This window comes from Nannobrachium achirus, assembly GCF_963921795.1.
Source record: "Nannobrachium achirus genome assembly, chromosome: 6".
NCBI classification, from domain to species: Eukaryota; Metazoa; Chordata; class Actinopteri; order Myctophiformes; family Myctophidae; genus Nannobrachium; species Nannobrachium achirus.
In genome coordinates this window covers 62,341,234-62,413,322 of record NC_137815.1, presented here as the reverse complement: position 1 = coordinate 62,413,322, position 72,089 = coordinate 62,341,234, and the positions used below count along the sequence as shown (strand labels likewise).

Below are 72,089 nucleotides of genomic sequence, written 5' to 3'. Positions count from 1 at the left end.
TTACAGTGAAATATGTATTCAAAATGTTATGAAGGATGCTCTTAAGTCTAAATAGCAAAACAAATACAAATGATCTTTTAATACAAAACTGAATTCTCCTGGTAAGTAGTGGCTAAGTAAACCCTTTTATTCAACAAAAACATAATCTCTTACACAACCCTGAAGGGTTACCCGAGCACCTGTATACAGTGAGGGCACCAACCAAGCGGTCCTCTACATAGAACCTGAAAAACTGGCCCCATGCCTTCTGGAATGCAGACTGGTAAAGTAATCACATGGGCTGCCATTTGTGTACATTGTGTGCTCAGAGTCTGCATACCTCATATTTAGAACTGTGGTATGCTTACTGGAGATCTGATGGCATGCAGCATGTGACAGCGCACAAAAACTGTCACAAGACCAATAAAATGTCATGTCAAAATGTCATCAAAATGTCACACATCTTACACATCTTAAACGGTGCTGGTGAGAAACAAAACATGAAAGGTGGGAGTCTGCACCTGATGAAGGTCACTGTGGCCTAAAACCTACATTTTAGTCAGGAACATTCACATAGATTTAAGTAGATTTAACCATTTATTGCATAAATGGAATACAGTTAATCTTGGCGTTTAAAGGGCTCCGCGTTCGGAGATGTTGCCTGAATTTTGTGCAAGCTTTTCTGAGCATGCTAAGCAAAATCAGGGAACGCTAAGCAATATCACCCATAGGGAGACAATAGCAATACATGACATGAAATTTAGACAAGTCAGAATTTGAGCTTCACAATACATGACATGAACTTAATCAGACAATCAAGTTAATCAGACAATCACGAGTATTGAGCTTAGCCAGACTGATCGTGCAAGGTGGAGGCTGGGGTGGAGGAGGGCAGCAGCTAGCAGCGAATGGTTCTAAAGCTTCAGAACCAAGCATAGGCTGAGAAAGCAAGCCGTATTTAAAGGAGCCTTCTTACTGAGTGAGCGCTTTGATTGGAGTATGACAGTGTGACGTAATGACCAGCAGATATGAGAGTGAGGAATGAAAACAGAGCTGACTGACAGCTGACTACAGCTGGGCGGCGACTTGACTCCCATGTCCTCCATAAACTAACTGACGCTTAATTTTTTGCTTCAAATAAACAACTTCATAATAACTATGATTGTCCCTTCTCCTTCAGGTCTAAACAGAAAGGCGGTGTCACGCATCAACTCCATGCCAGCTATCAGATCACATTCACGACAAATGAGGGAAAATCCTGCAGTACAGACTAGTATCAGTCGAAGCCAAACCCCCAACAGTTCCCATGTTTGCCTAGAAGTAGGGTCCATGGTGGAAGTCACATCAAACACAGGGGTCACTGCATATGGAGTCATCCGCTGGATGGGAGTCCTCCCAGGAAAAACGTATGAATCGGCAGGAATTGAATTGGTGAGTTAAAGAACCATACTGCCAACATTGATAAATGCAATGTTCAATTCACAACCTGCATTAAATTGTATACGTACGTTTTCTCAATAGTCACTGAAAAGTTACAGTATCGTAACTTTCACAAAAATAAAGCCATAAAAATCGGTGTATCTTCAAACAAAATTGAAGCCATAAAGTTCAGTGTTGGATTAAGCTGATTTTCATACTGTATTAAAATGTATGGAATCAATGGCTTCCTCAGAATTCAAGCAAATTATGGTATGTTTTGGAAAAAGATCTGCAGTTCTGCACTGATGTCAAGTGTATGCGACTACAGTAGATAATGGGCTATAACGTATGGGTTCTGTGTTGAGAGCTTGCTCGCTTGGCAACAAAAAAATTATTAAAACACATCATTTTGCTGTAGGCAGGCAGATAATTTAATTAAGAAGTCTTATGTCAGATTTTCATATCGTCACCACAGGTTATGCATAATAGAGGATTCTGTGCGATTTACTCCCTTTTATCTCGACTTTCGCTCTTTCAGGACTATGAAGTAAATGGCTGTTCTGATGGGACGCATGGAGGCCTGAGATATTTCTCCTGCAAAGGCAACAGGGCTTTGTTTATGCCAGTTACAAAGTGCAGGCCTGATGGCAGGTTTCTCCGCTCCCCTACATGTACGGAGACCCAGAAACCCAAAGAACTACCTCCAGGTTGCACATGTACCGGTATGTATGCACATGTATACTTTTGACACATAATTATATTGGAACATAATTATTTTATTATTCTATGATATAAAAAAAAATCTTCCCCCAGACGACTTGGAGGAGGATGCACCCCCTATACTTGAATCAGAGGCCCTGTCTTTGTTGGTGGGAAGAATGAAGGGTATTCAGGGTCACTTTAACTCCTGCTACCTGGATGCTACACTCTTCAGGTAAAACAAGTTCGGCAGCCGCCCACAGGCCTTGTGCTTCTCCAGCAGTGTTGTTTTTGACAGCAAATTTTGATTTAGTTTTAGTCATAGTCTTTTGAATAAAATGTAATTTAGTTTTAGTCATAATTTAGTCACCTGAAAGGTTTTAGTCTTAGTCTAATTTTCATCATAAGATTTTAGGTGACTAAATCTACAGACGATTTAGTCGCCTAAAATGTATTTTGGCAGGCCTTGATGGCATCGTAATGACTGATTTTACACTTGGTTGTGTCTGCGACGCATTGTGAGCTTGTAGATCGGCTATTTTCAGCACGCAACACCTGAGAGCAACCAAACATAAAATGACTCTCTTCTCCACTAGTCCCTCCCTAACATTTTAGTCTAGTTTTTATTTTGTTGACGAAATTGTCAATATATTTAGTCTTAGTTTTAGTCATCACAGCTTAGTTTTTATTTAGGTTTTATTTAGTTTTCGTCAGTGAAAAAAACACAGTCGACAAACATTTTTCGTCATAGTTTTAGTCGACAAAATCAACACTGTTCTCCAGTAGCACCCGCTTCAGATTCAGATCAGATTTACTTTATTGGCACAGTATTGGGATAATTACTTGCGCAAGTAGGGTGATGATAGCTGTCTGTATGTGGCTGCTGCTCCCTCATTGGCTAAAGGCCCAGCCAATGAGGGAGCAGTGTTCTCGTTGACTTCACCACCAACCAACAAGTGTACAAGGCCCAGCCATATTTGGCTCAGGGGTTCCACAATACTGAACCGAACCGGTATACTGAACCGAATGGCCTGTACCGAACCGAACAGCCCATACCGAATGAACCGAATTTCTAATTTTTTTAGAGTGTGGCCACATAAAAACATAATTTTAACTCTTTCTGTACACTTTTTTTGGAGAAAATCTTCCTCCTAGTATAATCATAATAACTGATTATCATGTTTTAGGGGGGAAACAAATGATTGCGCCCCATCTTTAAAATTAACTGAAAATTTTGGATTCTTTATTTTTTCATTTTAAATTTTTACTGTACCGAAACCGTACCGAAACCGTGAGCCAAAAACCGAGATACAAACCGAACCGTGGGCTGACTGAACCGTGGCACCCCTACTATTGACCATGTTCACCTGGTGGCCATGTTTGAAATTTGCATTGAAACCGGGTGGAAACTGGGGTAGCATTTCATTAACTTAATGGCAAGATGGCTGCCGTGTGAATATGGTCAATTGGGCCAGCCAATGAGGAGAAAGTAATGTGATACCCACAGACAGCTATCATCATCACCCTACTTGCGCGCTCTCCTGGTCGCACTTGTCGTTTTCTTCGGGAAAGTGACGCATATTACCAGCCATATTTGGCTATGAGTGCACAAGGCGCAAGTTGGCACCTCGACAGAGCGCAGTCAACTTTTAATCTAATTTAATTTCACACAACTCGCATAAAAACCAAGTAACAGTAAATTGTTGATTAAGAGATTTTTTTCTTTCCACACAGTCTGTTCAGTTCATCCACAACCCTGGATACTGTCTGCAGCACCCGCAAACCAACAGACACAGAACAACCCATATCCTGCACTCTTAGAAAAGAAATCATCAACCGTTTACGCAGGTACATTATGACCATACTACCTTCAAGTTCGCAAAAATAAGGGCATAATGATGTTTTTCAACTTGGTAAACAACACATTTTGTTGTATTAGCCAGACTTGATATGATATCTACAATATCTGCACTTAAAAAAAAAAAAAAGAATGTGTCAAAATGTCTTTATAAAAAAAGGGACATAACATGTTAAATGTTGAACAATGATTTAATGAAAATGTATTACATGTTTTGACACAATAAAGTATAAAAAAAAAAAGATATGATATCTACATTGCTAGGTCTAAATGGACATGAAATACATGCAGCTAGTGTGCGTGCTTGCGTGTGTGCGCGTGCGTGCGTGCGTGCGTGCGTGCGTGCGTGCGTGCGTGCGTGCGTGCTCACGCGCGCGCGTGCATTCTTGTTTGTTTTAGCCTATGCATGCTGTTGTATCATTCCTGTGCTGGCACTGATTGCTCCTGTTTTCTATTCAGACAAGGATTTGTTCCTGCTGAAAGTGTGATGAAATTCCGTAAACAGCTCGGCTGTGAGACCTTCCTCACAGAGGAAAAAGGTACAGTATGTGTCATAATGTGTGCCTGGAGCCGCTTTTGTTTTCATTGTAATGGTAGAGAGTGTTCAAGGTAGGTCAAGATCATATATTTTGACATTGTATCTAGGGCTGTCACAATTATTACATAATCGTCTAATCGCAATTATTTGACATAATCACAATTATTTTATCATAATCGTGAATGTTGAAAAATGTTCATACATTTTCAGATGCGACGCGTTGTGAGCTGGTAGATCAGCTATTTCCACTATCAATGTTATTTTTTAAGTAGTAAGTTGTCAAATATGTCAGTAATTTCTTTGTGTATTTGGGTTATGTGTCATATCTGCCATGTGCGTCTTCAAAGCCTAAAAGCCAAACAGAAATGTAATTATCAACGACAAAAACACAATTAAATCGTTAATCACAATTATTCGAGTGACAATTAATCGTCATGTAAAGAAATGTCATATCGTGACAGCCCTAATTGTATCTCAGGATAACAGAACCTATGTTTAAGGAGTCTGGTATATTGTAAATCTACTGCTTTCCTGCAGACCCTGAGGAGTTCATCACAGTACTCCTGCAGAAGGGACTTGGCGTGGAGCCCCTGCTTAAACTCAGGTATGATTCATGAAACTGATCCATTAATGATAACCTGTCCCGTCTTTCTTTGCAAAGTCAAGTCGCTGAAGTTCTTTTCATATCTTAGATCTAGAGGAGAGATTTCTCAGGGGGCCTACACCTTCCAGATCATTCTGGAAAAAGAGCAGGTGGTCCAGATGCCCACCGTCCAACAACTGCTGGACACGTCTTTCCTCTCATGTGACCTCAAGTTTGAGGAGGTGGGTTGTACTGCTCTTTTGTGTGATCTTTCAAAGAGATGATATACAGCTGATTTAAGCTTGATTTATACTTTGCATGAAGGTGTCACAGACCGAAAATAGCAAATCTACCAGCTCACAATGCGTTGCAGCACGACAATGATAATAATGGAGACATTATTAATACCACATGGAAATTGTTTGTTTCACCCAGCTGATGGCTGCTTAGACCAGGGGTTTTCAAAGGGGCTAGTCCCGTTTGGCCGGTGTAGCGATAGGGTGGTGTAGCGATAAGGCGGTGTAGCGATAAGGCAGTGTAGCGATAAGGCGAACTGTACTAACAGGGGGAGCCTTTCCAACAGACTGTAAAGCAAGCGATCTTCATCCCATTCATGCGTTTATCGTGCGCTTGATAAATATAACGATTGCATTCACCACAGCTTTGTAACTCCACTGGCCTTCGCGCCGCTTGCAATGTCGTGGACAATAACTGTGACATATAACCATTGTATTGCTCATCAGTACGGTAGGAGAGCCCGTTCGTACATTTGCCCCTGTTAGTCCACTTCGCCGTCGCTACACCGCCCTATCGCTACACCGGCCAAACGGGATTTTCCCTTTCAAAGTGGGTGACGGGGCACCCTGGGGTGCCGCGAGATAATTTGATAATATTTGGAATTCATTTGGACACTTAAAACAACATATTTTGTATAATTTTAAACTTGAAGAACAAAGTTATTTTCAGTCAGTTCTAACCAAAATGGCTATTATCTCAACGTTTTCCTTGCAACGGGGAGAATAATGGCAAAAATGCAAATCTGATTTACTCAATAAAACACAAATCCATTCAGATGTTGTCATCATCTTATAATAATTAATAACAAAAGATTTAACAATTTTGATTTAAAATGTGTTTTAGATCATACTGTTATGCTAAAGGTAATAGTAAAATATGCCATAAATATAAGGCGCTGGATGTGAAAATGATGAATATAATGTAGGGGTGACTCTGATGAAAACAATATTTATAGGGGTGCCCTGAGCCAGTGAGGCTCAGGGCACAAACTGAACAGTTTAGCCCCTTTTCCACTGGCCCAACTCCACACCACTCCACACCACACCGCCCACTTGTGTGAGGTTTTCCACTACAAGGTCCTGGGTAGAGTGGTGTGAAAGTGGTACTAAACGGGGTACTAAAAAGTATCCACTCTAGAGTAGGTCTGAGCTAGGCCAAACAGGGCCAAACACTTCATAATGACTGATCACTCACTGGCTTTTCATTTAGACCACCAGGATATAGTTGTAATACATGATAATAGATTCTATTGTGTTATAACCACTATTATAATCTATTATAGTATATTATAATTATCATAGTAATACATTAATACTTTATAATGTATTATAATCACAGTTATAATCCATTATAGTGCATTATAATTAGGATAGTTGTAATACAAATTTATTATGTATTATAATCACAGTTAAAAGGGTCAATTTGTTTCTTACCGATAGAGGTACTTTTGTGTAATGGAAAATGTAGATACTTTTATGTGGTGCGGTGTGGTGTGGTGTAGTGTGGTGTGGTGTAGTGCTAAAACTGCAGTCGAAAAGGGGCTTTTGTGAACCCCTGGCTTAGACACTAGACTCTTAGGGGGGAGCCGTTAGGGCTAGGTGTCTGCTCAGGGACACATAGACTGGGGCTGGGAATCCAACTGGCAACCTTCTGATCACCAGGCTGCCTCTCTACCAGCTGAAGCGCCCCCCTGAGTGACATTGTGAGATGCTAGATAGGCTATTTTCAGTGCACCCTCACACAGGTAACTCAGGCTCAATCCCTTGACATTGTCCCCACCATTTCTCCATCAGACTCCATCCTGTCTAATAGTACAGATGCCAAGGTTTGGAAAGAAGTACAAAATGTTCCCCCACATAATCCCTTCCACAGAGCTGGACATCACAGATCTGCTATATAACTGTGAGTAGGACATTTATGATTTCTTTTTACAACGCCTTTTCCTTCAGCCTAGTCCCTTTAAAATACACTATGGTTTGGAGCCATACTGATTCATGTCTTGTCTATGGATTGTTTACTTCCCCTAACAGCTCCAAGAGAATGTTTTATCTGCGGATGTGTGGCAGAGATCGAATGTCCTCAATGTCTTCCAGACTGTAAACTCCAACCAGGGAGAATCAAACAGTACTGCTCCACTTGCAATACACAGGTAACCAGAGCTGTGGCATATGGTTTTAAATGCAAAATTACCTGCATTTCATACAACAAAAGTTACATAATAAATTGAAGGACTGGTGTTGTTTTGAGGCGTTGTTTTTTTTAAATATTTCTTACTTCCTCTTTAGGTGCATGCCCATCGATTGCGGCAGGGCCACTGCCCCAGAGCTCTGGCCGTGCCACCACAGATGCACACTGATAACTCTGTGCCAAGGCACATGATGCAGCTGTTTGCTGTGCTCTGTATTAAAACTAGTCATTATGTGTCGTTCGTAAAATACGGCACTGACACTCGTTCCTGGCTCTTCTTTGACAGCATGGCAGACAGATGTGGTGAGACAGATTTATTTTGCCTTATAATTAGGGCTGTCACGATTATGACATTTTACATGACGATTAATTGTCACTCAAATAATTGCGATTAACGATTTAATTGTGTATTTGTCGTTGACAATTACATTTCTGTTTGGCTTTTAGGCTTTGAAGCTGCACCTAGCAATGACACATGACTTAAATATACGAAGACTTTACAGACATATTTGACAACTTTATACTTAAAAAAAGAACACTGATCGTGGAAATAGACGATCTAGAAGCTCACAACGCGTCACATGTGAGCTTGTAGACCAGCTATTTCCACTACTTCTTGAAAGTGTTTCAAACTACAGTAGCCTATATTAACATTTCTCAACATGGAAACGATAATGACGATTATGCAAAATAATTACGAATACCTAAAATAATTGTGATTAGACGATTATGTAATAATTGTGACAGCCCTACTTATCATTATTGAGATCATAAAGTGCTATAGAAGTGTAAAAATAAAGTGTACTTTTGACCTGCGCTGCCACTCACTATCTATGAGTTTTGACTTGAATGTACAAAGAATTTCTATCTTGACCTTTGTCAAGATGGAAATACTTTGCACATACTGTACAAGTCAATACATGGCTGTCAAAGAAATGCTGTTCTGAGGTGGTTTCTCTGCAAGATGTTTTCAGTGTATCCAAGCTAGATTTTGAGATAACACTGCACCCTGACGTCTAGGACTGGCTCTTATCTTAACTTGTCCTGATCTCTAATCTAGTATGTATCCACCTTCTTTTCAGGTGATGACGAAAGAGGCTACAACATTCCAGAGATCAAGGCTTGTCCAGAAGTGGGGGACTTCCTGTCACAGACAGATGAGGAACTAGCACGGGCCGATCTCTCTCAGGCTGACGAGCTAGTGTGCAGGCTGCTGTGTGATTCCTACATGTTTTTATACCAGAGCCCATCCATGCAAATTGACAATTAAAGACTGTATTAGTCTCAAACACACTAAGGGAGACTAAATGTTCCCACAACAGTGCCAAATGCCATAATAACCGTGACCTTGTCAGTGTCTTCTTGACATGTCAGTGCATCGCTACACCAAGGTTTTATGCTAATAACTGGCAATAAAGCAAGATTGGAAATGGAGGAAAATGATGACTGTAGAAATGAATGATCAAAGTCAGGTCCCGTTTGACTTAAGCCTAATTGAGCCTTGTGAGACACTGTTGTCCTTTGTAAAAGTCTTTGTTAATATCTGCCTGTTTTGCCCCTCCACAAAAACAGGCAATTCATTATTTAATTCGGTTCAATATTACTAATTTGATCTCTCATACTAACGTCGTTGACCTCTGTTGTTGTGTGAACTTGTCTTTGTGATATTTATACTAGTTTTATAAAGGAAACTTTACCTCCTTAGTGATTTTATGAATTTGTGCTGATTCTCCTGTTTTATCAGATAAAAGTGAAACGTCCACCGTAAAACAATGACTCTCATGTTCATTTTTGCGTTATTTGTTAATCTACTTCTGGTTAGTCTCTTTGTAGTGCCCAAGTCCTATTATATACTTGGGTGCTACTGGTTGCAGAGGGAGTTCAGACAGTGTGCTCATAATAACTGAAGTCCAAACGTTTCCTTTGAGTGCATACATTGTATTTATTTCTCTGTAGCCTAGGTCCTATACTTTCAGCATACAAATGAATAAGTAAATAAATGAACAAACAAACACTCTTAACAGACCCCAGCACATGAATCACAGTCAAAAACAGTTTAGCCTCTGCCACTGGCAACACCTGAGGCTGATTAGGGACAGAGTTAAATACCTGGCAGTTGCCCAGGCAACCATGGCCTTGACCCAGCCCAGCTATGACATCAAAGTGCCTCAAATGTCTAAAAAATGCCTCAAATTGCTGTCTCTCCCAAAAGTAAATTCAGCAGTAAAACTAAAAATGAAAATGCACCAATGGAGTAAGGGAAGTGTAATGATAACACAAGCAAATCTTTGTTTTCTTACTTTGAGAGGAAGTAGCTTGTGCTTACAAATAGCATATCAATTTCCATGATGAAAACAAAAATCACCTCAAGGATGCATTTCCCTCATGTTAAATAAGTTCTTGTCTGATTGTGAGCTGCATATTGTAACTTTGTTCTCTGTATTCTCCCATTATGCTATTCAGTAATGTTATAACAACAAGTCCTCAGTATAAGTATTACCTGTCTCAGAACATCTTTCAGGCAGTCATGGGGTGCCTGCATGGTAGATCAGTTAGTATACTGACCACATGCCCAACTCCCATCATGTCTTGCATGTCTCTCTCTCCTCTCTCAGTCCTAGGTTTCCTGACACTCTTTTTCTAAAATGTAAATGATGAATAAAGGCAGTCCACGTACATCAGAGAGATGAAATAAGCTATTATGTTGTCAGATTTCTCTGAATTTGGCCTGGCCAAGCTCTGGGCTAGATACGGCATATTACATCTACACAGATACTTAAACTCCTTCACCTAGAGTGTGGGTCATGACCGAAAGTATAAGGTCGCGGGTGCATGCGGCCGAAATGGGTTTCCTCAGACGGGTGGCTGGTATCTCCCTTAGAGATAGGGTGAGAAGTTCAGTCACCCGAGAGAGTGGAGTAGAACCGCTGCTCCTACACTTAGAAAGGAGTCAGCTTAGGTGGTTCGGGCATCTAGTACGGATGCCCCATGAGCGCCTTCCTAGGAAGGTCCTCGATGCGTGTCCCACTGGGAGGAGACCCCGTGGCAGACCAAAGACCAGATGGAGGGATGATATCTCCAAATTGGCTTGGGAACGCCTTGGTATACAGACTCCCTGAGGGAGTGGAGGAAGTTGCTCGGTATAAGGAAATCTGGAGGTCTCAGTTGGAACTGTTACCCCCGCAACCAGATTCCGGATAAGCGGTTGAAGATGGATGGATGGATGGACATCTACACAGATAGCATACCTTTTAAAAGCATAATAGAAAAACTGTGCCTGCATGTGCTTTTGTAAATTTTCCCTAAAATATTAATCAAAAAGTTAAAAGCATATAATTTGTGCAGCACATAATCATTACATTGTATGTATACATATATATATATATATATATATATATATATATATATATAATTATTATATGTGTCTGTGTCTGTGTGTTTTGAACATTTAATAATGAGTTTAATTTTTTAAGGCATTTAGTAACCCTAACCATCTGTGATGGGTATTGTGGTCTCTACTACCCTCTTGTGTTCAATTTGAGGAGTGTATGTTGCTCAGATCCAGTAAGCAATATGTATTCTGATTGTTCCATAAGTAAGATATGATTCCTATCCTCAAGACTGATTAAGTGAAACAATATATTGTATTTTAAACTATAAAAATCAAACAGACTGGGTCCTCAGTAACCAGATATTGAGTGATACATTCAAGGTGATCGTATTTACATCATACCTTATGGTTTGGAACACAGTTCTGTGTTGTCATATGTATGTCATGGGTTGGCTTAACACACCAGTCTGTGAATGTAGCCTACATTTTTACAGGACTAACAGGCCACAGTGTAGTCAAACAATTCTTTTGTCATAACTTTTTATAGGAGAGAAAATGGCATAAAATATGACATATTACAACCAATTAATGGAAAAATCTGTCAAGGTTTTCCTAATTCATAACCATGTTTTGATCATGTGATATGATATGGTCTGAGTCTGAGAACACACACTGATGTGTGATAAGGGCACAACAGTGTCACTTGCCTTTTATTCAATAGATGGCGTGATAGTTCCTGTCGTTCCATGTATGTCTTCTGAGCTGCACCATTGTGTAATCACTAATCACAGAAAATGTTTTTGATTATTTTAAGAACAGCTATTCACACTGAAAGTACTAGAACATTATATAAATATATTTAAGAGGATATTGCATTTTGCCACACTCAATGTCCGGAAATGAGTGCGCTCCAAAAATAATAGATCAATATGTGATTCGGGGTTGATTTGATGTTGTTCATGATTTGTGGTGTTTTTGTAGAAAATAGGATCCTCAAGGTTCAAGGTTCAAAGTTGTGCTTTAATGTTACATCTTGTGTAGAGGTACATATTTTTGTTCAGCTTCCTTCAGACAATGCAGCGGCATAGGCAATAGTAGTAATAATAACAACAATAATGAGAGTGCAAAAAAGAGAAAACAAAGAGAAAATCAATAGGCTATGTATTGTACACATGTATGTACACTAATTCAATTTGTGCAGTATGTAATATCCAGAGCCCACTAAGAGATAGATCAAACTGGGGAGTCTGATTAACGTATCATATATTTCCAGAGATAATGTATAGCGATTTGTGTGAGTTTTGGATCAAATTTGTCTCATGATCCAAGGAATCCAGGGGAAAGTAATTTGCTAGTACACTCTACGGTTTAATAGTTATCTATTATAGGCCGAAACATGAAGTGGACTGGTAGAGCCCCATGAGGCACATTTGAAAAATGTGTGTGTATTGTGTCTTACTTTATACTGTCAATCGCACATACCCAGATACCAAGGGAAACCATAAGCATGGCCTTTGGCCTGGTGAAGATAAAAATGAGATTACAAACACAAGTATACACACATAAAGATGGGTTGGAAGTTCTTATCTCAGATATCTTCACTGGCAATAAGTCAGACTACAGGATTGCCGTCAAAATGTGCTAGTGTGCAGTACGGGTTCACCCCAGGGCACAGTCTGAAGGTCCTGGTCACCCTCTATACCTCTGACTTCTGTTTCAACTCAGAAGCGTGTCACCTCCAGAAGCTCTCAGATGACACCGCGTCATTGTCAGCCGCATCACAGGGGACAACAGGGACAAACATAATGCCCTGTTGGAGAGCTAGCACCTGAAACCACCTTGACCCACTCCAGTTTGCATACCAGGCAGACTGGGGTGGAGGATGCAATCATCTATACCTGCTAAACAGGGCCTACACTCATCTTGACGCCAAGGACAACAACACCATCAGAATCATATTCTTTGACTTCTCAAGTGCCTTCAACACCATCTAAACATACCTGCTGGCGGAGAAGCTTGCAGTGATGCAAGTGGACGACAGTATGGTGGTTTGAATTGGGGACTAATACTCAGGTAGACAACAGTACGTGAGAATGGGGGGATGCCGGTCTGATGTGCTAGTGAGCAACATGGGTGCTCCCCAATGCAGTGCTGTCACCTCCAGAAGTTCTTGGATTACAGAGGTGGTGGAGGTTGTGGGCAGCTATATATTTCTGGGAGAGTGCACCTGAACAAAAAACTGCACTGGTCTGACAACTCTGATGCCCTCTACAGCAAGGGACGGAGTAGATTGATTCTGAGGAGGCTGAGGTCCTTCGGTGTGTGTAACGGCATACTGCAGATGTTCTATCAGTCTGTAATGGCTGGCTCTCTCTTCTTACATTAATGCCGGGGACACGAGCAACCCGAACAGGCTGGTCAGAAAAGTTAGCTGGACGGGGTGGACAATCTCCCCACTTGGAGATTGTGGGAAGGTTCAGCAACAGGGGGAATGATAGATTCATGTATATTGTTTTTTTATTGGCCTAAAATATTGTCTATATATATCATGAAACCACCTGCTGACCAGCTGTCAGCATTGAGCAATTCTTTTAGGCAAACTAGCTCATTTTGGACCTAAAAATCTAAGTAATTATAACAGATTTAAAACATACTAAAAGTTGTAAGAAATCCAAGTTGCAGAAATATGTTTATTTGGCATCAATCCAATATGACCGCCACATTATTGTCAAAAAGCCAAAAAGCCATATGAATTCATGGTGAAACGAGTTTTCATTCATCTGAGATTTCAGTTGACTTCCAAAATACATTTTGAGGAGAGGAATTCAGATAAAATATAAAATGTCACATTTTTTGAATCAATATAACAGAACTACAGGTTATAATTGTTACTTAGATTTTTAGGGCCAAAATTAGCTAGTTTGCTTGGACTTGGACTACAAAGAAAGTTGCTCAATGCTGACAGCTGGTCAGCAGGTGGTTTCATGAAACTTTCATACTTTAGCCAAAAAAGGCTCCTTGGCTGCCAGACTATACTTTCTCAGAAAGCTGCCATGGCTCCCACAGCCCTAAGAGCTTTCACAGAGAGCATCCTGACTGGCTGCTTCAAAGTTCACTGCCTATGGCAGCTGCAACGACCTCAACCGTAAGGCAATGCAAAGGGTTGTGCGGACAGTCGAACGCATCAGTGGATGTGATCTCCCCCATCCAAGCCCTGTATGACCCAGCAAAGCTTGCGGAATCATCAAGGATCCAAGCCATCCCAACCACAGACTGTTTGAGATGTTGCCACATGGAAAATGGCTATCTCAGAGCCACTGACAACAGACTGCTAAAAATCTTCTTTCCCTGTACAATCAGGAACATGAACAAACTGACAAGAACTAGAATGAACCAGGACAAGGGGAAACTCTAACACCCCGCGTCCCCGCCCCTATCCTTCACACCTCTCCCCTGAGTCCCCTCTTCATCCTTTTCCTGCACTATTATGCTTGAACTGTGTGAAGTTATTTACTGTACATAAAGTTAGGTTGCAGTTGCAGCTACTGAAAAAATGTGATTGGTGTATATAATCCCTGGACCCTGAAGAAGGCAGCTTGTGTGTCCGAAACGTTGGTCTTTGTCTCTGTGTCCACAATAGAGTTTGTACCTGAACGCCTACTTGTAGGGATTGGGAACAAGGAAAAAGCTGGGGGCTATAGTGGAAACCCCTCCCACCCCCATCAGAATTAAGTAGTGGGGAAGTTTAGCCCCAGGGGTTCTGGAAGGTATATCTTCCACACACAGAACAACAAAAGACTCTGTCAGTCTTTTGTTTTGTGCTGCTACCGGCAGTGGCCGCCAGTGGCCGCTCTGCTTTGCTTAGTGACTAATGTCTATCTATCTATCTATCTATCTATCTATCTATCTATCTATCTAAATTTAGTAAATTTAATACTCTATGAAATCAACCCTAATCAGTGTCTTGACTGGTGAAGGACCTCTGTTCCCAAGCAGATACAGTAGGGATTGGAATTCATGACAGCACATTAATTTATTGATTATTCATTATGCGTTGTTGTCTTTGATTGATTGATTGAATACTTTATTAACAGTTTGCAAATAGTACAGTGGATCGGATTGCCGGAATGCCCTACCAACGAGTATGCCCGGAATGCCGTACCATCGGCCTTAAGGAGTGTAAATCCTAGTCTCCTTTAAAACCGCTCTGAAAGGGGCGCCTGCTGGCCTACTTGGTCCAGGCGCATAGGCATTGCCACATAGGGATTGTTGTCTGTCATTTAATGTTGTATGAATTAAGTATAAAGGGACCCCAATGCAAACAAGCCTAACAGCTTTCTTGTGGTCTTTTTATCCATTTAGTTCAGGGGTCTTCAACAGGGGGTCCAGGACCCCTAGGGGGTCCTCAGAGTTACTACAGGGGGTCCTCCAAATCGTTGTGTGATAGAAGCTTTTTTTTCTCCTTTAGCCACTTGAATCCCTTGCATCCATATTCTGAGAACTTTAGCCAAAAATAGCAGATCTACAAGCTCACAACGCCTCATGCTGCGAGGTGTTGTGAGCTTGTAGATCGGCTATTTTCGGAAAATAGGTTTGGTGTAGAGGGGGAAAATTATAAGTTCAAGTAGCCTACAGAGTGAAAGGTCAAGTTTATTCAGTATTGACGGTTCAAGTGGTTAAATATCTGAAAATACAAATTGACATGAATCCAAAATGCACTGCTTTTGCTGTCAAACAATGAAACTATATGGTATCTATGGGTTGTGGGGGGTCCCTGCTTCATCTCTTTCTCGACTAAGGGGTCCTTGGCCCCCTGTTTTAGTTGACCTTGTATCAGTGAACAGTGCAGTATATTTTGTTTTTTTCCCATGCAAACTTCAAACTTATATCATAAGATTAACATGTTCCAACAAACTGAATACGGACACATAGATAAACAGAGAAAAAGATACAACAGGGGTCTTCAACAGGGGGTCCGGGACCCCTAGGGGGTCCTCAGAGTTACTACAGGGGGTCCTCCAAATCTTCCAATCTTTTTTATATTAACAATTTGAACCCTTAGTGTCCATATTCTGAGACCTGCAGCCAAAAATAGCAGATGTGAGCTTGTAGATCAGCTATTTTCGACAAAGAAAGTTGGTGTAGAGGGGAAAAAGAGCAGACTAAGTACAGAGTGAAAGGTCAAGTTTATTAGGTTATGATGGCTCAAGACAAGTGGTTAAATAGGGCTATCTGAAAACACACATTTACATGAATAAAAAATACACTGATGATTGTTGCTGTCAAACGATGAAACTATATGGAATCTTCATCTCTCTCTCAATTAAGGGGTCCTTGGCCTGAAAACGTTGAAGAAACCTGGCATACAATACAAGCAAATAGAGTTTGTGTGCCCTTGGCCCCTTGGTGCTCTGAGCAGCCAGTCAGTCACCAACAAGCAACAACGTGGGCTGGAGAACAAGCGAACACGTTTTAGGATGGGGGAGGGGCCAAAACGCGTCTCTCCACCCATTTTTAAACGTCTTGCGCGTGCGCACTGCTATAAAATCGGGACTTAGTCTCTTACACAATCATCTCTTTCTTCACTCTCTCTGCATCTCCTCACTCAGCCGGCGTTTTAAACCACACGTTTCTCACTTTGTTTTTGTTTTTTGTTTTAAGCCGCACAAACTAATAGGAAATGAGCGGAGATCATAGCGACGACCAGGTAACACTGAACGTATTTTGGTCATCAAGGTGACATTTGAAAGCATGATCGTTGTTTCACTCACCGTTTGTTATATTTGCCTGGGTTTACAGGTCAGCTAACTTCCAACTAGCATCGGCTAGCGCGCTCTAGCCTAGGCATGTTTGTATTGTAAAGCGCTTTGACTGCTAATTGTGAACTTGATGTTATCATCACACAAAAGTATCCTCCTCAATATCCATCGAAATGTGTCCCGCGGCTACGTTTTTGTGCAACTTCCATTATTAGCACTGAACGTGACTTTGTATTTCATACTATAGTAACGCTGGTTAGAGCTGACGCCAATGGATGGCTACTCTAGATGTCGGTGTAACGTTAGCAGCCAGCTCACTCTGTCTGCCGGTGTGTGGGATGAAGCTAGTGTGGCTATTAGCCGACCGGCTAACGGCTAATTTGGGTCTACTTTATGTCGATGGACAAAAACGACTTGTTCTCGACCCAGAAAAGTGTCGCCGCGTGTCGCGTCGACACCGTTTCTACATTGTTGTCCAGGTCATGTCCCACCGGCTCCCTACCGAGTGATATAGCCGTGAATTAAAACCACTGTCGCCTTTGCGGTCCAGTTGGAAGTTAAAAGTTAGTTAGCCGGGCTAGTTTGGGCTACTATGGAATTTTAACCCATTTGTCTTTTTTTCTTAATTTTCAGATTGACTGTGGCTCCCGGATCAATGGTAAGCTTGCGATTGCAATGTGGATGACAGGATGAAACAAAGCGGATTGTCTGTTTTGAAACGGTGACATGTTCTTCTCTTCACACACTGAACGTTGTTCTTACTTAGCTGGATGACAGAAATGGCGTCCAGAGACTAAGTCCTCTGCTTCGCTCACAAGCGCCTATTGTTCAAAAGGGGGCCCTTGAAAAAGCCTTTTCGTCGTTTATTATCTCCGGCGGACCATCTGTATCTACACATTTGGGCGTGTTTTATCAGTTTATCTGGTTGGATTCTCATAGTTGTCCGCTTTAAACGCCTTATTTCCCGACTGAAAGTGAGGGTTTGGGGGTTGAGGACTTAGTCTCTGCGCCATTTTCTTTTTCAGTATAGCGGCCTGACTGTACCATAGCAGGCAGATGATCTGAGGTTGTAAAGTACAGATGAGACCAGCTTCCATAGGGTGACTGCACAGTACAATCCTCACTGTTCTTTTAACTGTGTTGGTGTGTACACATGTAACCAATAGTTAAATATGGATACATAACAGAAGGACTTTAGTGTAGCAAAAGATTGACTATCTTAAAGTTCTTGATCAGGGATATTGAATGTTTTCTTTATATCACAATTTAGTATAAAATGTTAGTATGCTTGGCATAGCAACAGTTTACATAGCTTCTTACTATGGAAAAGATTCAACCCCTCAAGCAAGGTTTATTTAGACTATTTGAAACTTAATTGATCATGATGGATATAGACTAACACATTATGATGGATTGACTGTATGACTCTAATATCTACAATGTCTACAGTCTAAAATTGCAAATACTTGGTTATCATTTATCCTTGAGTTCATAAATTCAAAAATGTTAAACAAAAGTAGACAAATGATAACCAACAAGGACAGTTACAAAGTGCTTTCCTTTTTTATTCTGTGGTTTTATTTGATCTATTCAGTTTAAGTAATGTCTGAGTATATACAGTATTAGAATGTATCAATTGAATATTCAGATGCCCTGGTATCCACATTACTGGTGCAAGAGTATAGTGCAAGCAGTATGTTCAGCCTTCTATGGCATAGATTTCCCATGTGTAAATGTTTTTGAACAAACTGCATGGTTGACTTTGCATGCCATCTGCAATAAACTGTTGTCTGACTGGGACAGAGTTTTGTCCTTTGTGAACTACTTATAAGTAAACGCCTCTAGTGAAAAATATAACTGACGAACCGCTGTCTGTCAGAAAGTTAAATTAATTTCTTGGTTAAAATGTATTTTTCCTTGACTAAAGCAATCACTGAACTAGAATTTTCTGTTGCATCTACAAGCCAGGTTTAGGTTTTCTCCACCACGTACTAGCATCATGGAAGAGGCATGACCTGACCATGATTTCTAAGTACATCTTTTGTATTTGCCATGTATACGTGTATTTGCTGCTACTGTATGGCTGGCTTTAAGAGTTGTCCTTGTGTCAGACAATTAGCTGAAGTTCTTGAAAGATGGAAATTTGGCATGAGGTGGTCATTGATGCTGGTCAGTTTCTTTGTTGAATTTGTTAAGATTATCAACCCTGCTAGAGAAAATGTCAGAATTAAAGATTTCCTCATGGCTGTGACTTTGACGCAAAGGATGATTGCCTGTTTGTATTTTCTGAGCATGTTTGAGCCTGTCTAGTGGCTTCCATTTCATAATGTCTCACTGACAAAGATCAGTAGACTCATCTGGTCACTAGAGGGTGCTGTGTCACTATAGCATAGATGCGCTCTGCTTGTTACTTTTAACTGTACAGCATGTTCATAACTACTAAAGCAAAGGATACATGCACTTGAGATGCATAGATTTTGAAAGTCATCCCTAGTGACAAAATGGCATCCCTTGAAGTGTCTTATTCATAAGGTACTGCATTTTTTACATGGACACTGGTATTGCAGTTTTAGTCTTTTCAGGTAATTGAACCTCAAGAACTTGTTTGTTAACATTTCAGTTAGATTGTATTTTCTGGTGGTTGAAGAATGGGATTAATGTTATCTGGCCAATTTCTGAGGTGGCATTGGTTGGTGGTTGAAGGAGGGTAATGTCATCCGACAATATCTTTTTAATGTAATAGACTATGACAATTTCCCATGGTCACGTCTTCTGTTTTGAATGTATCTCAAATGTCTTTGCCTTTCTGCAGATTCATACAAACATAAAGAGAAGTACAAGGAACACAAACACAAGGACCGCAAGAAAGACAAGGAACGGGAGAAGTCAAAGTATGGCAGTGGGTATGTTCCATTTTAAACGGTTTGCATTGTATTACATGTTGAGCCTTTTTGTGAGCCTTTATATATCTCTCCCACAAGTTGGAGATGGGTTTCATTGCAGTTTTGCAAGGGTATAAGCAGTGGGTTGTCTGCTCATATGACTACATTACCACAGCCAAGTGTTTTGTGCAGATTAAGGTGGTAAAATGCCATTTTTCTTTGTTTGCTCTTCAAATGCCAGTGACCACAAGGACTCTTCTGACAAAAAGCATAGGGAAAAGGAGAAGATGAAGCACAAAGATGGCAGCACGGACAAACACACGGACAAACACAAGGATAAGCACAAGGACAAGAAGAGGGAAGACAAGGTGAAGATTTGACCACAGAATACATTATTTCGAAAAGATTTGAGCTTGTAGATCTACTTGAAAAAAAAATATATATTACTATTCTAACTTGATGAGTCACTCTTGTAACAACGTGCAATCTGTAACATGTAATCAAAGTAATTAGTAATAGTAATTTAGTTAATTGAAAGCAAATATGACCGGAAAGACTACTTGTTAATATTGGCAAAATACGTTTTCATTGTGAATTGAAAGTGTTAGTTGCTGGAACAAAGTATGCATGTACATAGAATACTTGGTTCTGGTTGCCCTTAAATAAATATGACAAATGGATTCAATCACTTACAGTAATCATCACAAAGACTAGCACAATGGAACTCACTCAGCATAGCACTGAGCCTTGTCCTCACTACTATAAAGTCTATAATGGGGACATTCTACACTACAGTGTATCTCCCATCCATCAGCCTCCCATAGGCAATATTACATTACAGTAGTGTTCCCAAGGTGAGGTCAGGTCTATTAAATGATAGGGAAATTAATTACTACATTACGCTTGAAGAATTCTGCCAATTTGCAGTGAAGGTGGGAGGACTGGAGGGGGGAGGTATTAGGGGTGTAACGATATAGTAACTGAATTCGAAAAATCTTTTTAATTTGCAATGATCTACTCTGACAATATGCAAAAGCAAATATCGTACAGTTTTACAATGCAAATAATCGGTATCGAATCGTTTTGCAATGCAATCGATTGTAGGGAAACTAAGTATTTGTGCCTTGTATCTAGCAATTAAAGAGGGGTCTAAATACTTTTCCATTCCATATAGCTACTCTTGGTCTGTCGATAATTGTGTGCAATCTCTTGTCTGTGTTCATGTCAAGGTGTGGGTTCGTCCATGTGTTGTAATATAATGCCCTTGTATTTGCTAAAGAATCAGTGTTAACTTATTTATATAATGGATGTTTCCCTTAACCTGCTCTATTGACACGTTTCACACAGATTTAATGTCTTTGCTAAATAGTTACTATATCTATTTTAAATCATTGTATCGTATCGCCATGAATGAAAAAATATCGTCCATGTATAGTCAACCATGTAATGTGATGGGTATCGAATCGTTGTTCAAATGTGTCGTTACACCCCTAGGAGGTATGCTGCAACAAATATCTCTTCTGCAACAAATATCTCTTTGTCACCCAAAACCAAATCTCTTCTGCAACAAATATCTCTTTGTCACCTGCAACAAATATCTCTTTGTCACCCAAAACCAATCTTATGGTGTTTGTTGCAATCATACATTTCAAATGGACAGATTGCGTGTTTGTGACGTCTGTTGTTCCTCGCATAACGCATACTTGTTCCTTTCAGGTTAAATCCCTTGATGTCAAGAAGGAAAAGGAGAATGGCTTTGCCAGGTAGAACATTTGACTTATCTGCAAAAATTATCAGTAGTTTGATTAGAAGAGAAACATCCCTGATTTGTGCCCATTTTCTTTCTAGCCCTCCACGTGTGAAGTCTGAGCCCAACGATGACTCCTACCACTCGCCTAAATTCGAGAAGGCTCTGAAAAGAGAACGGGACAATGACAATGAGTGAGTGCCCAATTTGTCTTCAAACAGGATAGAGTTTCACTTGACCTTAAATGTGTGCAGCCAAGATGATGCTTGGGTTGATGGTACTCCATTGTGCATATGGTTGTTTTTCAGGGAGAGCTGGCTTGCTCAGCCATTGGACAGAACTACAAAAATGCTATTCATAGGATATTTTAGGAAAATGTGTGTATATTATCCACACGGTGTATATAGTGTCTGTAATTATCTATTTTTACGGCTAGGTGTAGACGGAAAAGACTAAGGAATGAGAGAAGGGGGGCACATTATGGGATGCACATTACAGTTTGGCTTTTAAAACTGCACCAGATTTGAACCGTTGACAGTGCAAGAACTCCCCCCGTTTCCCACCGAGTTGCTGCCAAATGCAGATTGGAGAAGACCGTTACCTTGGATAACACATGGTGTTTTCTTTCAGCTCTGATTTCAAGCCTAAGAAAATAAAGATCGAAAATGAAAAGAAGGCCAAAAAAAGGAAACAAGACGACTATGACGAGGTGAGGTATTGTGCTGAATTGCTCTTGGTTTTCATGTCTATGAATGTGGTGGAAAGGTTCTCTGATCTTCCAGCATGTTTAGATGGGGGGGCACACCTGAGGAAATAGAAATACTTACGTTTCAAGCCTGTGATTCTGAATATTTTTTCAGTTTTCGAGTGAAACAAAGTCACATGTTCACTCTCTCTTCCCTTTTTAGGATGTTAAGCCCAAGAAGACAAAAAACAAAAAAGGGCAAGTCGCTGACGGAAAGAAGAAGGCTAAAAAGGAGCCCGAGGAGAAGTGGAAATGGTGAGCTTGGTGTTCTCCTTGGCCGCCACCTGCTAAGCATTTCCTTGTCTGTTATCAGTATTGGGACGACTTGTGTGGTTGTATTGCATGGCATGAAGTAATTTAATCGTCCTATCCTAACGACTCGTTCTGTGGTGGATTCTTTTTAGGTGGGAGGAGGAGAGGCCCACAGATGGCTCAAAGTGGAAATTTCTGGAACACAAAGGACCAGTGCTTGCACCACCATATGAACCTCTTCCCAGCCGTGTCAAATTTTACTATGATGGTGAAACCAATTTCCTACTTGGCTTTTTCCTCTTTATTTACAATTGCCAGGTATGCGGAAGTTCACTAGAATTCGTAGGCGTCTAATGACTGATCAACCAGTGTTTATGCATCGCTTTTAGGAAAGCACATGAAGCTCAGCCCGGAAGCTGAAGAAGTGGCCACCTTCTTTGGAAAAATGCTGGACCATGAATACACCACAAAAGATATCTTCAGAAAAAACTTCTTTAAAGACTGGCGAAAGGTATAGAACGAGGCATGGGATAAGTAGGGCCGTCACAATTATGACATTTTACATGACGATTAATTGTCGCTCAAATAATTGCGAACGATTTAATTGTTTCGGTCATTGACAATTACATTTCTGTTTGGCTTGTAGGCTTTGAAGTTGCACATGGCAGATATGACACATAACCTAAATATGCAAAGAAATTACTTTCATATTTGACAACTTTACAGTTGAAAAATAACATTGATAGTGGAAATGGAAGATCTTCAAGCTCACAACACGTCGCGATGCGTTGTGAGCTTGTAGATCGTCTATTTACACTATTTTTGGAAATATGAACCTTTTTCAACATGTAAGCAACTATGACAAAAATAATTGCGATTACGTCAAATAATTGCGATTAGAGGATTATGTAATAGTGACAGCCCTAGGAATAAGTACTTTTTTCCCTCTTTTCTTTTCTAAAGCACCATCCTATATTTTGATCCTCCAAATGTTTTTCCCACCACACCAACAGGAAATGACTTCAGAGGAAAAGGCTACAATCACAGACCTTAAAAAGTGTGACTTCAACCAGATGAACGAGTACTTCAAGGCTGAATCGGAGGCCAGGAAAGCAAGGTCAAAGGAAGAGAAACTGGTGAGACGTGGACTTGTTCAGAGGGCATAGTGCACGTTCTGAGTCTGACCATGTTACCCAGTGAGCTGTAGCTCTAGTGTTTGACATCTCTCCCTTTTTTGTAGAAACTCAAAGAGGAGAATGAGCGCATACTGCAAGAGTATGGCTTCTGTGTCATGGACAACCACAAGGAGCGTATCGCTAATTTCCGCATTGAACCGCCTGGACTTTTCCGGGGCAGAGGAGATCACCCCAAGATGGGCATGCTGAAGCGTAGGATCAGACCTCAGGACATCATCATCAACTGCAGCAAGTGAGTGAAGTATTAAGCATTCAGCTTGCTGCAGTAAATGGATTTTCCATCTAATAATGCACAATGATTGAATGGATTTTCTTTCCCCCCCTTGCCTCACAGAGACTCCCAGCACCCCAAGCCTCCCCCAGGCACAAAGTGGAAGGAGGTTCGTCATGACAACAAAGTAACCTGGCTTGTATCCTGGACAGAAAATATCCAAGGTCAGATCAAGTACATCATGTTGAACCCCAGCTCTAGGATCAAGGTAGGAACATTGTCCTGATGATGCACTTCAATATTTAGTAAAAAATAATCAACTAGTCTGACGGATGAAATAGAAATATATAATTTGATTTGTTAAATGTTATATGGAACTTACTTTGACTGTTAAACGTATAAAGCAAATGTGAGTTAACTGACCATTCATGATTACCTTCATATGTATGGGCGGAGAGGCGTAATCGTTGGTTGCAGCGATACAGTCTTGTCCTTTCTAGTTCAGAGTGCTTGGTCATCTCCTCGTATTAATTTTCTGTGGCGTTTGTGCCCACAGGGAGAGAAAGACTGGCAGAAATATGAGACGGCCCGTCGACTGAAGAAGTGTGTGGACCGTCTGCGGGCCCAGTACCGCGATGACTGGAAGTCCAAGGAGATGAGAATCCGACAGCGGGCGGTGGCACTATACTTCATTGACAAGGTAGAGGCCATATGGCAGGGATCATGTAACTATTAACCGGTTTTACTTGACTGATTTAAAATGTCATGGTTATACAAATGTAGAGCAGTGATTTTCAAATCTCTTTGTAGCCAATTAAGTCAAAATCTACATGCAAAATAGCCCTTATAATGTGTTGCAGATTGGCTGTATTTGAACATTTTGGGGGGGGGGGGATATAAGTATTGATGTGGCCTGTAATATATTAGGAAATAAGTGCACATGCTGCCATAGTCAATTCCTAATGCATTAGAGGCATTGTTGGGGTACCACTGCCATAGAGGGTTAGCAACTGTGTGTGAAAACATCTGTTCCCAGAACTATTCGACTAAGCTTGTCGAATAGTTGTCTGGTATTGAGATCTCTATACATGACCCCATCCTTTAGAAGTGACTTAATCCAGTTGTTCTGATGTGCTCTAGCTTGCTCTGAGAGCCGGTAACGAGAAGGAAGAAGGGGAAACTGCGGACACGGTGGGCTGCTGCTCCCTCCGAGTGGAACACATCAACTTGTACCCAGAGAAGGATGGACAGGAGTTTGTGGTGGAGTTTGACTTCCTGGGTAAAGACTCCATCCGCTACTACAACAAAGTCCCTGTGGAAAAAAGGGTAAAGGCGGCCATCTTGCTGTAACGAACGTGTTTGTGAGCCATTGTGGTATTCTTGGTATTAATATTGGTGTTATGTCCCACATTTCTTCCAGGTATTTAAAAACCTCCAGTTGTTCGTGGAGAATAAGCAGCCCGAAGATGACCTGTTTGACCGTCTGAATGTAAGCTCAATATTGGATTAACTGTAGGAAACAGAAAAAAACCCACCTGGTCATGTTGAGTGTTTATGTATTGCCGGCCTTATAATGCAAGAACTGAGACATGATGAAGAATACGTAATCATAATTTGATATGAACCAACAATGTATTTGCAAAATTAGCTAGGATGTAAAAGTTGTTAGAGTTTATTGGTAGATTCTTCATATTGGTAGACTCTTAATGGCATTGAGCATCAAGCTTTTCACATTCAGTCATTTGTTAGACCACTAATAACGACTTCCTTGCCGTCCCTCCAGACCTCCATTCTGAACAAACACCTCCAGGAGTTGATGGAAGGTCTGACGGCCAAAGTTTTCCGAACATACAACGCCTCAATCACCCTCCAGCAGCAGCTGAAGGAACTGACCAGTCGTAAGTTCTTCTCTAACCCCTCCTCATCCTATCTTAACCATGGCTGAGCAAAAAGTCCAAGCTATGTGTATAGATCTCTTGGTTGCCATCTATGGTAATGAAAGCCTACACATTAAATCTTACTAATCTTCTATCCTGATCATCCCAATAGCCTACTTGAACAAGTTCAACTCATTGTTTTGTTTGCTTGAAGCTAGAGGAAGCACCTATGAAATAATGTATGGACATGCAGAGTGTTTTGCATGCATACCAGGTTTTTGCATGTGGGTAATGCCTCATTCACATACAGAAAAGCCAAGCTAATGGTTTTCTTGGTAATTCAATGTATTCTCTATGCAAACCAGCTTTTAATGCTCAAGATGCTCAAAACAAAGCTTGGAAATTTTAAAAGCTGGTTTGCATTGAGATTACATTGAATTACCAAACAAACCATTAGCTTGGCTTTTCTTAGTGTGAATGCAGCATAAGACTTATTTTCTGTGTGTGAGCTCACACAGAAAACCTTTTTTTGTTTTTGTTTTAATAGTCGGCAAGTTGACTATGCTATACTAAACAGGTGGTTTGTTATGTGTTCTCTGCCCCTCTAGCGGATGAGAGCGTTCCAGCCAAGATCCTGTCTTACAACAGGGCCAACAGAGCTGTAGCCATCCTCTGTAACCATCAGAGGGCGCCACCCAAGACCTTTGAAAAGTCTATGCAAAACCTGCAGACAAAAGTGAGATTAATTTAAACATTGAATTTCAATGTGACTATCCATGAGTTGTAGCTGTAGACTTGGCTTTAGTTGAATTTCAATTGAATTGGTCGATATATAGGTTCAATGGTACAATAAAAGTGACTGGTTAGTATACTGGAGTTGACATGTTTGCAGCAGTGGTTGATGTTTGAAATATGGATTAGCAATGATAGAATTTAGCAAGCTAAATTAATCATGCTTATTTCAGGAAGCATTTATGAATATGCTTGGTGTTGCTATGAGATTTCTCAATGCCACAAAAGCCTGTATATTAAACACTTTGTCTCCTCTCTGTGAACTTAACCTCTTCACCATTCTCAGATCGATGCAAAGAAGGACCAGCTATCTAATGCCAAGCGAGAGCTGAAGAGTGCCAAGGCTGACGCCAAAGTACACAGAGATGAAAAGTCCAAAAAGTGAGTAACGCTAAAGACTAGCAAATTCCCCTGTGAAATGCTTCACTGATTGGTGATGTTGCATAGATTAGATGACTGAACAATCGTCTTCCATATCCTTTAGGACCGTGGAGACCAAGAAAAAGGCACTCGAGAGGATAGAAGAGCAGCTAATGAAGCTGGAGGTGCAGGCCACCGACCGCGAGGAGAACAAGCAGATTGCCCTCGGCACTTCAAAACTCAACTATCTGGACCCACGTATCTCTGTGGCCTGGTAAGACTCATATCAGCAAGACTTTCACTGGTCCTGTTACAGCTCTTCATTTCTGCAGCACTCCTTGTGCCTTTGGCAGTGATGTAATTGATCAACATAATCGCACAAGAGTGTAGAGCATAAAGTTTGCTTGAATGATTGACGGCGCAAGAGTGCCCATTCTAATTTCTCTCACCTTGTTTCATCAGGTGTAAGAAGTGGGAAATACCCATCGAGAAGATCTACAACAAAACTCAGCGTGAAAAGTTTGCCTGGGCTATCGACATGGCAGATGATGACTTTGAATTCTAAATCCAAGTTTGTGGTTTAACTATGATACTCATTTTATTGGATACCTTGTTTTTAGCATAATTGAATTTCACCCGATGGCCAGACCTGACATTGAATTGTGGATCAAGTGTGAGCTGACAAGAATGGCAACGGCAGGCAAGCAAACTACTTCATTTTGATTGCATTTTGAGCTGACGAGGGTTGTGGTTGGTCTGAGGACCCGCTCCAAGGCTGAACTATTCCCACAACTGAGCGTCAAGGCATAGTCCCAGTAATTGGAAGAACCTTTGACCTTTTTCTCCCTCATTGGGGACAAGACCTGGCAATGCCTGTACTTCGAACTCTGTGGTCCTATAGCTACTGTATTCATAAAAAAAGAAGCTTTGTGTATCATTTTAATATCTTTGTTCACTATGTATTTTTAGCCCTCCCATGTATTATTAATGAATTCTATATTTTGATAGAAGAGAAAGTTAAATCAAACGAATTCCTTAAATACACCCACACGCCTTTTGCAGGAATGCTATGTGAGGTTTAGTTTTGCGTGAGTGTGGGGGGAGACCATGAAAGCTGTGTGTTTGGATGAATGATATTTTAAACTGGACTGTCGAATAATATAACATGAAAGGAGCGTGTCTGGATGGGCAAGGGGGTGGGGAGAATACTGCAACCATGTCAATATACTTGCAAACAGAATGTGAATATTTTGTTTTACAGCCTCTATCAGGGACTTTATTTCTTGTGTAAATGTGAACCAATCATTTTCTTTTCACCCCCTTTTGGTTGCCAGCATCCCCTTAATCCTTCATTGACCTGTCTACATCTGATTTTAACTTAATTATTTTCACATGTCAAGAGGAAAGAAACTCCCTTATCTGTTACTTGAAGATAATATTTAAATGTATTTCAAATCGGTAATGTGTTTTATTTTTTCCAGAAGGGTATTAGAGGGATTGACTTTGCCAAAAAAAAATGAGAGAAAAAAAGAAACCGTTACAATTTAGGCAGTTTTTACAATTGTGTAGAGATTGAGGAAAAAAAACATTTTAATGTGAATTATCTATTTGATCTGATTCCGGTCTGTTCTGCTCATGTATGACAAAGTTGATGTAGGTAGTCAAATCATGTCCATTTCCTGTTTTACAAACCTTTTGTCATAGCCTTCAATCATGGTTTTATTTTTCCCAGGTTTTTAGTTTCAAGCTCATTGTAGGTTGAAAAGAGAATTTTATTAAACCCTACAACTCAAAATGCTGATGTCTGTTTTTTAATTGGTAAACCTGCATATTGTTTGGAAAAAGGAACTACAGGCTAGTGTGTTCTGGAATGGAGGTCAAAACAAGTCTCCTCCCTCAGAACGGGGCCCCAAGACGCCCAGCTGGTTGTTGGTTTTGGATTAGCAAGAGATCGGCTGAAGTTTGGCTATGGGTATTTTTCATATTCCGACATTCTCAAACCACAGATTTCTAATGACCACAAATTGAACTGTTTTTTTTCCCCCCCAAGTGCCATGTTTGGGGTATAACAAATTGGACAAACAGTACAGATCAATCTCAAAATTAGGATATTGTGTAAAAGTATATTTTCCAAAAGACATAATTTTTTTTGAAACCTTCATAGTTCTAGATACATTGCACATGCAGTGAATTATTCCGAACCTTTTTTTAATGGCATACAGCTCATGAATATCAAAAGTCCATATTTCAAAAGATTATACGAGAGACCACTAAAAAAAAAGAATTTATAATCAATGTCAACCTTCTGAAGTCAAAGAGTTGCTTGAAGTCCAGTGGGAAGTGTCCACAGTCAGTTATGATTTGGGTTATAGGGCATTTGCAATACTTTTTTGCACAATATTTTTTAGATCTCTATTTTTGGCAACTTCTCTATAGCATGACTGATTATATTTCTGCATCCCTGTAAGATGTGTTTTTTTTTTTTCTTTTTCTACTGCTTACCCTAGCTGGTGTACATGCAGGATCTGTGATGGATTTGGCATGGTTTACTGCATCCATTGCAACCTTGTGCATTCTTATGAAGTTATTCTGTCCAGCCTTCTATCTTGCTCAGGAACCTTGTTTTTTGGAAAACCTCTGCCTCCCATGTAAGTAAATCCCGTTCTGTACACGCTTGGATAATATTTGCATACATATTTCATGGTCTACAACTTGTTAAAACGCATTACAAAGTTTGGATCAAATTAACCACTTAAATTGTGTATACAGAGTATAGTCCTCCTCGGCTGTACTAGGTCTGCACCCTTTTCCTTCCTTCTACACTAAATCTCTTCGCTGAAAATGACTGATCTTACTACCTCGGGACACCAGCGTTCACACAGTATGGCATCCTGTCCAGGCCTGAGATTTTCCTTGACTGATTTCCTGTGTACCAACAGCTTCTTGCCAGTAGATGACATTAGTCAAATATAAATGCCAGCTGGTACTGTGTTGCCTAGTACATGATGCTTTGATAAATGCAATGAGTATACATTCTATGCTAATCATGCAAAGAACCATGTACAATTTATAAACATTCAATACATTGTGTTGGACACTTGCAGAAAAATAACTTGACATTAATGCCTGGTGAGTATTCTGTTTATTTTGTAAAGATTTAGAAGTGTAGAAAGGATGATACAACAGTGCTTTATGATCAGACTATTTCATAAAAGTGATCATAACACCGCAAGTCCAGATTTCCATTTATCTCGAACCAAAATAAATGTGTAACATTCGACAAGTGCATACACTGCTGGTAGGAGATCAACCTCCAATTTCACTTTGGATGGTATAGCACCGTTCTTAGCTATTAGCAGCTTGACAAAGATGCAGCTCAATAGGATTCATGTAGTGACTTTGTTTTATGAACACAAGAAAATTCTGACAAGAGGACACATCTCCTCATTTGGCTCTCTAGCTAGCACAACATCTCACTCTGTCAGTGTAGGGATCAAATTGATAATTTTGCCTTTAGCAGTTTTTTTTTTGCCAGTAACAAGATTTGATATTTACAGTAAAGTTAAACATTTCCAAGTGTACAGAAAGCAGCACAAGATTATTATTTTTTTTTTCCACAGATGTAGACCAACAGTGACCATCAATGCACTGGCAAGTAATTGTTTGGACAGCACAGTAACTGGAAAGCAAAGTGATGGGCAGACGGCTCATATCAACACATGGACAGAGCTGAGTAAGGCAACGTTAGCGTGACAGGCTTCTCTGTTCGGTTTGCAGGGCAGTGTAGTGTACTGATCTTGACAGAGTTGTCAATATCTTTACTCTGGGGCAGTGTGAGTTTAGCATTGCTGTCTTCATTAGTGCATTTTATGTAAATAGTCTTGCGTGTAGCTGAACAGCAACGTGATCACCAACATTTATACAGATCTAAATAAAACATGTTTGATTGCGTCTGGACTTACAGTGACTATAGAAGAGTAAATAGAATTGAAAAACCAAATGACGGAATAAAGTAAAATTCAAGGCAGTGCTGAAGTACTGGTTGCTAAAAAAAAAAGTAAAAAATATCACAAAGCCAACAATAACATTTCTTGACACATCTCATGTTTGTCCAGTCAGTACAAACCCTCCTGTTTAGTGCAGTTTCAATCATATTATATATTTCTCCCTCAGCCCCAAAACAATATCTTTCTTTCCTCTCCTATGTCTTTTTTTCATTCAAGTCAGTTTTCCAGTCAATGTGCATCTTTTCCCGTTTCTTTCTCTTTCCGTCGGATCCCTCATACTGACCTCATTGTGCACCCTCCCCACACGACCACAAAGAAAGCACGAAGGGGTTTAAAACATCACAGGACTCAAAGGCGACGAGTTCTTTCTTTTTGATGATGGCAGGAAGTGATGGGAGATGGAAGAGGAAGGAGGAGGGGTGGGGGTATTCACAGTTGCAGTCAAGAGTCCAGCGGTCCAGCTACAATCACATCTGCTGTCATAATGAACACTCCAGACCAGGGCCTGGGAGCGAGCCAGCCTAAACCATCCCTTTTCCCCCCTCCGGGTGAGATTAGGGCATCCTCCGTCACACCTCCAGCATCTCCATTCTCAGGCGGTCCCTAGCGGCCAGGCAGACACACAAAAACATGGAAGTGACACGTGTTGAGGCATCCATGCATTTAAATGACCAATTCTATCAGAAATGGTTTAAGTCATTTAGGTCTAGAAATATTGAATGCTTTAACACACCGAGTGCCGCGCTGTGAGCTTGTAGATCTGCTATTTTTGAAAAATCATGAAGATTTGTGCAAATCTTTGAACATCTAATTTTTAAAGTGAACATTTGTAACTCAAATATTTGCTTCTGGGGGGTCCCTGATACAAAATATTTTGAGACAGGGGTCGGCGGCCAAATACATATAATTCTAGGGGTCCATGACATGAAAGAGTTTGAAAACCACTACTGCTATTTTTTTAATAGTTAAAGCATAAAATAATAATAAGCAATAATGCGTACCCGGTCTAAATAGTTTAAGTCACTGATACACACTTTGAGAGGGAGTGTTGTGAAAAGATGCCCGGGTATCATCCGTCGTCATGATTTATTCACATATATTAGCACGCGCACTCTCAATCTATAATTTAATGGGCCAGACTTCTACTTATCTAAAAATAGCTTCTTACAACAGGCCTTTGATAGTCTGAATAAGCCACTCAACAACATGAGAGTGCATCTTCATGCCGTCTTTTAAATGTAAATCACTCACCACACGACAACAACCAAGCGACAGACCTTTGTGACTTTACTGGCATTTTAGACAAACATTTATTCAATTTATTGACGCAGAATTCAAATAGAAAAATATTAAAGAGGCCAGTAGACAATTAAGACTTACCTGGCCTGGCTGGCGTCTGCCTGCTGATCAATGAATGACTGACTGGTCACCGGCTCCTGGCGGGCTTCTACTCTCTCAGACCAGGGATCCCGCAGGACGACCGGTTGCACCGTTTCCCCGCCTCTGCCTTGCTCTCCGGCCTCCTCTGACACCGTCACGCCCAACAGCGGTGGGTATGCATCCTGCCATATGGCCCACTGCTCAGAGTTCAGTCCTGCTCCTCCATCGAGGTGCTTGTTCACGTCTTGCTTCTCTTGAGCAATCGGAGGGTCTTTCTCCATCTCTGTGCCGACTTCTCCATGGCCCCTGGGTGCCTCTGTATCCGCTGGCAGACGCTGGGAGCTCTCCTGCCTCTTCTGCTGGCCGTTCTTATGGATGTATCGGCTATCGCTAAACCAGCGCACCACCTCGGATTTGGGCATGCCCGCCATGAGGCTAAGCTCCTCATACTGCTGGCTGCTAGGCCAGTGGGTGCTGGAGAACACGTGTCGGAGTATGTGCACTTGCTGGGGGGACTGTTTGCCCCAGGAGGGCGGGAAAGCGGCCTGAGAAGCAGGCACCGCTGCCATTTCAGGCTTGACCTCTGGTACCATCTCTGAGACACACTTTGCCTCGGGCTCGTTCATCTTCAACCGTTTCAGGTTTATCTTAATGGGGTCGACCCTCGGCTCTGCGCCGATCCTGCCAGCCTCGAGGTGGTCGTCCTCTTTAATGAGCTGCTGCAAAATCGACATCCCTTTGATCGGGAAGTCCTTGGTGCATTTACCCTCCTCCTCTGTGATGGGTAAGCCACTGCAGCTTTTGGTAATGACAGTGGTGCTGGTGATTTCATTCAGGGATTTGCTGGCATGGTTCAGGCTAGGGTTAAAGGTGGCACTGGAGCAGTCCCTGCTAATACTGCCGTCGGTGTTGGGCGGGTGAACGTAGCTGTTGAGTTCGTTGTCTGCCTTTTTGATGCCGGACTGATCCTGTAGGCCGCCGCCATTATGATCATTGTAGGCGATGTTGCATTTGCTGGTGTTGTTCATTATCACTTTGCTCTGATTACTGTTGAAACCATCCAATCCAGTCGGCACAGTGTTACTTCTGACACCTGGCTTGCCGGTGTAATCAGCGAGGCAGTGCTCCTCATTATTGTTAGCGGAGCAACTGACAACGCTGTTAATGCTGCTGGTGGGGCTGCTGTTGTTCATTAGCTTCCTGGCGATGGCATCGCCGCCGTTACTACAACTGGAATAGCTGCTGATGCTGCTGCTGCTACTGCTTCTACTGCTGCTGGTGCTACTGACGCAACCACTGCTCCCAGCCATGTATGGGCCCACTCCGTTACTCTTATCTGGCTCCAGAGTGTTCTTGGCCAGTACCGGTGTTGTTCTGACCACTGATGGGAACTTTGGGGGGACAGCTGGGGCAGAATACGACACCCTGGTGACATGCGGGTTGGTTGACAAACTAGTCTGAGTGGCTATCACTCCGACAGGACTACCTCTCAAAGTGCCATAGGGATACTGATAGTTTGGAGCCACTGGGCCTGATTGGGGAGGCTGAGCAGTGACTGTGTGATGAGTTACGATGTGATTGACATGTTGCTGCGAAGCAGGCTGTTTTTTGGGTGTGCCGCCCTGGAAAATGGTGTTGAACATCTTCCTCCTGGCCTCTTCAATCTCTTCGGGAGACCAACTTATGCCCTGCTTGAGCCTTTGGGCAGTAAACCACAGTTTGATCTGCTCTTCGGGGAACTCGGAGACAACCGTCAGATAGCAGAGTTCGGCTTTGGTCGGGTAGGGGAACTTGCCAAAGGAGGTCTTGAGAAAGCTGCTGGTGTCCATGGCGGCATCGTAGGTGGGGATGCTGCTCAGAGGGATCATCACCTTTGGAAGGTCTTTATTGGAATCAGAGGAGGGGGAGGAGTAAAGCGAGGGAATGTGTTGATGAAAGACTTCGTTGGACACCGTTGTCGTAATCAAATGATTGACAGTGGTTCTCGGCATAGTTGGGGCGCCAGAAAGACTGGGCGCCCCGTTTTGGAGTTCAGGCACATTTGTCAGCATGCTGGGGTTTACCTCCTTTCCAGTGTCTATCTTCCGTACCTCCACAGTGTGGGAGACCACAATCTTTTTATGCTCCGCCTTGGCTTTCATCATCTTGGCGATGGGGGTTTTAGTGAGGGAGAGCCCAGACTCTCTATAGTCCTCCCTACTGTCTGTGAAGAGTCTCTGCTCCACAGTGGTCAAGCCGTCCCTCTTGTTGACGTGGAGGGAGGCAGTGATCAAACCCTCCATTATCCCAGGGTGGGCTTTAGCGTTATGCAGGGCGAGGGCCTCGAAGCGGATCACTGACACCCTACAGTTCAGGCAGTAGAAGGTGGGCTGGGCCCTGAAGTCTAGGTGGCAGTTGTGCATGTGATCCAGGAAGTAGTTTAGATCTCTGGACTCAAAGCGGCAGGTAGGGCAGCTGTATGAACCCCCACTCTCTCTCCCATTGCAAGCCTCAGGTTTGGAGGAGTTGTTGTGGGAGAAATGGCTGGACTCCTCTCCAGAGATGCTCAGTATGCTATCCTCTGGGATTGTGGGGAGGAGTTCTGGCAGGCAGCCCAGTATGATCTCCTCGCGCACATGTTTGGATTTGGACGGTATCATGCATGGTATGGTGGATTTCCTCTTGCTAGCCATTGTGCAGCCTTGTGTAGATGGGAGAATGACTGATTGGTTGTCTGGTCTAATGAGAACAGAGGGCAGGTGGGTTGTTGAGAGGGCCGGGTGAACTTTAGTGTCATGGGCCAGCCGCTATGACGTCACAGTGTTTCTTCATGTCTGCTGTATGCCTGTTTAGGAGCGCCGGCACACGGATTTTAGCAGCTCATTGGGAACCTATGGCAAAAATAAAAGAAGAGGAAAGTTTAAGAAAATATGAATATATAGCTATATAATATAACAGTGAATTGCATGGCTAGGGCTGTCACAATTATTACATAATGGTCTAATCTCAATTATTTGACATAATCGCAATTATTTTGTGATAATGGTCATAATCGTTTACATGTTGAAAAATGTTTATATATGTTCAAACATTTAAAAAATAGTGGAAATAGCAGATCTACAAGCTCACAACGCGCCACATTGCGATGCGTTGTGAGCTTGTAGATCGGCTATTTCCACTATCAATGTTCTTTTTAAAGTGTAAAGTTGTCAAATATGTCCTTCGTTTCTTTGTGTATTTAGGTTATGTGTCATATCTGCCAGGTGCAACTTCAAAGCCTAAAAGCCAAACAGATATGTAATTGTCAACGACAAAAACACAATTAAATCAGTAATCGCAATTATTTGAGTGACAATTAATCATCATGTAAAATGTCATAATCATGACAGCCCTATGCATGGCTATATTAATCTCCTAGTCATACAGTACACAGTCACTATGACCCCTTTTTATGTGAAAGTTATTAAAGAACTCATCACTGGGTCATAAAACATTTTCTTCTGGGCGTATCTTTGTCGTGAAAATGTAAATATTTAGCCAGTTTTCTATTATGTGTATAATCTAGGTTATGGTACAGTAATGTGCTATAAGAGTCACAGAGCCCACTTTCCCACCAGATCCATTTTCAAAACAAGAATGGTACTTTTGGTGTTTCTAAACTCACATAACATTTGTGTAAAAGGTGAAGATTGCAGAGAGCATAAAGCTTCTCAGATTATAACTGTGCACAAGCTTCAGACTAATCCACACATGGGCAGTGGTGTAATGTACCCGTAAGTACATTTACTTAAATACTGTACTTAAGTACCCATTTTGATGTATTTGTAATTCCAATTTCCAGTACTTCTATTTCTACGCATCGCGACACGTTGTGAGCTTGTAGATCTGCTATTTTCAAACATTTTGTACTTTTACTTTTGGTACTTTAATAAGTCAAAATACTTTTGTAGTTTTGAATTCTGGACTACTACTTGTAACAGAGTATTTCTACATTTCAGTATTGACACTTTTACTTAAAGTAAAATATGCGATTACTTTTTCCACCGCTGCACATGGGCAACATAAGGCCTGAGGCCCTTTGGCCATCTCAATCTGGTCCTCGAAGTCGTCAAAGAAAAACGACCCCCCCAAAACATATACAAACTAAAAGGCAACATTGGTTTTGAGGGGAATTTATTGAACTCGACTCCGGTTAATAATGATTAATATGTACCATTTGAGTACATAACTGCCATATTCCATTCGTATGTACTCAAATGTAATAATGTAACCGTGAAATGGTCTGCCTTGGGTCCATATTTATAACATAATGCAAGATGTTTTATAATGTGAGTGATACAGTACACTACAGCTGATCCTATTGTAAAGCCGTCTGTCAACAAGACATTCATGCCAACATAATTCAGCACTGTTTCATTTCAATAGTTTCACTCTCCCTTAATCAACATATTAAGGGAAGCTAATCTATTTCCACAGATTATATCAGTCACTTTTAGTTTGATTGTCCACTGTTTCTCAACCTGTGGGCAGAGACCCACTGGTGGGCTGTGAGGGTATTGCAAGTGGGCCCTCAGATAATTAGCAAACATCAGATTTTGATGATAATACAACATTAATATAAAAAAAATACTTCTATTTCATGGTATTTTTCTTTAAAATCTTGGAGAGAAAAAGGTTTTTATTATGATACTAATCAATTAAAGTATACTACGTTAGTTCCACTGATTCAAGCCTGAAAAACCCGTGTTGAGTGGTTAAATGGATAATACAACATTAATATATAAAAAAAAACTTCTATTTCATGGTATTTTTCTTTAAAATCTTGTAGAAAAAGGTTTTTATTATGATACTAATCAATTAAAGTATACTACGTTAGTTCCACTGATTCAAGCCTGAAAAAACCCGTGTTGAGTGGTCAAATGGATGGGGGCGAACACTTTCAAGTCGGCCCTGATCCAGAAAAGGTTGAGAACCGCTACAGAAACACTGTAATTGCGGCCAAAGTTTACTATGAGAAACGTCACAGCTTGTCCGCATCTGTCCGTGTAGACATTTTTACGGTCTATTGGTTTGCCGCTCTGACATCATGCTCTGATGTCACTATTATGTCAGGGGAACCACTCTACCAGAATGGGTTTGCCGCTCTGACATCATGCTCTGGCTTCACTGTGATGTCACACTAACAAAATCCCTTTTATGCCCATATATGGAGTTAACTGATGTCATCAATATTAATGATGCCGAGATCCCTGTGATGCCAGGGGGAACCAAATCCCTTTTATTTACATATATGGAGATATAGAGATCCCTGTGATGCCAGGGGAACAAATTCCTTTTATGCCCATATATGGAGATCCCTGATGTCCACATCACTGTGGTCGCTTGTCGCCCTGAGGCGTCTCAGCACTTATTAATCCAACCAGTGAGCCTTTCATTGAATTGTGTATTTTGTATTAATGTTAAACTGGTGGTCACATGACATGACACAATTATTTCAATCTATACTATAATTTTGCGAATGTCTGTCTGAGTGAGTGAGTGAGTGAGTGAGTGAGTGTCTGTCACAGCGTTTCTCCTCAGTGGCTGGAGCAATTGACCTGAAATCGCATCACCATTAGCATATGAACACACCTGACATAACTGTGAAGCCCGTTTGTCACTTTCACAAATCGTATGCTGTATATTAGCATTTTTATGCTGTATCTATATCTATTTAGCCTACAGTACCTTTTGTGACCACACATGTTAAGGGAGGGGCGCTGTTGTTCAGGCCATGCACAATCACACACAAACCCCCACACACACACACACACGGGGGGGGGGGGGGGGGGGAGTGTGTGTGTGTGTGCAGGCAGGCGGGCGGGCGGGCGGGCGGGGGGGGGGTTCTGGCCCTGTTACAGATGGTGTCAAAAAATCATGCAGATCGGTACACAGTATCTCTGTAGCCGTTAAATGGAACGGGTATTTCTTACATTGATGCTCCTACATATTAGCATGCAAGCACCAGTTAAAGTTACTTTCCATCCCTCATATACTGTGTGCACAGTGCACATCCCATAACCCACACACTGCACATCATTTCGGAGCTCATATCTTTGAACGGGTAAGGGCTAGTGTAATCAAATTTATAAAAAACAGGAAGAATGTTCGGAAGAAAAATGAATACCCATTTTTTTGCAGCGAAAACTATGAAAAGTTTCCAGTATCCTCTTTTAAAAGATGCATATTCAGAGGATGTGATTCACTTCATCAGTAAGTCAAGCTAGTGATAGAGCGAGATGTCTCACATTGCCAACTACGCTGAAGTTGTGTTGAGACGCCACAAACATGCAAATATATGCACACCCATGCAGGTTTGTGCTCACTAATGTCCAAATCCGTTTTTTGGCATAAAATAAATTAACATTGGTTTTATGCTGTTTTATATCCACCGTGGATGCGTAGGATAGCAATTTGGATAGTGGACCCCTAACCCATTAAAAGTTGTGTCATTTTAGATTTGAACTATAGAGCAACATAAGCTTTTCAGAAAACTCTTTGGATTTAGAACAGTCTTTAGTTAGAACATCTTCTCTTCTGGGAGTCCCTGGCACAAAGCATTTTCAGATGGGGGCCAAACACATACATGGTTTAGAAGCCATTTGTAGAATCGTTTAAGGGTGATATTTATACTGTATATCTTGACAAACGTTAACATGTTTTGCGCCGTCCTTTCTTTAAAATACAAAAAGAAATATATATAGTGATTTATGTGTGCTTTTGTGAAGAACCATACCAGTAAGACTCCTTAATCGGGAGATAAGCAACCGTCAGGTCGCATACACAAACTTTAGAAGGCAATCGTAGCCAATCAGGGGGGAATATGGGAAATAGGACAGATCCATGTTGATGACATGACTTTAGACATACTGTGTACCGCTTTGCTTGATTTTAGGGCAAAATGTGTAGGAGCAGTGTCCAGAAATGTGTTTTGCAAAAATCTGCCTCATGGTGGCGCTAGAAGAGGGCCATGTGAGAAATCAGGTCTGGAGGTTGTGGTTTGCCATCCAAGGAGTGTGTGTGCAAAGTTTGGCATGGATGGGGGCAAAAGTGTGACGTGACGTGACATGATGGACAGACAGACAAAAAAAAGGTCAAGAAAATACTAACCTAAATGTCACATTGTACAGTAGGTGAGATTGAAAACCTTTTTTGGTAATCCTGACCATGTGCCTCTTATTAAGGATAGATTCTTCCTACCCGGCCATGCATCCCTATTTATTTTTTTCTATATCATGCCACTCCTTCATATTGTCACAGTCGGGCAGAAACCTCCTATCTCCAAGTTTCAAATGTGTATGTTTTTTCGTAAAGTAAAGCCCTGCTTCATCATCATACAAGGCCGTCACACAAAAGTAGTGAAAACAGCAGATCGGCTGTTTTCACTAGTTTAGTTCATTTTTTAAATGATAAATACAAAATGAACGGTTTTGGACATACAAGGTTTCCACCCGACAACGACGACATTATAGTGTCCACGACCAATCGGATGACTGATGATGTCCTATCAGTATATTGTCAGCAACGCTGATAACAAGAAACATTCTGATAATGTCTGACAAGGCTACTGCCGATACATCTGGATCTGGAGCCATTTTAGAAGCCCTGCAAATGGGCCCCGTCACTCAACAAGTAGGGTATGGCATCACATGTGTACACAATTTACAGATGTTTGGCTGTCCAAAACCATGAGACGTCTTTATGTTACAACTCGTATTTCCTAATACACTTCCAGCGTAGAGATGGATATGGATTGTATCTCATATGTCTCAGCCCTTCTCTCCTTCCTTCATGAACAGCAAAACACGCCCCAATGCAAGAAGAATGTACACGCACACACGCTCGCTCACACACACACGCACGCACGCACGCACGCACGCACGCACGCACGCGCACACACACACACACACACACACACACACACACACACACACACACACACACACACACACGCACACTCCTCCATAACCATAACTTTACATAATACAACATTTTCAGAACATAATGTAACCTGAGATTGATGTTTTCTAGTTATATAACTGCCACTGGTAGACATTTTCAATCCTGGTTGTTTCCCAAAATGTAAAACAAGTCCTATAGAAAAAAAGAACTCATGAAAGTTAACAAAACAGCTCTTCCGCTCCATGCCCTCCAAATGAACCCTTGACATACACACCCACCTGCCGACAAGCGTGTAGTCAGTGCTCTCTCTCTCTCTCTCTCTCTCTCACACACACACACACACACACCGCACGCACGCGCGCACACACACACACACACACACACACACACACACAGGGGCGTCACAAGGGGGGGAAAAGATGGGACTGAGTTACTAGGTCCCAGGGCGGAGGGGCCTTAAAAAAATAGCATATACAAGAAAAATAGCATATATACAAGCTCACAGTGCAGCACCGAGTGCCGTGCTGCGAGCTTGTAGATCTTCTATTTTTTAAAAAAAGTCGTGAAAATCTGCACAAATCTTTGAATATATGTATTTTTTAAGTGAACATTTGTAACTCAAATTTTGCTTCTGGGGGGTCCCTGGAACTAAATATTTTCAGATGGGGGTCCGTGGCCAAATACATATCATTTTGGGGGTCCTTCACATGAAAAGGTGTGAGCACCACAGACATAGAACATAGGTTTTTCAAAAAACCATAGGAGGATTTGAAATATTCAAAGACTTGCACACATTTTCACGTTTTTTCAAAAATAGCAGATCGACAAGCTCACAGCGCGGCACCGAGTGCCGCGCTGTGAGCTTGTATATCTGCTATTTTTCAATAGTCAAACTACCCAGGGCCCAGAATTTGGTGCGACACCCATGCACACACACACACACACACACACGCATACAGTCGTCTCTCTTCATCCCTCTCCCTCCTTGTGCATAGCGGAGACTGGTTGATGTGTGACATGCCGCTGAAAACCGCTCTCATTCTATCATAATCTATCATTCAGAATGCAACCTCCCTCTTCTTCCCCAAGCCTCTCATCTTGGGGAGCCAATGTCAATGGCCTCAAATGACACACCTTACTACCGCTAGTGCCTTTTCATGGCCGTTATACTGCACCTTTTAACGCCTCCTCAACACTGCAGGGTTTTTTTAGGCCACCGCACAAAAAAATACAATGTCACACACACATTTTGTATCACGCCGCGTTGGGCACAGTCTGAACAAACCTCCACGTGTACATTAACCACAGCCAGCCTGCTGACCTCATAAATAAAAGATGAACCTGTTCCGGAACTCCCCCCCCCCCCCCCCCCAAATGACTGGCTCAACACAGTACACACTGATCCCAGACAAGCCTGTGTGACGTCCTCCTAAATGCCTCTTTCTCATTTCTGACAGTCGCCTTCTGACCAAAAAAAAAAAAGAGGAAAACAAAACAAACACAGAAAAAAATAAAAAATAAACTAGGTCAGCAGCATCTTATGCAGTAATCCTGATTCGCTGCATCCAGACGCAGGCTCGTGCTGTATGTTTCGCCGCTGGCGAGGTCATGATACTCCCTGATGGCCCAAACACACATGCACACACGCACACACTCGATTAACCCCTGGTGAGGACACAGGGGTTCAGCCAGTTTGTTCCACTGGAACCAGGGATTTACTTACTTACTTGCTGAAAACATCTGTGTAAGAGACCTGGTTATGCTATCTATATACTGTAAGATGCTGATAAAAAAGCAAGATTTTCAGTTAGACTCTCCACAATCCATGTGTTTGTCAGTATCAAATAGCAATGTCATCTATCTATACAGTAGGGATGGGACGATATGAAAATGTCATATCACGATTATTGTGACCAAAGAAATCACAATTTACGATATTATCGCGATAATCCAAATCCATTATCCTGGGGCGGAAGATTTGCCAAAAAATAGCTGATCTACAAGCTCACAACGTGTCGCAACGTCGCGTTGCAACGCGTTGTGAGCTTGTAGATTGGCTATTTTTTGGCAAAGACATTTGAAAATATTTGAAAAGACTGTATCAAGTACGTATATTATAAGTACCTTTTACCAATTATAGAGGGTTTAAGAAGTGGTAGCCTATACCGGATATGCAGCTTGGCAAATAAAAGGTGAATTGACCCTAGCATGACGATAAATTAAATCTCCAATACGATTATTACGTCGAGTGTTTTTTATCACGATAAACAATAACATTGCTTATCGTCCCATCCCTATACTATACAGTATGTCACCATATTTGAGAAATAGATGCTGATGGGATGTAATGTCGATTTATACTAACTAGCCCTTACCCGTTCAAAGATATGAGCTCCAAAATGATGTGCAGTGTGTGGGTTATGGGATGTGCACTGTGCACACAGTATATGAGGGATGGAAAGTAACTTTAACTGGTGCTTGCATGATGTAGGAGCATCAATGTAAGAAACCTGTTTCGTTTAATGGCTACAGAGATACTTCCCCCCCCCCCCCCCCCCCAGCCCGCCCGCCCACCCGCCTGCACACACACCCGCCTGCCTGCCCTGCACACACACACACACACACACACACACACACACACACACACACACACACACACACACACACACACACACACACACAGAGCTGGTTAAACATTTTGCCTCAAGCTAGATGCAGAATAGATGTGCCTCATGCTAGATGCAGAATAGATAGTAGATACACCATAAAAATGCTAATATACAGCATACGATTTGTGAAAGTGACAAACGGGCTTCACAGTTATGTCAGGTGTGTTCATATGCTTATGGTGATGCGATTTCAGATCAATTGCTCCAGCCACTGAGGAGAAACGCTGTGACAGACAGACACTCAGACATTCGCAAAATTATAGTATAGATATGGTCATCATGGCATATTGCTGTCTGCCTAGGGAAGCCCCAGAGGGCATGTTGTTATGTGACAGGCCAGACACTGGCCTGATAGAGAGAGAGAGCCTCTCCCCTCCCCTAAACACTCCACTTCCTGCATGAGAAAACGCAAGACAAGCCAAAAGTTGAGAAAAGGTTACATAAAGAATCAGGTCACCTATCAAAAGAATGGGTTGCTTTATCTAGCGGGCGAGACGTGCGATCAGACACAAGACAAGGGCTTTCCAGACAGGGAGCACCATTGAATGGCGCTCTCTGAAAAGCCTGGCCTCGTGTTTCAGCGGCAAGGTAGACAACGCTCAGGCGATCGCTTGTCCCCAGTGTGTCGTATGTACCTGCACTGGCACTGGCAGTGTGGCACCGAGGGGATGAAGCTCTTTTCAACTACACAGAGCTGGGGAGTTGTATCTGAACTGAGGGAGAGTGACAGAGCTCTCAGTCATGCTGCCTCTACGCCCACACTCATGGAAAAGGGGTCTCGTGCATGAAACAAAAACCAAACAGATTTCACGTTCAGCTTTTTCGCAGCTTGCTTTTCAAATTAAAATGTGATCAAAGCTGATTCTGAACTTGCTAGCTTTTATACATTTAGCCTTGTTTGAAAGGCTAAATTTGATAACAATATCATCTTTAAATCATTGTTCTATAGTTTTAAGTTAGTTTAGTGTACTGCTCACATTTCAACCAATCCAAAATAAATGCACAAAATTCTGAACTCATAAATTGCCTCAGCAATTGCTGCGGTATTTACACAAAAGGCAAGGTGCATGTAACGTACTTTGCTACTAGCGCAAGGGGAACAGAGGCTACAAAGTGGTTGCTAGACATTAAAATTTAATTCAAAACAGTCCACTGATTCAGACACTCCCAGTTTGTTGGGTCACCTACAGCTGACATTAACAGAGATTGGTGTTTGTTGTGCCACTTGTCACATGAATGAGATTGTGGCGGGTGGAGGAGAGTAGAAAACAGAATCCAGACAGTTGAGAGTGAAGTGAGACAATGAATGATAACGGCCCATATTCCACCTCCTCTGACACATCCAAAAGAATCACACATGCACGCATGATACTGTAGCATGCAACACACACACACACACACACACACACACACACACACACACACACACACACACACACACACACACACACACACACACACACACACACACAAACACACACACACCATCTCCTTGCAACTCCCTACAAATTAACACCTGCATAATTCTGTGAAATTTCTCTTTGAAACTGAAAAAAACTGAGAAAACGTCTCAGATGCGGCTGCCACAAGGGACGGCTGACAATTATTATGACAATATTTTCTTATAAGTTGTCTTGACAACAATTCACGGCTGTTTTGAGAGCTTGCTTCAATCCAAAAGAAACAGCTCAAATCACCTGGCATCTGTGGTGGTGGTGGTGGCAGTTGGGCGTGGCAGGGATGGGTGGGGGTGGGGGGGGGGGCAGTGAGTGGAGCTCCTGACAGAATGATCAAAAAATCTGTTTAGGGACAACATTTTCTGCCAAATGTCCATTAAACAGATTAACGTCATGTGAGTGTATCAGCTGGACACCCAAATATAAGCCAGAGACAGGGAGCAATAATTCCATTGCACTAGCGTAAAGATTGGGAAGTGGGAACAATGGCGCCTCGTTTATAAGAGAAACATGATCCACGCCGGGAGCCTTCAGACGACAGACTGTCTATCTGCACATCATTCTGCTTCCTGCACGTCCACGTCAGTCATGCCCGTCCGTGTGTGGAGCAATGTGCCATGGCCCAGTGTGGATGGAGTTTGCTCCAGACGTGGGCACTCCTTTTCGCTGTGCACGTGGCACGCTTGCCAGCATGCATAAGTGGCGAGCTCCACACTTGCGTGTGCTGAAAAATAATTCAAGAGTCATCAGGGTCATTAGCACCCTGCTAATATGGCGCATTAGTCCGGCATACCCGCCATGTCTACGCATCTGTCCTCCTCCCCCCCCCCACCCCCTGTATCCCGCCGGCTTTCTTCCAAAGACTTGGTGTTGTCGACTCTGTCTGGATACCCATGTGGGTGTGTGTTGGTGTCTGAACGTCTGCTGAGACGCAGGTGTTGTCAGACAGCGATCTCCTCCACCCCCCTACACCCCCCCCCCCCCCCCCTCCCAGACTGCAGCCCCATCCACTGGGAGACCAGTCAGTGATGCCACTCATGTGTTAACATTGCCATGGCAACGCCTCTCTTCCCGTTGCCCACCACACCGCACACTGGAGTCACTCGCCCACGCCCACCGACCTCAAGACATACACACACACACACACACACACACACACACACACACACACACACACACACACACACAGGCACACATAGACATCAAAGGGGGCTTGAGCCCCTGCCCTTTTATCCGTCTCCGGACCATGAAGGCAGTTTTTACTATGGTGATATAAATGCCCCCTTTCCATGCCATATACCTGAAGGCAACATTCAATTCCAATGTCCAAACTCTCCTGAACTTGAATGTTGAAAGACTTGCCCTCTCTGTGAAGCAATTCATGCCGTTACACCGTACCACATCTCCAGTATTCACTTGAGTTATGCTTAGTTTAGTGTGGTATCAAGCAACGAAAATAGCTGACCCCCAAGCTGACAACGCGTCGCGCTGGGACGCGTTGTGAGCTTGGAGGTCTGCTATTTTCAATGTTTTCACCAAAAGGCCCTTTCAGCCCCTGCCTCTCTAACATTCTCTGCACGTCTCTCTGTACACACACACACACACACACAGACAGAATTCCTTAGACTATATCCGGTACAGGACCAACTAAATCCACATGACCCACCAGCCATCTTTGAAAGGTCCATTCATCGTCTAGTGTGTTTCAGATAAGTTGCAGTGGTCAGTAGCAAAGACGTGTTTCTTTTCTTCTCTTTTTGGCCACACAGCCATGCAACAATACCTGCACTGTACTCATACTGTTGTCTTCATGACATACCGGTAGCTCTACATAAAAGAAAATTATCTTGTTAAAGCAGCAAAGTGCAGGGCAGGCCTGAGGACCGACTGCAGTATAACTATTGCTACTTTGCCTGTCGGGCGCATCTTTTGCCTGAACGGAACTGTTTTGTGTTATAGAGGACGGCTCACAGCTGAAATCTTACATTGTTCTCCAAAATCCTCTATCTGTGGCCCACATGAATGACAGACAAACAAACCATGTTGTGCGAGTAGGGAGGGGGATAAAATTGTGAGTCATGCGTCCTTTTTCATCACTTTTGATGAATAACTCCTTCAGTTCTGTAGCCAGGACTACAGGCATTGATTTGGCAACTTAAAAAGAAAAGGAAGAAAGATGGCGGCATACCGCAAATATTGTAGCCTACTGTCCATCCTAAAATGGCTGACATCACAGCCTCTTGCAAACGGCCAGAGCTTGGCAAACTCCTGCTGACCAAACCTTTCTTGCATAGGACAAAGTGTCAGGGATTTCTATCCCCTCTAGGCTTTTTTTATTTTTTATTTTTTTCAATATGATTGGAGTGCACAGAAGTTTCTATTGGTTGGAACCGTCTAAGTAAGTCGCTTTTGAGTGCTTTGGGCTGCGATACCAGAGCAGTGGACCTGTGACAAAAGCAATAGGAAAGGATGAAAGGCTTGAATAAAAACTGAACCTGTATAGAAAGGCATCCTTTCAAAACTGGGGGGGAAAACAGTACGCACCGCTGTGCTTTTGGAGAGAGTTCTGTAAGGACCACTTGGTATGCCATTATCATGAATGCTTGTTTGTACAGAAACGGCTTGGAAATGGATCTGGTTGGCATTAGATAGTTGATTTTCCTCTCTGAACTGGAGGAATGCTATACACTTGATGTCAGCTAAAACTGCAAATCATGACCATATGACCTTCCTCAGTACTCTTCTCTGGCATTCAATCCACAGCAAACTGCAGGCCGCACATAAGAACCTATTATTTCACTGCTACTGGCAGAAATCAGAATATAAAATCCTAAAAGTCCTGTAGTCTTACAGTAAAACATAAGGAGTGGCTTGGAGGATGTTTTTTCTTTTCTTTTTTTTTTTGTGGAAGGGGAGTGGGCGCATGCAGTCCATTACGTTGTGTCTGTGTGTACAAACACACTCTGTTATGGCCATAACGAAAACTGTGAGCTGTCCCTAATTGCAGGGAGTAAAGGATGAAAGGCAATATGCCTGGCCTCATTAGACCAGTTCCGAGAAGGGAGATGGAAGAGCGTTCCCAGGGATCCACAAAGGGAATTGACATTCCCCCATGGTAACCCTCCTGCTGGAGTGAAATCTTTCTACGGACCAAAATGACTGAGCCAAGCTGGGCTAAGCCCACCAGATCTGGACCACCTCATATACCTTTGTTTTGGTGTTTTTACTCTAATGGCAAACGCCTGCCAATTAAGAATATATGACTGATTGGATATTCAATGTCAAGGGTTCCAGTGAGTGTCATTGCTTTTAGTTGCAACTGAACTGGACAATTTCTGCACCCATTTTCTTTTCTTTTTTTTCATCCTCCTGACTGAACAAGCAATTTGTATCTATAGTATGTATAATCTAAATTAAGCATATACAACTAGTGTATATGCTTAAACGTCAAATAAAAATTGCTTGCTTTGAGAGCAATTTGAGACACTCTTATCCTATGTTTTGGACACAGGACAGGACACACACATTATAGCCTGCAAAGAGGCAACATTAGTCAGCAAAGAGGTCCCTCCCCTAACGGACAGAGAGACACATGGCAGTCACAGTTTACTCAACATTAATACACATGAGCTATTCATGTATTTAGTCTAGGTTATTATACTGTAAATACGCTGACTCCTCTGGGAGATAACCTATAGTTATGAATGTATTAGTCTACTGCACGGTACTGATCACATTTTAGGATATTTAATTTTCTGGCTTGAGTAAAAGGCAGCAGCACATGTTGGTGAGAGGAAGACGAGGAAATGAAAGAAAGAGTTCTGTAGCCTAGATAGAGATAAAGGCCTACCCTTTATCCTGATCGGAGGAAGGGATTTGTTAGAGTTGACAATCTATATAATTGATAGTAATCATGCGTTTCTAAAACCTATGGGAACGGACTATAAGTCAGTCATAATCATATGGTGCTGGACTGTTTCAAAAAGTAAATGTTTAACAACTGAAAACACTCTGTTTTACTACGGGAGAAAAATATACTGCGTTGTGCAATAAAATATCCAAAGACGTCACATTGTATAGCGTGCGAGAGCGCAAGACGGAGGAAGAATTACATTCTTGAAACTGTAACAAACTGACAAGTTAACCCGTTCCCCTCGCAAAGCTGTGGGCAAACACACACTGTCTGCCTCTCAGCTTACTTGCCAACAGCGATCTGCAACTCTCGGAGGGATATAACCTAATGAATATTCCCCCCCAAAAAATCCTAACTCGGCACCCCCTCCACCCCCACCTACTGTCGCCATTTTATACATTGGCGACTTCATATAACTGCCTAGACTACAGCATAAGATAGAATGCAATAGCGATCTGTAATTTCAGTAAACAACTGTGGGATCACAGCCTCGCCAATAATAATAATAAAAGAAACGATTCGGTTTCAACAAGATGCATCCTTACCTTAATAGTTAGTCGGGGGAAAAATGGAATCCCGGTATAATATATAAATGAATAATTTTAGATTAGCTCCGTTCGTTGCGCTTTGAGAAGGGGAGGGGGTGGGACCTCTCCTCAAGTGAACCCGGTGAACTGGCGTGAACCCGTAAGTGACCACGGTAAGGTACATTACCTCTGCCACTGCCTTCCCTTCCTCCCGCACCGTATGGACACACAGCTAACAACTATGGTCGGCGGTGCAGGACGAGGCAGCCAAAATTATAGCGAGTGTATTTCCTATGAACACGTGATTCAAAGCGTCACCCAAAATCCAAAAGCTCTTTCATCTAAATTTTGGAGAGAGGGCGGGGAGGGGATGGGATGGGGAGGCGGGGGGGGTACATATATTGAGCATGGGCACATAATGGGCACACACACAGACACGACGTTAGGCAGTGCTCTCAGAGAAGGACATGTGCAGACAGACACTGACACTAGGCTATGCACGCAACAACGCGTAATAATACACGAAGAGGGTGAATAGATGAAATATTTTAGTGGGCATTTTGGGGATCTGGGGCTCAGTGATCGTAGCTACATCATTTCACAAGCTTTGACCTAAAATCTTCTAAATCGGGTCAAGGAATTTCAATCGATTTCAATGGGAAAAGGCTCAGTAAATAATAATCTTGAGAAAACAGGTTTTTACAAGTAGCCTACATATTTTATTAAACATTTTTGATAGATTGAATACCCGTGACCTTGCTGGCCTTCCGCGTAAAGACGCACGGCTCAACTCTATATAGGCTATACTGAAGAAAACAGGAATTAGCTATAGCATGATGATTAAAATAATATAATTAGTATTACATGTGCCTATTATTAACAGTTTAACACTAACACGCATTTAAGTTTGTATTAGTCTACTATGGACAAGGAAAAACGCAATTTTGTCCATGTAATTCACAACTTTTTGCCATTTTTAACCACAAGCTCACGCTTTGTGCCACAACTCAGACACCCAAGCTATAAAAGAATCAAACCTAGTGTGGAGTGAGCGGTGCTATTTATGAGTTAATTTCATTAAGTATCATGCAAAGCTTGGCCAATATGACCCTGAATGGGCATACAACAAACTTTGAACGCTTGTGCCAAGATGTAGGCCAGATATAGCTTCTCCAACCCCAACCCTTTAAACCACCTGTCTCATAATGTCTCATGAACTGACTGTGATTTTATTAGTGGCGATTTTAGTATTGTTGTAGTATTATTTTGTGTTGTGTGCTGGTGTTCCAGCATACAGTAAGGTCAGACTAAAAAGGTCCTTTGTCCATCAGTAGACTTTAAAGGAGTAGCCTAGTTCACCCCAAAAATGTATTTTTTTTGATTACTCATGGAGACTTGATTGATTAAGACCCAAAAGCATTTGGGTCCCCATCCAGGGCCTTGCATTTGGTCCCAATCCAGGGCCATGCATTTGGGTCCCCATCCAGATTCAATGGGGGTAAATTTACTATAATACATTTTTTTGTCTTAGGAATGTAAAAATATTATTGAACTCAAGTCTCCATGGCCGGCGGTGGACATTTCTCTGTATGTCCTTATTTAGGTAATCCTGTTTTGTTCCTATAGTGTTATGTCAAATGTGTGTATTATGTATGTTTCGCATACTTGGCTGCTGTGTCACAAGACAAGTTTCAGTGTGAACTGACAATAAAGTACTAGGCTATATCATATTATATTTTAACCATGAGTATTAGATTAAGCCAGTGAAATGGCATTTCATTCAGTTAACCGCAAGTTTACTATGAAAACGGTCACAGCTTGTCTGTGTGTATCTGGGTTTGTCTATGGTTCTATGGGTTTGTCTGTGGTTCTATGGGTTTGTCGCTCTGACACCATACTCTGATGTCACTGTGATGTCAGGGGAACCACTCTTAACAGAATGGGTTTGCTGCTCTGACATCACGCTCTGGCTTGATGTCCCTGTTATGCCCATAAATGGAGATCGCTGATGTCATCACGAGTCAGACTTGCAAATTAATTACGTCCTTGTCCGTTTTATGCCCATATATGGAGATCCCTGTCCCGATGTCATCAATATTAAGCGCGTATCTGGGAATGCCCATATTTCTTATAATGCCCATATATGGGCATGTTCTGACATCACATTGTTGACTATCATGCAGCCAGGGGTCTGGTGCAACTGGTCTGATATACATCACTGGCCTGCCTGGTTGAGGCTTCTTCCTATAGTGTATTTTATGTGTTGTTGAATGACAATAAATCTATCTATCTATCTATCTATCTATCTATCTAGCCTGAATCTTGATCTATACTCAAATTGTTCTAACCATAAATCAACCATTTCTCTTGTCAGGACCAGGAAAATGGTCTCACATTCTCCTGAATCTCCTAGGGAGGGCGAGCTCCACTAGTAGTAATTTTGTGTAAACACACACACACACACACACACACACACACACACACACACACACACACACACACACACACACACACACACACACACACACACACACACAAAGCTGATGCTCTTAAATACTAATCAGAAAGCTCGAATTAAAAATCTACATCATCATCATAACTGAAATGCCTCAAGCATGTATCTGTCTCTCTCTCTCTCGTCTTTCCTGTTTGTACCACTGGGCTGTATGTATGTACAGTGTACAGTCATTACAGTGTAACTACAGTGATCATGGGCGGGCAGAGATGGATGCTAGGCCTACCATTCGGTTTGTTTCCATCCAAATGGACCAATGAGCGTCGGCTTGCCTCAGAGTGACAGCCTCTGCTGAGTTTATAATCCGTCGTACGACGGCGCCGCGCTTCGAAACCCGCCGCTCTGCAAGTCCACGGAGCGCTGCAGACGCGACGCGTCGTGGTCTTGTAGATCGGCGGTTTCCGGAGGCTTCGCATCTGTACATTCAGGTTGAACAACAGTCAGACAGCCAATGCCGAGCGGAGACTCGCCGACGTCGACGAGGAAGCGAAATACAAACTTTCTCCCCTGAAGCCAGCAGTCTGTTACCTGTACGTGCACGTTGTTATTCAAAAAAAGACGACAAGACTTAACATGGCGCTATCGCAATGTTTAGACGACTCCCCGGCGAGGTGGGGTCCAAAGAAGCCGGGGAACGACCTGAACCTCCAGGAGTTGTACAACGAGAGGCACCGGCTGGCGCTGGAGGAGCTCGTCTCCGGGGGGGTCGGAGACTTTTTGGATTTTCTCCGGAAAGAGAAAATGCCGAACTTTCTGTCCGACGACGAGATGCAGCGGATCATCCGCTCGGCGGTGAAGCCGCGGTGCTCGGCGACGATCAACGGAGACGAGTCCGGCTTGGAGCAGTCGGTGAGCGCCTCGGCGGACTGCTCCTCCGTCACCTACTTCCCCGAGCTCTCGGACGCCGAGCCTCCGCTGCTGGAGATCGGTTGGCCCGCCTTCACCACGGGCTCCTACCGAGGGGTCACCCGCGCCGTCGCACACTTCCAGCCCAGCTACGGGGAGTGCATTTATAGTTGCAAGGAAGCTGCGAGACGAATGATCAAAAGTGCTAAAGAGGTTAGATACAAAATGAAAAAGAAAAAAAGGCATGACTTTGTTGTTTTAACCCACTGGTTCTCAAACGTTTACATTTCAAGGTTTGATTGAAGACTTTATTAGAAGTTTGCATAGGAAAAGGGACAGTTTCATGACGGTACAGTTCACTGGTACAAGGTCAACTAAAAGGAGATCCTAGAAAGCACTTGGCTTATTTACACAGGAAACCATTAAAGTATCTCATGTAACATTGAATGACAGGCGGATATAGAACACAGTGACAGTACTATGCAGTAGATATAGCCAGAAAAAAAAAACAGTGCAAAAAATATACAGTAGATAATTACAAAGAGGGTTCAGTGGGAGGGTAAAAGGGGTCAGTGGGAGGGTCTCTCCTTAACTCAACCAAATGGACCCTTCCTTGTACACTGTCTAATTCAGATCCATAAAGGAACCCAGAGAGACTCCAGCTGATAGGCAATACTAAATCATGGGACATTGTATCCAGTCCAGCTAATATAGACAAATGGGCCTGTTTATTTGTCAATGTACTAATTTTGTTGAATTTCTGTATAACATCTAAAAATACATTTCTGTCACTAAGCAGCTGAGCTGGTTCATATAGCCTATTTGACTTCCCTAACCAGGCTTCGAGCTGAGGGTCATTTTATGGCCATCTCCTAAAAAATATCCATATACCGGTACATGTACTATTAGACTAGAGTATATTTTATGGTGGACGTGTTGGGATCTGTCAGTTTAAATGTCAGGCAAGATGACAAGCATTCCAAGATAGATATTATTAATTATGTTTGTTGTGCCTGAACATGCTTTGCTTCTCACAATGAACCTTTTCATTTACTTTATGCATTGGATGTCCTCCTGTGTAGTGGGTTGGCTTAACAAAATTATCGAAACGAAGCGGATAAAAGCACCAAACTTTTTTTTAGGCTTCTTTAGGACCTAACAATGGATTTTAGCCGTGGGTACCAAACTATTGGGCTAGAAATGGCCCCACAAAACGATGGTTTAGTGATGAGTCATCATTTTTCACAGTTTTTTGGGTGTTTTTGGGGGGAATTTCTAGCCCAAGGAAAGTTTTTTGTGCAAAACAAATGCTTGCAATGGATTCAGAATCATGACAAACCCCTAGTTAGACCCCTCACATCCTATTTAAAGCAAAAATCTTTCTGGGTATTTTCCTCCTGTATAGAAAGTCGATGGGAGCCCAACTTGATATGGATAATTCTATGGATAAACCTCAAATTAAAGTTTGGTACCCACGGCTAAAATCCATCATTAGGTCCTAAAGAAGCCTCAAAAAAAGTTTGGCGCTTTTATCCGCTTTGTTTCGATAATGTCAAAAACCAGGGTTAAGCAACCACACTAGTGTAGGTGGGGATGGGTTTTTAACCAGAAGCTGTATATCGTCGGGAAAGTCCTGTTCTGGCGAAGCCCGAACTGGCGAAGTGGGGATTTGTCTCCTACCGTAGCGATCTGGCGAATCGATTGTCCACGACACTGCAAGCGGCGCGAAGGCCAGCGGACCTTGGTCCTGCTCTTCGCCCCCGAGCGCCGCAGGCGCGAGTGGCCGCGAAGAGCGGGCCAGGGCCGCGCGGCCGGCGGAGCGCCGCGCGAGTTACGAAGCCGTGGTGAATGCAATCGTTATATTTATGCCCAGGCCGTAAGGCCTGGGCAAGCGCACGATAAACGCCCTGTCCAGAAGACGTTCGCCAGATCGCTACGGTATCGGACATTTCCCCACTTCGCCAGTTCGGGCTTCGCCTAAAAGGTACGTGCCCATATCGTCACTGTCTGGCCAAAACCTCTTAACTCCATTTTTGAGGTTTTAGATTTTTGGCATAAATCAGGGCTATTGAACACCATTTACATCTGAGTGTTGGTTAAAATAATATTGCACCAATGGAAAGTCGTAAAAAGTGCTTGGGACAAAACCTCCTAACTCCACACTTTCTACCAAACCAGCTAACTCTCCCCGTTTGGCCCTCTCTTTTTGAAGCGGTGAAAGCTGCTTCCAAGGTGTGGCTTTGTCTGTCCCATGTCTGTCCCGTGCATGCAGAATTAAGGATTGGTCAAGCTTCACATGACAATTTGGCCCTCCAGACAAAATCATTCATTCATTCAGAATTCATGAAAATGTAGAACTAAAGCACATAGAAAGTATAGATCTAGAAGATAGAATGTATAGATCTAGAACACAGATTTCATAGCTCTAGAACACATGGAATAAGAATTCACCGCTTCAGTTCGAACCAAGGTTCGATTTTTTTTCATAAATATATGCTATTGAACACCCTTTACGTCTGTGTGTTGGTTAAAATAATATTGAACCAATGAAAAGTAGTAAAAAGCCCTTCGGTCAAAACCTCCTAACTCCACATGAGCTAATTTTCCCGAAAATGAACATTTTGGAGTTAGGAGGTTTTGGCCCGACAGCAGATATATGATATCAGTATCAAATTACATATTAGTTACACAATGAATGGTGTAATATGAAAATGGGACGTCTGGGAGAAAGATAAAAAACCTAACCACATGAATAAATGAATATTGTGTGATTGTCCTTTTGAAATGTAAAACTACCACCTTTAATGGCACACAAGGCACTATGAATGTCCTGTGCAGAAAATAATATTGTTAACGTGACACATTTGCACACTTATGACGTCAAAGATACAGTAACCTTGTGTTTTGAATGCTGGGTGGCTGATGTCGATATGTAACCTATACAAACCGAAGCTCGTTGACGGCGCTAGGCTGAAATGTCTGAAAAAATGTCTCCATTGCACACTGCACAATGTTTACAACACAATGTGAAATTCCAAATGCACTTGTGACAAAACTGAAAAATGCAATGATCCCTACCATGTCCACCTGTCTACTGCCGGGAACTCATTTGTTTGCTGACAACTGATTGTCATGGTAACAAAGCACAGTCAATAGAGAGGCTCATCACAGCACATCTTATACAGAGCATAACCAACAGAGTCCAACAGAGCCTCTATGTTTGAATAAAGCCCTGGATTTAATCTTAATGAAAACACAATCACACACTGCATCTGGGATAGCAAGGCTGCAGCCCAAAATGAATTATATTACTGAAGCATTTTTCTTCATTGCAGGTTATTGCCATAGTTACAGACTCTCTGACAGACCTGGATATCTTTAAGGATCTTAAGGAAGCATGCACACTCCGAAAGGTCCCTGTCTACATCCTCCTTGATCAGTCGTACGCACCCTCTTTCCTCCAGATGTGCAGCAACCTCGGTGTGAGGTTGGATGACCTTCAGGTATGTGGTTGATTTAGTAATGCCGGGTGTGGTTTTGACATTAATGCACAACTGAACTGTAAAAGGTTGTGTATTTAACATTTGATGTAACTTATATCTCCCTTGAGTCTTGTTTTGAAAGAGCCTGTATATTTCTTTGTTTAATCCTCAGCAAATGCGAGTGCGAACCATAACCGGCGCAACATATTTCACAAGATCAGGGGCAAGGATTATGGGTAAAGTTCATGAGCGATTCATGCTGATTGATGGAAACCGAGTGGCTACAGGCTCCTACAGGTAAGAATCCAAATGTATGAATGAATGGACCATTGTAAAGCGATTTGAGTTCGCAACTTGCTTAGAAAAGCACTATAAAAATGCAATCCATTATTATTATTATTAACTCACTTAACAGCTTCACGAAAGTCAAATAAAAGTAACATTGGGGGCGCCCGCTGGCCTGGTGGTTAAGGCGCGTACCATATACTAGGCTATGATGCCTGCTGGCGTCGCCGGTTAGATTCCCGATCCGGACGACCTTTGCCACATGTCATTCCCCATCTCTCTCCCCATTTCCTTTCAGTCTACTGTCCTATCGAATAAAGACATAAAAAGCCCAAAAACAAATCTTAAAAAAAAAAAAAAGTAACATTAAATGAAGAAGTTTACCTTTAATGTCCTCATGGGGGCCCTGTAGCTCACCTGGTGAGAGCAAATGCCACACAAAAATGGCTATAGTCCTCCTCACTTCCGACCTTTTGCTGTATGTACTCCTCTCTCCCGCCTTTCCTGTCTCATTATCACTTTAGAAAATAAAGCAGAAATGTAGAAAGAGAAAAGAAAAAGCCTATCCAGACTCCCATATTTAAAATTATATTTCTGGATTGCTAATTAAGGGCTAATTGTTTGTTTGGGGGATTTTATGCCTTTATTGATAGGACAGTAGACTGACAGGAAATGGGGAGAGAGTTGGGGAGCGACACGCAGCAAAGGTCGTCGGGATCGGGACTCGAACCCGCGACACGCTTTCAGGCATCAGAGCCTATGTGGTATGCGCCTGGACCGGTAGGCCCCAAGGGCATTTGTTTTTATTGATTGAATACTTTATTAGCAGTTTGTGGTATAGGTGGTGTCCGATGTAAGCTGTCACATTTTGGCCTGAGTCAATCTAATTCTCTCTGTTGCACAAAATACAAATCAGCCATTATCACAGCCTCACACACATTGGGGAGCAAGCTTCTGTAATGAGTATGAGTCTGCTCTGGGCTGGCTTGTAGCATCTTGCCCCCTTATATAACCTGGGACCGTGACCTTTCCGCTGAAGCAGTGTATGGATGGGGACTTTCTTTAGACAGCTGGGGTCTGGTATGTTATGTTATGTTTTATTTATTTGAATATGGACATCACAATCACATTGGACGAACCAGATGCATTGATATAAGTGATTTTAGCACAAGTACTAATTCTCATCACCTGTCCACAGGAGGCTTTTCTATTTTACATTAGTCAAATCTGACACCCAATCAAGTACAGTAAACGTTAATACTAATCTAAAACCCAATTAAGTACAAAAACAATAATACTAATCTAAAACCCAGTCAAGTACAAAAAAATATAATATGTGGTTACCAATAAGAACAATCTGACCCTTCAGCTTGTGGGACATACAACATCATAAATCGAGCATGTATCCAGACTGCTGTGGCTGGTAGCCAGACTATGAACCCCAATAGTCTGGTTATCAGCCTGGCTACGAGCCCCAACAGTCTGGCTACAAGCCCAGCTACAAGCCCCAGCAGTTTGGCTATATGCCCCCGTTGTTCAAGGAAAGTCACAATCATTACGTTATTTCAGCAGAATAGTTGTGGTTCCATAGTAATGAACAGAGGGGCAGGATGATACAAGTCAGAACAGATGAAAAATGCTGTCATGAGTCTCATGACAGAGGCTCTCTCCACAGTGCCTGGGGATGGCCGATTTATTGTGTGTTAACAGGTGTGTAGTCAACTTAAAACTCCAACTCAACTTCAACTTTGTCAGATCCCAGGTTTACAGGTGTAATTGGGTGAAATTCTTCATCATACAAGCTCCCATCGTCACACACAGCTACACAGTGTACACATGCACAAATTAAATATTAAAATATCAAAATAGTCTTAGTCAACAAAATTAACACTGATAGCCGATCCCCTGCATTCGCGCATGTATGACCTTACATATTTCTCTTTAAACAGGCCAGGTGTGCCTGCTGAAATCACCCACCACCCACACCACAGCATTCGTTCAGTTATGTAGCTAAACTCCATTGTTGTCTGCAGGTTCAACTGGACTGATGGTAAGCTGAACAGCAGCAACCTCATTGAGCTGTCTGGCCAGATCTCAGAGAGCTTTGACGAGGAGTTCCGCATCCTTTATGCCCAGTCCCTGCCTATTGGTCCTCGGTTCCCCTCCGGCGCTCGCAACAGTGGTAAATACGACCACCTGCTCATCAAACACTCGGTCCTCGCCTCCCCTCATAACACCAAGAAGAGACCAGTGGAGCCAGTATGTCTGACCAGCACGCCGAATCACAAGTCTCGGGCCCAGGTCCCTGAGTTACAGCCCCCCTGTGAACCCCTACATGGGGAGACTGGCCATAAAAGCCACCCAGCATCCAACTCCTCCACCATAGGTGAGGAATCGGGTGAGCAGCAGCAACTACAAGAAGAGATCCTGGCGGACAGCGCCCCCCAGTGTTCAGCTACCCACACCTCAGCAGACGTGGAGCTAGTGAATCCCACCTCTGTGTCCTGTCACGTCTCCACTCAGACTGGCAGCTCCACGGCAGACAGTGACACTCAGACCGACCCGCAGTGTTTGCCCCAGAACACAGGCCAGCAGCAGTCGATTCCTATAACATCCACCGCCGGCAGCAGTAACCCGGCGAGCACCACCACCCAGGGTTGCGTTACTTCCCCCTCATCTGAATCGAGCTCTGCATCTCCAAGATCGCACGCCACCCACCACGGACCGGACCGCCGCCGCTCTATTCGTCAGGGTTCAGCAGCCGCGGACAGTGACCTGAGGGACAGCTTCCACAAGCTGTCCAAAGAGCGCCAGCAGCGGTACTGCACCATCCGCGCTAAGCTGGAGCACATGAAGAGCATGTTGTCCCACAGGCAGGAGCTGGGGGATGTCACCAACTTGACAACAGGACCTAGCGTGCACATGCAACCCAAGACACAGTCAGAGTGCATGCAGGGGCGGAATCCGGGCCTGCTTGTGGACAATGTGGGTGTGGGCACATTGTCAAGAGTACTTTAATAGTGTAGGCTTCAGCGACAAAGTGTAGCTCCACAAAAATTGCGTCTTTTATAACTGAAGTAATAAAGTGTGAAAGCATAGAATCAACAGTTTATGATTTTTGTGGAGCGAAAACCTTGTGCAACAGAAGTGTCAGGCGGTACTGCCGGGAATTAGGGATTTTGGTTACAATAGGAAAGGGGTTGTTAGAACATTTTGTAAGTGTACTGTATGCTTTAAGAAGAATGGGTTTGGGGCAATATTATATCATTTCAACACTACTGTGCCTTTTCCTGTAATAACTACTAGTTCACTTTACAGTTGTACCTCGATTGTAAGAGAAATGTAATTGACATCTGATAGAGAATGTCTTAATCTAATCATAGACCTTGTGCTACACTGGTATCCTGTCCATGTCAAGTAAGACTTGAAAAAAATGAGTGAAAATGATTTAATTTCAATCCAAAATATCAAGTGCTGTGAGTCTGTTTATAGAATGCATGGTTATTTGAATTAAATATACGTCTGCTGTGGCTGCATTCTATTATGATTGCAGAGTGTCCGAGTCTCATTTGTGCATTGAGGAATAAAAAAATCTCTGAAAAAAAGAAACAAAAAAAGTTGTTGTATTTTCTCAACTGTATTATTGCCCCATTTGTACATTTTTTGGTGAACAGCTGTCTTGGAGGACATTTTCTAAGGAAGTTGAATACACAAGCAAATAAAACATGTTTACTACATGGCATTAGTTTATTGCTGGTTCCAAAACCCTATGTCAAGGCCTATTAGTGTGCCATCACACAAGTCCAGGGATTTGAGACAACCACGCATTATTACTGCAATATAATGTAGAACTGTACAACGTGAATAATTTACTATCAGTATTTTGTGTTTACTAATTTCCCAATATAAAGGCAAATGTACTTTACTTACAGTTTCCTCAATACAATATAATAATAATAAGCAGCTGTTGTCCTGTTCAGCTGTGGAGCAGAAGGCTATTTGTGCCCTGTCATGTGAATGTGAAGAAAATCTATATGCACTATAAAAAGTTGACCACAGATGTTATTCTGAAATATAGCTGTATGTGCAGGTTGTGCGGTACTAGTTCTGGCATTATAGTGTCTTCACACTTTCCTCTTGAGCTCCAAGGTCTGTGAAAATGTCCAAGACAAGTGACTGCTGTGTAGCTTAAGAAACATGCTCGAAATGCTGTGTATGCATGAGTTTTGTGTGAGTAATGTTTAACCACAACAAAACAATGCATGAGTAACATGCTGTCTGTTGGACATAAGAACATATTTGCGGACAAATTAATAAGCTACTGTACCTTGAATATTTTATATACAGCATATAGAGGACAAAGCAAAAACTTGATAATCAGTTGGATGTTATCAATACTTGATATATTACCAAAATGTTGTAATTCAACTCATTGTCATTTTAGTCAACTTTATACTAAATATTGATTTTATTCCATTAAAGGGGGAACCGGCCCCGTGTCTGCAACACAGTCGGAGGCACAGACAGATACAGAGATCTCCATAATGGGCATAAAGGGACACAGACAAACAGATACAGAGATCTCCATATATGGGCATAAAAAGTATGCAGACATACAGATACATACAAATCAGGATTATACAACATAACTGTTGGTTTGGTTGGTGGTTTTAATAGAACAACAGTGCTAAGAATTAAATGATGATAATGTGATGATGATGATGATGATGATGATTATCATTATCATCATTATTATATCTATACTATAATTTTGCGAATGTCTGAGTGAGTGAGTGAGTGTCTGTCTGTCTGTCTGTCTGTCTGAAACAGCGTTTCTCCTCAGTGGCTGGAGCAATTGATCTGAAATCGCATCACCATTAGCATATGAACACACCTAACATAACTGTGAAGCCCGTTTGTCACTTTCACAAATCATATACTGTATATTAACATTTTTATGGTGTATCTACTATCTATTCTGCATCTAGCATGAGGCACATCTATTCTGCATCTAGCATGAGGCAACATGTTTAACCAGCTCTCTCTGTGTGTGTGTGTGTGTGTGTGTGTGTGTGTGTGTGTGTGTGTGTGTGTGTGTGTGTGTGTGTGTGTGTGTGTGTGTGTGTGTGCAGGCAGGCGGGTGTGTGCGCAGGCGGGTGGGCGGGTGGGCGGGCGGGCTGGGGGGGGGGGGGGGGGGGGGTAGCCATTAAACGAAACGGGTATTTCTTACATTGATGCTCCTACATATTATCATGCAAGCACCAGAAAGTTACTTTCCATCCCTCATATACTGTGTGCACAGTGCACACCCCATAACCCACATACTGCACATCATTTCGGAGCTCATATCTTTGAACGGGTAAGGACTAGTTATAGTTAATAACCGTAATAGAAAACAACAACTCAGTAGCATAACAAATTGTTTTCATTTATAACATGCCATTACTACCCACCAGGCTAAATACATTGAGAAAATTATTATCAGGGAGCAACCAGAATTTCACAAAATCTTTCTGTGGTGCATTCGTCTCCCACAAGGCTTGCATATCAAAATCCTTTGTATTCAATATGTAAAATGGTGCAGCTTAAGGGAATTGATCTAAAAAGTATTAAATGCACGGTTGGTAATGTGTGAGAGAATAGTATTCCATTTTAATTGGCTGTTGCAAAGCAACCACTGTGCTTGTAATGAAAGAAGCGACAGGCAATCCACAACTCAGCAGTCTGCAAATATTAGATTCAGCTCATTGGTAAACATGCAGTGAGGTGAGGTCCTTGCATAGCCTACTTAACAGAACAATTAAGGCAATGTGTATGCGTGATTTAGAGCACAATTGATGTATTTTTTTTCTTCTCCCCATGTTTTCTTTTTAGTTGATTTGATAGAGCATTTAGTCTACTGTAGCCTATACTGGTGTGATGATATTCTTTGTGGAGTAGGAGCAGCAAACGATGCCATCCCTTAACCACCAGAGAGAGCCCTATCCTAGGGAATGAAATACTCGCTGTGTGGTTTGGGTGATTGTCTTCCTACATTTGCTCTGTCTCATATCAAAGTGCAAAGCATTGCATATTATTTGGAATACAAAAACATAACAAAGACATTTATTCCAAAAACAGTGGAATATCTTGATTTGGGGTGGGATTATTGTGGAGACAACCTTGGTGGACAAAAAAATCCACAAGTTAGATTAGAATCCCTTTCAAGATTGCTTTATTGCAGGTGTCTCTTACCTAATAACGTCAAATAAAAGAAAAATACTGTTTATAGTATGGGCAGAGTGGACACACACTGTCCTCAATTGATGTCCTGTTTAGGTCTCAGTTAGTACCCAAGAGTTCTCTTAACAGAACCTCTCCTGGTGCATGCCGGGTAAAGTGCTCCTGTTTGGCAAAGACATTGCATTAGTAGGCATCAGCAGTTAGTTGTGCAGATCTGAATTAACCTTGTAGCTCCCTGTAGAGTGAGCTGATCCCTTTGTAGTGATGGTGGAACATCTCAGGAAATTACTGGTGGGCATAACGGATGCCAGTCTAACAGTGTTTTATCGTCCATTCAACATTTATATTGAATGTATAAATATTTATACATTTATATATAAATATTTGTGTCTATGTCCTCAGAAAATCATTCTCTATCTAGTGTCAACCATGATGCCACAAGACAGGTAGAATTAAAAGGGAGTTAGTTAGCAGAAAGCTTTCTATTAACACACTACTATCATAACCATGACCCCATGAACCTCTGACTGGTCCAAGAATGATACAAATAGACAGAAACAGTATTCCTATTGATTACTGGATTTATATCCATACCACCACCACCACTCACCCACCCACCTACCCCTCCCCCCTTTGTTCCTGGGAGTTCGATATTGACCAGTGAGTCCACTTGCGTTGGCATTTACTATGGCACAGACGAATAGGAAAGGAGAGCTGAATACGTTTTATTATTCAAAGTAAACGTGAAACATTTTTTGTCATTAATTTATTTTGGTTGTCAGGAGGATAAATAAAATGTCTTTCCTGAAGTAAACCTTTAATTATTCTGTGATTTATGGGACAGAGTCTTGATTACTTGTCCTTCATTAGACAGATTGTGAGCTATAGTCATTCCCAGAGGCACTGTTTAGCATCTCTAGACATGGTTCACCTTTTGCAATGTGCTTAGCAATTACATTGACTCAAGAGTGTAAAAACATATACATACAGTATGCACACAGCCGCGCGCGCACACACACACACACACACACACACGCACACGCACACACACACACACACACACACACACACACACACACACACACACACACACACACACACACACACACACTACACATGTAAATGTATGCACATACTACACATACACACAGTACAGTATACTACACATGCATAATATATACGTATAGGAAACTATGCACAAACCCACAAATGCACACATATACAGTATGAACGCACATGCACATGGGCACACGCACACGCGCGCGCACTCTCACACACACACACACACACACACACACACACACACACACACACACACACACACACACACACACACACACACACACACACACACACACCTTTAGTTTAAATGTATAAAATAACCTATAAGAAAGCAGAGACAAAACGTGCAGAGCTTGCAGAACGTTACTTGGTTGAACTGTCCCACTGTCATAATTAGTCCTTTTTGCCAGGCCGTCCCCAACATTGTTTTCCATGAGGGAGCCCAGTGGTATAGTCACCATACCAGACAGGGCAGGGAGTGTTCTGCTGCCTGAGGCCAACAAAACAAACTGATAACGAACGTTCAAGTCACCGGAAAATGAAGAGAAGCACAAATATGTGGTCAGAGTTTGTGCTGATTCCTGGTGGTGGTTTGGATAATATGTGAGTCAGTTGTTGTACTTGTAAGTGTCATAGTACTGTATTCATTTTGTGCAAAAGTCATCTGCGTCATCTTCTCTTTTGCTCTTCAAATGCTGATGCCGCTGTTAGGCTAACGCAGGTAAAATACATTGTTCCATAGGTTCTTTTGTGCTAACTTTGTGGCGAGCTTGTACACACCGTCCGACAGCAGTGTGGCCGCTATTTTTAGATGGGTACAGCTGCTCCTTAGCACCCACCCTTTAAACCATCCATTCACCAGAGATTTATGGCTGGAGCCCATGTGAAACAGCTGTAGTGCCTTGCCTCTTATTTGTGTAGTACAAAATGGGCTTGTCTCGTGCAGCTATGCGCTTAAATATTATATATTTTTAATTGTATTTACTGTAATATAAAACTATGATTAGGACATAGAATCACATTAACAGGCTCTATACAAGTGAGAAACCGTTGAGGACCTCTAAAACCCTGATGATGACTCAACTTTGTCCGCAACACCTGAGCCCCGCAGAGGTTGAACACTTGTGGTGTCCACCATGTGTTCTAGGACATTAGGTCAGCATGCTTTCCTACCATGAAAAATTACCCCCAGTTTGTTTATCTGAAGCATATCCTCCCTGCACTGATGAAAGTGTTTGTTCATATGTTTGTTTAAAAAAACAGATAACTCTTCCCTCAGTGTGTCCTGGAACAGTGTTCTATGTCCTTGTTGTAATATTACATCATGTAATATTCTTCTTCAGATACTGTCCTGCCCATTGCCTGTTTTATAGCAACTATGTTGCTGTTTACAGTATGATCGCATGAGTGTAAATTGGTAAGAGAAGTGTTGAAAAGATACAATGATATGTGGTGTGTGTGTGTGTGTGTGTGTGTGTGTGTGTGTGTGTGTGTGTGTGTGTGTGTGTGTGTGTGTGTGTGTGTGCGTGTGCGTGTGTGTGTGTTGGTGTGATGTGTGTGTGTCTGACTGTGTCCGTCTGTGTCAGTAGACCTTGCTGTAGCACTTCAAATTTAAGTTGGGTTCATCAGTCATCACTACACACAGTCGTATTCCAAAGTGCATCTGTGGTAACTATTAGCCGTCTACATTGTGTGCTGCCTGCGCACAATGCTGTTCCCCACTGTTCCACATTAACTCTGGTGTCTATTTCAGCGGCTCTCTATCCCTTTATTGATGCATGTCTTCCATTGATCCAAGCATTGATTTGCCATGCAATCCATTACCCATCTGTCTGTTTCAGCCAGCTTTTAAATGATCCGTCAGATTGAGCTATTACGGGGAGTGGTGGAGAAGTCCAAAGGTTGGTGATACATTCAGTGAGGAAGGAGTGCAGAAGGAGACCCTGATAATAAGGAGGGGTGACTCATAGGACTTTGTGTTTTATCTCACAATGTATGGAAATGAAAATTACTTCTGGGATTCTCAAGTAATTAACGATAATGGTCTATGCACAATTACATATATTTTGTTTGGTTCATGTGTGGAACATGCACGTTTACAAAAGACTACAAAACTAAACATGGATATCCTAACAACAGCATCAAAACAAAGAAGGGAAAAAAATGCTGCTTTGAATACAATGTGCATATAAAAATTAACTTTGACAGGTTTGAAGATGTTAATACATTTGTACCCATTCAGAACAAAGTACAGTATATATGCAGGCTCCTCATTGCAGCCTCTCCTAAGCACAAAGAGCCTATTGAAGGTACAGTCTCAAGAAAAGAAAATGCTACCAGCAAAATGTAGATGAACGGGCCCCCCCCCCAAAAAAAAGGGTTTCTTTTGGATTGAGATGCAAGATAGATTCATATATATTCATAAATTCACACAACAAAGTCAAAGGAAAGCAGTATGATAATCCTGCAGTAATTGCATTTTTTTTCCTCCAACCATTTTTGGCAGGTGCACCGTGAGGCACATGGTGGAACTGTGTGACTGGATGTAGTCACCGGGAGTGTCACAGCAGTGAACGCTGGATACAATCTGACCCTGCAGGCCAGTCAATCCACAGTGGGGTCAACTGGTGGGTATGCCAAATCCTATGGATTCTTGGGTAATGGGATTGCTATCATTAGTCCTTCGATGGTCAATTATATGTTTAATTAAGTGAGACGGGCATCAGATAATTGAACTATTGAGTGCCCTCCCTTTGTAACATTTGTCTTAGGACTCGTGGAGGGCCCAGCGACAGCCTTAAATGCAGGCTTTGGATTTTGGTATAGAGGCATATATAGAATAATACTTTCTGAAATATATATATTTGTAATAATCATTCTTAAAATAAAAGTAATTGGTTGACAGTTACTGCTATACCTGATCCTTATATTTTCCAGCTACAATATGGTTGCACATGCTTGCGGATTCACACACAAAAAAACACATATGAAAATATCGAGCAAGTTTCAAAATGTGAGAATGCTGGGTCTGCTGGTTACATGTTGGCAGTCATCTGCAAAGTGCTGACATGGCTGCCCTCCTGTCCAACAGCCCCCTTCCTCTGTGCGAACTTGGATTTAGCTCAAGGGTATATAGCAACCCAGCTAATGTGATGTTGCTCCAAGAAGGAAACAAATTGGGCTGACGTCTCATCCACCGCCTCATCTTGATTGTGTGATGGTTTCTGCTGCTAATGTGTTACGATGGGTAGACCTGCACAGGGAGGGGAGAAGTGTGTGCATGTGTGTGTGTATGCGTGTGTGCGTGCGTGTGTGCGTGTGTGCATGCGTGCGTGTGTGTGTGTGTGTGTGTGTGTGCGTGCGTGTGTGTGCGTGCGTGCGTGCGTGCGTGCATGCGTGTGTGTGTGTGTGTGTGTGTGTGTGTGTGTGTGCGCGCGCGTGTGTGTGTGTGTGCATGTGTGTGTGTGTGTGTGAGAGAGAGAGAGAGAGAGAGAGAGAGAGAGAGAGAGAGGAGGGAGAGAGAGAGAGTGGGGGAAGGGCTTCAGTCTGCAAGATCAGCACAACTGGAATTGCATTGATTCAGTTAACTGCAGAGTTGGAGGGTGATGTGGAATTCTGTTTATCGGGGGTGGAGTTTACACGATAGGCTCCATTTTGTTTTTATTTTCCACACCGTATTCATAATCCTTCACTGCTCTCTCACTTAAAGAGATAAAATATTATATCTCCACCAGGCGTTTCATCATGTTCAGTGATATCAATGGATGTCTATTTAGGTTCAGATAAATGTAGGTTAAATATGTTGGTGGTAAATAAAATAGCCATGTGAAACCCCTGTGTTTTATATTGAATTTTATGTAAAAGAAATAATAATAATACATTATTTATGCTCAAGTAGAGCAATGTTGGTGAATTGTCATTGTAAATAGAAGATCACTGGTAAAACACATGGTAGGTGATCTTGTGTATTTGTATATGTAGGGATACTTTATGTAATGGAGCGTATACATTCAGTTTACATTATGAACATATAGTTCATATTAAGCTAAAGCAACCCCAGAATTTTTACTCGGAGATGCCATTTTGTGTGACACAGGATTGTTTGTTACTAATCCACATCTAGCCAAAGTGTTGATGAATTATTTGTGATATTGATTTCCCTTCAAATAAATTCAATAACATTTCCTACTCGGAATCGGATCATCCCTATATTACGTGAATTTATGAAACCATTCATTAACAAAGCGTTTTTTCCTTTGTCCACAGTTTTTGGTATGCTGGCAGAGTAATACTCATTCATTATCCATTATGGAAACTCCATCTTAAACATAAATGTAAGAAAAACAAATAGCAAATATAAATTTGCTTTATGTCTCTTTCCCTTTCACCATCCCTCTCATTTTTCCATTTAGCTGCAGGGAATTTGTCTCTAAGGGTTTATCATGACTGCCTCATATTTCCCCCTAGTTTGTCATTTTGCTGATCCAAACGCTTTTTCATATTTCAGTATTCTTATCATCCACCGGCAGTAAGATGATCCATTTCACGTACTTCTTAGACGTGTGACTGTAGCCTAAGTCACCATCTACTAAATGTATTCAGTGGATGGAAAGCTAGCTGAAAGAGAGGCTGCTAGTGAAGGTAGTTAGTGGTATCGGTGCTACTCGTGATGCAGGTTTTTTTTTATTTTTTTGTCCCGAGTCAGCAAGGGTAAAATGTCAAGCATTTCTTAAGCAAGCGGCTCCATAGGATTCCATTTGAAGCTTTAATCTTAATTGAGAGCATCGCACATTGATATTCCATAGGCCTGTTTGCCCTTCGCCTCTCAGCTACTTCCATTTAGAGGACAGCCATACTGCACTACAGCATGGAGAGGAAAGGGGGGGGGCTTTGTCAGACAGCCAAGAGGCCAAAGGCAAGGTCAACCTCTCTTTGTAACGGTGGCTGACTGGGGAGGGAAGGCCTCACCCCTTTGATGATGTCCATACCTTCAGTGAATCCTTCCGAGGCGTTTCGAAGCAGAAAAGGACCGAAAGGTATCACTTTCTCGCCCTGCTTTCATTGGCACTTCAAATGATCGCATTCCAAAGCACATTTCTTCCTAAACAAGCTGTGTTTGCTGCATCTATATCATGTTAGTTTTGTGTCAGGGCACGTTTTGTTCTAGCCTGGTAACGGGCGAACAGGCCGACCACAGAGCTGTGTCACCATGTCTATGCGTGAAAGCTCCCCGAGTGGAATTATAGGTGTTTATGCTTTCCAGTCTTCAAACATTTCAACTAACAATCCCAGCAGATCCAGGTAGTGATAAGGCACCTGTCGTGTGTGTGTGTGTGTGTGTGTGTGTGTGTGTGTGTGTGTGTGTGTGTGTGTGTGTGTGTGTGTGTGTGTGTGTGTGTGTGCGTGTGTGCGTGCACGCTTGTGCGCATGTGTTTGTTGTGCCACCTCTGTCACCCAAGGTGACAAAAGACAGATGCTTGAACAAATAGAGCTGAAAACGACTTCATACACTCTCTCTCTCTCACACACACACACACAGACACACACAGACACACACACACACACACACACACACACACACACACACACACACACACACACACACACACACACACACACACACACACACACACACACACACACACGCTATGCATGCATGCAAAACACACAATGGTTGTTTACTGCTGAGCTCACAACCCCTATCTCCAGGACTGAGGACTGGGCTCTACTGTGTTTCTCATGCTCCTGTACGTCTCTGCCCACTGCTGACACAGATATGCTGTAAAGAGATAGGAGCAGATATGGTATGCATGTACGCTACATGTCAAAATAGCTCCGGGGGTTGGCGAGTTTGAAAACACAAAGGGGAAATAAGAAAAGATATAAGATCATATCACTGCACTAATAATAATAATATTCATAATAATAATTACACAGGATTTTTACCAAGACTGCCTATTTTCAACGGATGAGATCTTCTAGAACTGTGATTTTAAAATGGTGGGAAGTTTAAGCCGTTGAAGCAAACACATGAGGACTGAGGTGGTGTTTCTTCTGCTGATGAGCCTTTGAAACGGGTATGAGGATTAAAGGATTAATCCCTCAGTTTGGTACCTTCAAAGGTTTGTTTTGCCAGTGCGTGCTATGCCTATAACAGGTACCTTTAGATGGGAGTGTCGCAAAGACGGCTTCTGATAGGTTTATCAAGGTGATCAGTGTTTGATAACGGTTCAGAATGTGCTCTTATTTCAAAGTGTCTTCCCAGCTCCTGTGGGAAAGCACACTGTTTCTACTTTCCACTGATTCCATCATCAACCAACTCAACTGTCATTCAAAGAGTCAACATGGTTAGCCTGCAGACATTCCCTAATGACAGCAAGGCTCTAGGGTGGGACACCGACAGAAGATCCTTAAAGAAAAGGTCGATAATGCATAGACCACTTTGTAACTCATTAGGGATAAGGTCATAAAGCATTTATGTTGAAAAAACTATATATATATATATATATACTGTATATACCTACTTTTTACTGCATGTTTTGAAGACTAACATCCATAATAACACTTAACAAACAAGGAAAAAGCAGGTGAAACAAGGATCATGGTGACTCACTGTAGATGTTCTCTCCAAGTCCCCAAGGTCCTGGGTTCAAATCCCACTGAGGGTGCCTCGGCGCTGTGGCGGGAACAGTAATTTGGCATACTTAGTAGAGTGATTTTGGACGGGGCCATGAATTTAGGATGCATCTCAGGTACTATTTAGTAGCTACTAAGCTTTCGGACAGTTGAATAAGTAATCAAATAGTCTCCCACAATGTAGAAATACTCTGTACTCTGTATTTCTACACGTTATTACAAATGTACTTGAGTAAAGGTATTGGTATCAAAATATATTTAAAGTACCAAAAGTAAAACTACTCATTATGCAGAATGTCCCATTTCAAAAGTTTTCAAAATGTATGAAAATCTTTTTATAATTGCAGATAATATTCACTGGTTCATGTATGTTTGTAACTAAAGTCTTATAATCAAATATAGTCAAATATTTGTAGTGGAGTAAAAGTAGCGTACAAATGTTTGCCATAAACCATAAACAAACATCATGCACCCATATAGGCAGGACCACGATCACGTCAATCTGACTCAGACATAACATCTCACATCAGTTAGTATCATGTCAGTATCATTATCAGTATCATAATGTATGTTCTTTGTCTTCTCTGTTTTATACCTAAATTGATTTAAAATGTTTTCTATGTCTGTCTGTCTGTCTGTCTGTCTGTCTGTCTGTCTGTCTGTCTGTTGGTCTCTCTCTCTCATCCTTAACAACACTTAAAGGACAACTTTGTTTTTACAACAAGGGTTCATATTTTAGATTGTTATGAGAGAAAAGAAAAGGTGAGTGTTAAAATGTTTTCATTTACTCCTTTCTATCGTTTTAGAGATTTTAATGATTTTGATTTCAGTGGCTGGGGGCATGAGTGCTAATAAGTGGCTAAATATGTCTTGTTACACACAATACGCCCATTCCCAAGATGCACCGCAATCTTTCATGGGCAGATGTGACTTATGGGGGCTAGTAGTGTTACTGTAAATGGTAATACAGAAATCGCTGGCTTATTGTGTCTAAAAAGACATATTTAGCCACTTGTACTGTATGCATGCCCCCACCCACTGAAATCTTAAATGCTAAACGGGCTAAAACTATAGAACCAAGTAAATTAAAACATTTTAACACTCACCTTTTCTTTTCTCTATCTAAGCATGGTGGCTCAAAGTGTAAAGACACCCTCTTCATGTTCCCAAAGTCCTGTGTTCAGATCCCACCAAGGGTGGCCTTCTCTTTAGTCTTTACTGCCAAGAATGCCCTAGCACGTTTTGAAGACTAACATCCATAATAAGACTTAAATTACAAAGAAATGTGTGATGAAACAAGAAGTACAGTATGGTGGCTCACTGTGTTTAGAAGCTTGCTACAGTACATGTTTCACAGGTCTTGGGTTCAAATCTCACCAAGGGTAGTCTTTACTGAAAAGCATGTTTTGAAGACTAACATTCATTTAAAAAAAATAAAAAAAGAGAAAACACTGACTTTTCACCACAGACACATCGGACAACTACAGTAATTATGAGATTTGAAAGTGTTGTATTTTAACCACTGTACCACCATGGTTTATACTGGACTGGATCAATAGTGTGGCCACCATAACACATCACTCCAATGAGCAGCAGCAACCAATGAGGTATCTACAGCAGAGTGTTGTATAGAGAGAGTGGCGTCACTCCCGTTCACTTCATGGGGCCAGGTCTTCCACGCACACATCTATTGGCGTATAGTGACAAACCGCGAACCGGACGTTTACAGAATGCATTGAAGTCTATGAGGTGTGACAGTGAACCACGTGACCAGCGCTGTTTCTGACCCCGCAGTGGCAGAACTCTCTGATTAGATGACTCTGATCTACAGTATGTTTATAGTATCTATGGGTAATTTCTCTCACTAAACAGTGAACCGTGGGTAGCAAGCACGGCCTGGCGGAGAACTGCTTCTGAGGAGGGCACTTTTCTCGTTGAGTTTTCTTAAATAACTTTCGAAACGTTTAAAAAGATATTTGCCTACAGTGCTGACATGCCCAAAACAGGGACACCAGGGGTAATGTTAATGTATATGCTACTATACCGGTACATCTCAACACCTCTCTGAAGGTCAAATATCAATCAGTGTTGAACATAATCACTGTTAACAAACATAATTGTATCCGTGTTTATTTTTCAAGCACTTGAGCAGAAAGGTTGTGTAATTATTGTGAACGTAAAGAGGATGTGTTGGGTCCACACATGAGTCAGGGTTGCTCTCCCTAGAGCTTAAATATAGCCAAACTACCCCTGTCAGTGGAAGAGTTATCATGACCTCTTGAACTTTACACCACTGTACAAAAGAGGCTTAGAGGAGACATACTTATTCTAAACACTTTCACCAACACAGCACCAACATTATTTGCTGATTTTCTTTTTCCTATTTTATACAGAACTTTTCATTATATAGTTACAAAGTGCTTTATATAAAGAATGCACAAATCAATAAAACACCC

General features: G+C 42.0%; 3 protein-coding genes across 4 annotated transcripts in view; 2 read left to right on the top strand and 1 right to left on the bottom strand.

The window, feature by feature from the left end:
• Positions 1–16,488: 16,488 nt before the first annotated feature.
• Positions 16,489–28,453, top strand: top1a (DNA topoisomerase Ia). The gene is made up of 21 exons (XM_080727812.1): positions 16,489–16,598; positions 17,284–17,308; positions 19,463–19,553; positions 19,774–19,900; positions 21,249–21,295; positions 21,381–21,473; positions 21,910–21,988; positions 22,188–22,279; positions 22,429–22,544; positions 22,666–22,787; positions 23,290–23,412; positions 23,517–23,704; positions 23,807–23,951; positions 24,240–24,383; positions 24,824–25,009; positions 25,104–25,172; positions 25,467–25,581; positions 26,169–26,296; positions 26,639–26,733; positions 26,837–26,986; positions 27,175–28,453. Exons 1-21 carry the CDS (start codon positions 16,572–16,574, stop codon positions 27,275–27,277), a joined length of 2,265 nt encoding a protein of 754 aa, XP_080583938.1. The 5' UTR covers positions 16,489–16,571; the 3' UTR covers positions 27,278–28,453.
• A 1,394-nt stretch (positions 28,454–29,847) lies between these two features.
• zhx3a (zinc fingers and homeoboxes 3a) lies at positions 29,848–48,824 on the bottom strand. Of its 2 annotated transcripts, none has more exons than XM_080728724.1 (3): positions 48,604–48,824; positions 32,100–34,969; positions 29,848–31,322 (listed from the first exon to the last, which is right to left on the bottom strand). In XM_080728724.1, exons 2-3 carry the CDS (start codon positions 34,769–34,771, stop codon positions 31,289–31,291), a joined length of 2,706 nt encoding a protein of 901 aa, XP_080584850.1. In that variant the 5' UTR covers positions 34,772–34,969; positions 48,604–48,824; the 3' UTR covers positions 29,848–31,288. The 2 variants fall into 2 exon arrangements, with proteins under 2 accessions (XP_080584850.1, XP_080584851.1); XM_080728725.1 differs by having other exon boundaries at positions 48,773–48,816.
• Positions 48,825–51,673: 2,849 nt separating this feature from the next.
• fam83d (family with sequence similarity 83 member D) overlaps positions 51,674–72,089 on the top strand; it is a gene marked incomplete at both ends in the record, with an annotated part of 25,709 nt that continues 5,293 nt past the window's right edge. Inside the window, 4 exons of the mRNA XM_080728347.1 lie at positions 51,674–52,159; positions 55,282–55,449; positions 55,601–55,725; positions 57,747–58,702. Of these exons, the coding sequence (XP_080584473.1) occupies positions 51,674–52,159; positions 55,282–55,449; positions 55,601–55,725; positions 57,747–58,702 (1,735 nt within the window). The remainder of the gene's footprint in view (positions 52,160–55,281; positions 55,450–55,600; positions 55,726–57,746; positions 58,703–72,089) is intronic.

What these genes read in the sequence shown, in the direction of transcription:
- top1a (XM_080727812.1), top strand. Translation starts at nt 16,572, where the DNA reads ATGAGCGGAGATCATAGCGACGACCAG. An exon ending in TCTTTAAAGACTGGCGAAAG is followed by an intron (nt 22,788 to 23,289) that starts GTATAGAACGAG and finishes CCACACCAACAG; the next exon opens with GAAATGACTTCAGAGGAAAA. An exon ending in TGCAAAACCTGCAGACAAAA is followed by an intron (nt 26,297 to 26,638) that starts GTGAGATTAATT and finishes CACCATTCTCAG; the next exon opens with ATCGATGCAAAGAAGGACCA.
- zhx3a (XM_080728724.1), bottom strand. Translation starts at nt 34,771, where the DNA reads ATGGCTAGCAAGAGGAAATCCACCATACCATGCATGATACCGTCCAAA. An exon ending in GCAGACGCCAGCCAGGCCAG is followed by an intron (nt 31,323 to 32,099) that starts GTAAGTCTTAAT and finishes CCTGGCCGCTAG; the next exon opens with GGACCGCCTGAGAATGGAGA.